Consider the following 72,089-nt stretch of genomic DNA (forward strand, 5'->3'; position numbering starts at 1 on the left):
CACACCTCCAGCTTCTCTTGGCTGGGATCTCTTTGTCCCTCCAGGCTACTCTCTCGAGTAGAGTTCCCTGACCACACCAGGGCAGTCCCCTCTCTCGGTCATGGCTCACACCTTTGCCCCAACTACGCTGTGAGTACGGTCACTTCCCATGTGTAACCCTCATGTGTACCACCTGTGTGTACTCTGCTGTACCTCTTGCCATTTTGGTTTCTCAGGCTTGATACCTATGATTGAGATAGGGATGGGGTAGGACTCGCAGCACAGCTCTCTCCAAAGAAATTCTCTTCTAAATCTTCCCCTCAAATCTTTTGTACATACATATTCTTGGCCACTTACTTTGTAAATCCTGGTCTAGCACTTCACTGTGGAATTTGGTATCTATTTGTGATTCAGCTGAAATTCCTATTTTAACATCTGATTACATTTGATTTATGACACATTTTGAACTCAAATGCTTCTATTTTCTGAATGCTGAGCATTAACATGACATTTACTTCTTTTTTTTCAAGCATAAGATACTGTCTACCATTTGGATGTATTTCCTAGGCTAGGGCTCCATGTACCCAAGTCTGGGTTTTAGCGAGAGAGAGGGAACTCTAATTAAAAAGAGAGAGCACCACTGTTTCGGCCAAACTCTGTAAGGCCTTGGGGCATCCCTGTATGATATTCTGACCCTGGAGGGGAGAGAGCTGTTTCTTCCTGTTTTATAGCATCTCCAGGAGTGTGAGTGTGCAAGGACAGACTTCTTCAAGAGCGGATTGAGACACTGCTGGGAAGAGGCAAGAGTCAAAATAATTCAAAATTTGGGCTGTATAGGACCTCGAGCAAGTCACTTAATCCCTGTGAGCCTCAGTTTCCACATCTGTAGAATGTGAATAATAATCCCTATGTTCCTCACAGATGAGACCCTGTGAGGTCCTGTGAAGTGCTTCCGAAATTGAGAAAGGGGTCACAAGTGTCAGCAATAGGTACTAACAGTTAAATTTGATTTCATCTCCCATCTTGGACTGTGAGGACCTTGAAGTCAGGGACCATGATTTGTTTTCCTTCCATCCCAATGTGAGCACAACTTTTTTTTTTTTCTTTAGACAGAGTCCTGCTCTGTTGCCCAGGCTGGAGTGCAACGGTGCAATCTCGGCTCACTGCAACCTCTGCCTCCCAGGTTCAAGTGATTCTTCTGCCTCAGCCTCCTGAGTAGGTGGGACTACAGGTGCCCACCACCATGCCCGGCTAATTTTGGTATTTTTAGTAGAGATGGGGTTTCTCCATGTTGGTCAGGCTGGTCTCAAACTCCTGGCCTCAAGTGGTCTGCCCGCCTTGGCCTCCCAAAATGCTGGGATTACAAGAGTGAGCCACCACGCCCGGCTGAGCACAATTTTTTGAACGGGCTTGTGATGCTGTTGCCATGTGTCTGGAATGTTTTGGGGTGTGGATTTGCTATGCGGAGCTACATATTTATCTCACACATACCTCCATCAGGTCAAATCTGAAAAAAGTAAGTTAAGGACCAGCCTCATTGCATCCTGGAAAACCCAAGCAAAAGCTCCTTTAATAATTTATGGGATTACTTAGTTTCATTTTCCAAGATATTTTTGAAACATTGAACCCAGTACACTTCGCTTCTACTTTTGTCGTGATTCAAATTCTTACTCCTGAAAGGACTTTCTTGCTTTCTGTCTTATTATTTCAATCATGTCATTTGCATCTTCACTTGCCTCTGGGTTTTCAGTCTGCCCTGTGAACTGCATTCCTTTGCTCAGACAGGAGTGTGGAAGAAGTGTGGGCCAGGAAACCCCAGCAACCCCCGGCTAATGCACAGGAGCCTTAAGCTTGGTGATTACTACAATTGTTGCCTAATGGAACAGTGAGCCATTAGCTGGGTTCTCACCCCTCTATTAGTATTACCCTATAATTTAATCACAATTAGTCTCCTAGGAACATAGACATAGGAAACAGGTGGGCAAAGGAGGCAGATGGCAGAAAGCAAGAGCAGTTGGGGAATTCTCATTCAAGGTACTGTCTTCAGAAAGTGCAGGGCCAAGGAAGAGTGGAGTTGGAGCTTGGAACAAGGCAAATGGGTAAATGATTAATGAGACTTTGAGTTTTATTTTCTGGCATTGAGGCTGGGGACTGGCAAATGCTGATCTCATGTGCGGGGCTGGGCTTGTTTGATATCAATAGGGATTGAAAGAGGTCTCAGAAGGTGATTCCATTTCTCCTTCGCTTCCTCTCCTTGGAAACTGTGGGGAAGAAGTTCTCAGAGAGGGTTCTTAGAGGAGGTTCTCCATTGTCTCATCTGGCTTTGCACCCTGGGGTCCAAATCAGGCTCTTGAGTGTATGTTGCGATCAACAGCCCTTCTGTGGCCCTGCTCTGACCATTCTGAGGGGCTCACAGAAGACTCAGGCCTGGAGATGACCATTCTCCGTGGCTATGTATATTACTGGGAGGTATAGATGAGGGTGGTATATGTAGAAGTAGAAGAAATTGTGAGGTAGGGAAGATTGGATGAGGGTGTCCTTAGACCCTCCCACAGGTCTGTTTTCTCACTCAAACTTCAAAACCTGGGTCCTGGAGTAGAAGGGAGGAACCCAAGCATTCAAGCCTCTCCTATTACATCACTCTCCTACTGTGGAACTGATCCATGAAGAAAACAGTCAATTGTGAAAGTTCAGCCCAGCCCAGTCCCTCTTTGGCCGTAGTCAAGTTGTTAATGGCAGAGACAGCTGAGGGCACTCTGGGGATGTGGTAGAGAGTTGAGGGGAGGTTGGAGCAGGGCAGGGGGCGGGGAGGCAAGAAGTTGGGAGCCCAAGCAGCTGTAAAGTGAAATTAGGAAAAACTTTGGAGGCCTCCCATTTCCCTTTACTCTCTCTACTTCTCCTCTTACCAGTCAGGATCCAGTCCTCCTATAAATCCACTAAAGTATTTAATAACTGAATATGCTTGATATGGTTTGGCTGTGTCCTCACCCAAATCTCAAACTGTAGCTCCCATAATTCCCATGTGTCGTGGGAGGGACCCAGTGGGAGGTAACTGATTCATGGGGGCAGGTCTTTCCTGTGCTGTTCTTATGATAGTGAATAAGTCTCACAAGATCTGATGGTTTTATAAAGGGGAGTTGCCCTGCACATGCTGTCTCTCTTGCCTGCTGCCATGTAAGACATGACTTTGCTCCTCCTTTGCCTTCCGCCATGATTGTGAAGCCTCCCTAGCCATGTGGAACTATGAGTCCATTAAACCTCTTTTTCTTTATAAATTACCCAGTCTTGGGGATGTCTCTATTAGCAGCATGAGAACAGACTAATACAATGCTCAAGGGTATTAGGAGAGAGTTCTGGTATTTCAGAAGGTTCTGGAAACCCAAGGCTCCTTCCCCCAAACCAGAAGGCAAGACCTGGGTGCATAGGAGAGAGGATTTCTCCCTCCTTCTGACTCTCTTGGCATCAGATCCTCCACTTCTCATGATAACCATGCAGTCCCAAGTTGGAGACTTTCCAGGACAGTTTCGGTTTTAAATATTTTATCCTATTGTCCTCATAGGTACTTGTGAGGCCACATGCCCTGATTTTGTTATGGAGAAAACCCATAAGTACAATCCTAGCTCAGAGTATTTCCTGTTTGGCTGAGTCTACATAAATCTTGCCCTTTCCTGGCACCTAGGCATAGTGGCATTTGGAAGATTTGCTGGAATCCCAGCTAAGGAAAAGTTAGCTTTTCCTTAGTATAGGAGCAAAGGATGGGTGACCTCCAGGTTTCTTGAGAAATAGCTTAATTCTGAAGCCCCCCTAAAAAGAACTTACGCAAAAACCCATTCTCATTATGCTCTGTGGCTTTAGAGAAAAGCTTCCAGCTTTTCAGAATTCTCTCTCAATAGCTCTCTGACGAAAAAAAATCCCTTTAACAGGAACAGAGGCCTGGCACAGTGGCTCATGCCTGTAATCCCAGCATTTTGGGAGGCCAAGGCAGGCGGATCACCTGAGCTGAGGAGTTCAAGGCCAGCCTGGGCAATATGGTGAAACCCCATCTCTACCAAAAATACAAAAGATTAGCTGAGTGTTGTGGTGTGTGCCTGTGGTCCCAACAGCTTCGGAGGCTGAGGTGGGAGGATCACCTGAGTCTGGGAGGGGGAGGTTGCAGTGAGCCAAGATTGCGCCACTGTACTCCAACCTGGGTGACAGAATGAGACTCCACCTCAAAAAAAAAAGAATGGAGAACAGAGGCTTTTAATCCATAGTAAGAGATGAAAGCTAATTCACCTCTTCCTCCTGGGGCATTGTTTTTCACACGGAAGGTTTCTGGATCCTGACCTTTGGCATAACTTTAAAACTGTTATATATATTATATGCTATAATATATATATTATATGCTATAATATATATATTATATGCTATAATACATATATATGCTTGAAGAATGTATAAAATATATAATATAAACATATATTTATATGTTATATACATGTAAACAAATATATAATATAAACATATGTTTATATTATAAACATAAATATATAAATATATAAATATAATATAAATATATATACACATATTATATATATAAACACTAAAATATATAATATAAACATATGTAATATAAATTAAAATATATAGTATAAGTTGGAGACTGTATAAATAGAATGTGATAGGAGAAGGGAAGAGAACAACATATCAGAATGCATTGCACTTGGTTTGCGTAAGTGTGGTTTCATGAAACTTATGTTTCCGTTTTATTTACTGATAGGTATGTGTGCCTTTGGTCACTATGTAAAATGTATTTTGTCCTGTCGATCACAGTTTAAAAAATTTGAGGCCAGTCTCCTAGGAAAGGTCATGCAGTTCCCTTTGTTCACACTGAACTGACACTGCTAAGGCACACCATCCCCTGAGAGTTGGTTCCATAGGGGTGGAGAAAGGAGTTGCAGGCTGCTGAGCACCTGTGCAGGGGTGAGACAAACATTGCAGAGAGGGGAGAGGAAAGGGCCAGAGTAGAAGCCACTTCTGTCCCTTTTGCAATAGCAGCTGCAAGGCACTGAGTGCCAACAGCACACAAGGTTGTCTGCCAAGTGCCTTAGATGAGTTGTCCGTTTCAAGTCTCAGCACACACCATAAGGAGGAGTACTACTATTACTGTCCCATTTTATAGATGGGGAAACTGAGGCTTACTTGCCTGTGGTCACATTGCTTGTACATTGCAAACGAAACTTTGTCTTAAACCCAGGTGAGCCCAATTTTTCAGCCCATGCTCTCATGCAATCACAGTAAACAGTTCCTCTTCGGGGTCTGGTGTTGGCCCAGCATCATCGATCAAGGTCTGCCAGCCCATGCCCAGACTGGATCCAGGGCTGGCAGGGCCAGGAAGTGAAGGAGCCCAAGTTCTGCAGCCCAGGGCTCCCGGACTGATGGCTGCGAGGGTGGCAGCCTGTTCCCAGCCCTGCTCCTGCTTGCTGCCTGCTTTGCCGTTGCAGAATATGCTGCTAATTATAACCAAACACAATGAGCAATCGCAGCCTGCTGGCGGTGGAGCACTCGTTAGAGGTCTGGCAAGATTTTCATTCGACTTTCCCCACAGCCTGAAGGCGGTGGCGGCAGGAGCCCTTGGCTCCAGCTCCCCCCTCCCCTTCCCGCTCCCTCTGCTCTGGGCCGGGTCCACCTAATTCCATCAGTGTTTACTTAGCTCCTACTGTGTACAGGCTCTGGGTTCAGTGCTTGAGGGTGGTGAGGAGCGAGTGGAATTAGAGCCAGGCCTCTGTTCTTGCCTTCAGTGAGTTCACCATCTTCGTTTTCTCTTAATTAGAATTTTAAAAGCCAGGCGCAATGGATTGTGGCGGTGAGAAGAGAGGTTTTGCTCAGCTTTGTGTACCTGACCGTTTCTTTGAGGCCCTTTCTTGGGCTTTGTGAAATTTATTTTCTGTCATCTGATAATGTGAGGGCACAAAGGTGCTTGCTCTGCATACATGACCTCTGGTGGTGCTCATTTGTCCCAGGGAGAGAAACTCTTTCCAAAATCTTGGAGAATGTACACCTGGGCCAATATAAGAGATGCATAAGACATTACAGGCCTTGGAACCCAGAGAAGGAGATTCTGAAATGCTTATGCTGAGGGCTCAGGAATCTGGGAAGGGTGTGAGGGGAAAGAGCCTCAGATGGTGGGACATCTGCCTCCGGTTCTGGGGAAATACACACAGCTATTTCTGGGTTGATCTTCAGCCAAACTTCAAAGTAAGTCAGATTTATCTTTTGGTCCCTTCATCTCTCTCTCACGCTTCCTGGCATCTAAATTCCTTCCGGTGTACCCAAGGGATATTCTTCTGCCCCCTATTAGGGCTTCCTTATCTGCCATCAGCCAATCACATTAAGGTTTTTTTGTTGCAAATTCATCAATATATTATTCCTCCAGGGAGCCATCATGGATGGTAGGGATAGTTGGGTCCTGTTTACTGAGGAGTCCTTGATGCCTCCCTAGCAGAATGACTGCCCAGAGCAGTAGAGCCTGATAGCATGGTGCATATTTGTGGAGCGAATGAATGAAGAGCTGGGAGCAACACCAGAGAACATCTGGTCCTCATTTTGCTGCGGGGGAAAAACAATCTAAGGCCGAGAAGCAGGGTGAGCAACTGTTCCAGTGTGCCAGGGACTGACAGCATTTCCAGCACGTGGGAATTTCAGTTTTAAGATCAAGCAAATTGGTCACTTTATGATGGGTTGTGATGAATTAACCAGTATGAGCTGTATGAGAAGGCAGGGAAGAGGTGGGATTTTTGTGCACAAGAAAGATGGGAAGCACCAGACAGAGGAGAGAGCAAAGGCCTGGAGAAGGCAATTTTTAAAAGAAGAAAAATAGATACAGCCGATACATATATGAAAAAAAAAGTTCAGACTCACCGATAATAACAAAATACAAACTAAAGCAATTTTCACCTATTTCTCAAGGATTTAACACCATAGGAACACCCTGAGAAACCAAGCACTTTCATTCACTGCTGACAGAAATCTAAACTGTTTCAGTCTTTGTGGTGGGGAAGTTTGGTTCCAGGTTTTAAATTGTTTGGTCACAGGGCATATATATCTTATGCCCTGTTTTCTTGGAATTTGGCCTTAGGGAAATAATTGTAGATAAGATCAAAGTTTTGGCAATTAGGGAGGCTGAGGCAGGAGGATTGCTTGAGCCCAGGAATTCGAGACTAGCCTGGGCAACATAGTGAGACCCCCCTTTCTTTTTTCTTTTTCTTTTTCTTTTTTTTTTTTTTTTTTTTGAGACCAAGTCTTGCTTTGTCACCCAGGCTGGAGTGCAGTGGCACAATCTCAGCTCACTGCAACCTCTGCCTCCCAGGTTCAAGTGATTCTCCTGTCTCAGCCCCACAGCAGCCGGTATTACAGGTGCATGCCACCACATCCCACTGATTTTTGTATTTTTAGTAGAGATTGGTTTCACCATCTTGGCCGGGCTGATCTTGAACTCCTGACCTCAGGTCATCTGCCCACCTTGGCCTCCCAAAGTGCTGGGATTATAGGCAGGAGCCACTGTGCCTGGCGAGACCCCCTTTCTACAAAAATAAAAAAATTAGCTGGGCATGGTAGTGTGCTCCTGTAGTCTCAGCTACTTGGAAGGCTGAGGTGGGAGGATTACTTGAGCCCAGGAGATTGAGGCTGCAGTGAGACATGATCAAGCCACCGCATCCTGGGTGAAGACAGAGTGAGACCCTGTCTCAAAAAAAAAAAAAAAATGTTTGGGGTACAAGGATGCTTATTTGCTTATTACAGCTTCATAATAAAGTCAGATTGGAGGACGAACGCAGCAGCTCATGCTTGTCATTTCAGCACATTGAGAGGCCAGGTAGGAGGATCGTTGAGCCCAGGAATTCGAGACCAGCCTGGGCGATATACTGAGACCTCATCTCTACAAAAAATTTAAAAATTAGCTGAGCATAGTGGTACATGCCTGTAGTCCCAGCTACTCAGGAGGCTGAGGTGAGAGGAGGCCTCGAGCACAGAAGGTCGAGTTTGCGGTGAGCCGAGATTGCATCATCATACTCCAGCCTGGGCAACAGAAAGAGACCCTGTCTCAAAATAAAACAAATAAAGTCAAATTGGTGTCAACTCAAAATTTCCTCTTAGCAGGCTGAATGAACAAAACAAATTTCTTGCTGGTCTTTCTGGTGGTCAGCCCCCATCCAGTTTTTTTTTTTTTTTTTGAGACGGAGTCTTGCTCTGTCACCCAGGCTGGAGTGCAGTGGCGAAGTCTTGGCTCACTGCAAGCTCTGCCTCCCATCCAGTTTTTAAGCCAAGCAATTCAACTCTCCTTTTGTCCCCACCTTCCACTTCAGGTTTATTCCCTAAGCCTATATTTTAGATGCCAACAATTCTCTCCCACAGAGGAATTTTGCCCTTGGCTCTTAAACTATTTTTTCTAGTCATTCTCAGCTTGCATCACTCACACGGCGCATAGGCTGTTCTGCCCCTTGGTGCGGTTACTCTGGTCAGAGCATTTTTGGTTGTAAATAACAAAACCAACTCAGGCTATCTCAAAAAGAATAATTTTTTTTAAATGGTAGCAGATATTGTTGGATGTGGGGAAGCAAGCCTCAAAGGAGGCCCACCTCAAATACCTCTGGACTGGCTGCTCCTCAATAGACTGGCTTCTTTCTCATGTGACCCAATACTGAGTTTTAGTCTCTAACTCTGGCCCGTAGTGTGTGCCCATAGGCAAGTGACATAAGTGTGGCTTCATCTGTAACAAGGGGATATTACTAGCTTTTATCACACAGAACTTACTAGGTGGCAGGCAGTATAATAAAAAATATAACTGACCGGATTCGGTGGCTGACACCTGTAATCCTAGCACTTTGGGAGGCCGAGGCGGGTGGATCACCTGAGGTCAAGAGTTCAAGACCAGCCTGGCCAATGTGACAAAACCCCATCTCTACTAAAAATACAAAAATTAGCCAGGCGTGGTGGTGCATACCTGTAGTCTTAGCTACTTGGTAGGCTGAGGCAGGAGAATCACTTGAACCCTGGAGGTGGAGGTTGCAGTGAGCTGAGATCACACCACCACACTCCAGCCTGGGCGACCGGGTGAGACTCAGTCTCAAAAAAACAAAAAAACAAAATTTGGTTTTCATGCCCAGTTCCTAATACAGAACTCCTAGAACCCTTGGAATTTCCAGAGTGATTTTTTGTTATTGATAAGGAGCCTCTTTTAACCACACCTGAGCTTACGCTGATGAGCTGGCCCAGGATGGGGTCCCTAGAGAGCTTCAAGATGGGAGCTGACCACCAGAAAGACCACGATTAGAGGGAAGAGGGTAGGAACTTTCAGCCTCACTCTCCCCACCACCCCCAATTCCTGGAGGAGGAGGAGGGCTGGAGATTGGTTCAGAAAATCTTTTGAACAAAGAAATTCAAAGAGTTCCAAGGTTGGTGAATGCAGAAGACAGAGGCTTCTATGCTTGGCACCCATTCAGATCTTGCCCTGTGTAGCTCTTTATCTGGCTGTTTATTTGTATCCTTTATAATAAACCAATAAATGTAAGTTGTCCTAACAAATTACTGAACCTCTTCGGAGGTGGTGTGGGGATGCCTAAATTTGTAGTCTTCTGGGCAGAAGTGTGGGTAGCTTGTTATTTGCAGCTGGCACTGGAAGTTGGGGGAGGCAGTCTTGTGGGATTGATCCCTTTAACTTGTGGGAACTGATGCTAACTCCCAGTAGTGTCAGAACTGAATTGAATTGAATTGCTGGACACCCAGTTGATGTTGGAGAGTTGGTTGGTGTCAGAAAACACCCCACACAGGCACTGTCTCAGCACTATTAGCTCAGTTGGTCCTTTTAACAGCCCTGTGAGATACACGCTATTACCATCTGCCATGCATGTGCATTTGTGTGTGTGTGTGTGCACACACATGTGCACTCAGATCCTCTGCTTCTCCTCCTAACTTGGTTGTGCATATGGCTCCTTAATAGCCAACCCAGTAGTAACTCCCATCCCCCAGATTAAAACCTGGACTGTTCCTTTGTGTCTCACTGGCTGTCAGGCTCTGTCCTGCTACTGCTCCCTGTGGCAATCATCTACTCTCTGCCCATCACTCCCCGATTCGTGAAAGACATGAGCACCTGGCTCACTATCGCTCTGTTCATCACTATACTCAGCATCATTCCTGGTCCGTGTCTATTAGATGACCCCTCCAACATTCTGCCTCCAGTTAATTAACCTTCTCATCACCAGTGACCTGTCCCTCCCTGCCTGCCTCAGCTGCCCACTCCCATCATCTAATGCTAGATCTTATCACCAGCAGTAACTGTGCTGTGTCCAAAATCTCCATTTCAAGCAGCTTTCTCTGACCACTACCTCATATCTGTTCAACTTGCTTCCCTTGTACACCCACTCCTACACTCTTCCCCCCAGAAACCTTCCTTCCACACACTGGTCCCCCAGTCCTTTCACTCCATGCTATCACCTCCCTCATTTCTCAGCTTATAATCCATGGTCCAGCATGATAAATATACTTACATAAACCCTGGGGCCTTGTAGTGACATTAAAATATGTCTGCAAGTTCTTTGATGCGTGTACTCATCAGCTTGGCTGCCATAATGAAATGCTATAGAGTGGGTGGCTTGAGCATGGATTTTTTTTTTTCTCACAACTCTGGAGGCTAGTAGTCTAAGACCAAGATTCTGTCCAATTTGGTTTCTGGCGAGGATTCTCCCTGAATTGTAGATGGCTACTTTCTTGCTGTGTCCTCACGTGGCTGTTCCTTGGTGTGTGAGCACAGACAGAGAGACAGCAAGCTATTTGGTGTCTCTTCTTAAAAGGAAATAAATTCTATTGGATCAGAGACCCAGCTTTATGATGTTATTTGACATTAATTTGTTTCTTAGAGGCCCCATCTCCAAACACAGCCATACTATGAGTTAGGGCTCCAACATAGGAATTTGTGGCGGGGGTAGACATAAACATTCAGTCCATAACAACACTACTCCCTCCAAAAGGTGGAGTCTAATTCCCCTCCCCTTGAATGTGGACTGGACTTAGTGACTTGCTTTTAACAAATATAATGCAGCAAAAGTAACGCAATGTCACTTCTGAGCATAGGTCAAAGAAGGATAGCTTCTGTTTAGGTCTCCCTCTTGGACTGGTAGCTCTGGGAGAAGCTGGTTGTCATGCTGTAAGTACACTCTGACAGCCTGTAGAGGAACTGAGTTGTCCACCAACCGCCACTACTGACTTGCCAGCCATGTGAGTGCGCCACCCTGGAAGCAGATCCTCCAGCCCTATACAAGCTTTTAGATGACTGTAACCTGAGGTAACATCTTGACTGCAGCCTCGTGAAAGACCCCAAGCCAGAACTGCCCAGCCTGAGCTGCTTCCAAATTCCAAATTGTGACCCACAGAAACTATGAGGTAATAAATGTTTGTTGTTTGGGGGTAATTGTGTTAGAGTCATGTGTTTCACAGCAATAGATAACAGTTACAACTATTCTGACCTTCTCTCTCCCAACCTATAGGCCTAGCAAAATCAACACTTGTCAAATCTGACTTTTAGCTATTTAACGCCTGCACTCCAGGTGTTAAAGGTGGCTGGAGAAAAACACAGAGCTATACTGAAAGGTTTCCCTTTAAATTCATCACCACTGACCTCGGAGGACCACATTGCTGCCATATTGCTGCCCAGCAATCCTACACTGTTTTCCCCAGGCAAGTCGCTTCTCCTACTCCCTCTGGCAGATGACTGCATCACGCCTCCTTTCTTTTCAGGCCTGCACGCAGCTCTCCTTGCTTCTCACTTTCAGCTGATGACATCATTTTTCCCCCACTGAGAAAAAAAAAAATCAGAAAAGAAAAAAATCACATCCTCCCACAACCAAAAATACCAGCCTCCAGAAGTTGTGCCCACGTGCCCCACCTTTCCTCCTCTCATGATGAATGAATCGTCCATGTGTCTGTCTGAGGCCAGCCCGTCCTCTTGCACACTGGATCCCTTCTTCTCTTGCTTATTAAAAAGCATCACTCCAGCAATTATCCACTCTCTCATCTGCAGCATCAAATTTTCCATCTCAACTGGATCATTCCCATCAGCATACTGATGGGATATAATAACTCTCAGCTTTAAAAAATATCCTTGACCCCACATTCCCTCCAGTTACTTCACCATTTGCTAACCATTCAGCGAAAAACTACTGTTTCTATTTCCTCACCTCCCAGTCTCCATCACAGGCTCCAATCAGCCTTTTGTCCTTACCATGGCAGTGAAACTACATTTATCAAGGCCACTGATGACTTCTGTGTTGACAGATTCCATGGTCAATTCTCTGACCGATCGGTGGCATTTTAAGTCATGTGATCTCTCCTTTCTTCTTGAAACACTTCCTTCAGTTGCTTCCAGGACACCAGGGTCTTCCAGTCTTCCTCTGACTTCACTAGCTGTTCCTTCTCCGTTTGTCTTTTTTAGATTTTCTTTTTCACTTTTCACAACCTGTAAAATTGGAATGGCCTAGACCTTAGCTCTTGAATAGCCTCTGTTCTCTTCTCTTTCCTTTCCTTATGCTCCCTTTTCTGGATGGCCTTATGTGGTCCCAAGGCTTTAAACACCATCCACTTGCTATAGACCTCCTATTTATGTCCCTAATCTAGAGCGTCTCCCTTGAGCCCAGGATGAATAAAGGCAAAGTTTGTGTTCATTTTCCTCCCTTTTTGGCACATCTGTCCTCACCTCTCAGTGGTTTTCCCTTCTTCTGATATCCAGTTTATTCATACTCAAGGGTAATAGATAGGATTAAAACATTACCTACTGCTTAGCATACTGCCTTGCACATAATGGAAATATTAATCAAATATAACTAAATTACTCCTTTCAGGGAACAATATTTATATTTGGCCTAAAGGCAAAGTTATGCCTCTCTACTTGTGAAATTTCAGATATGGGCATAGACGGTTTAATCCTACTCAGGCCTGGGAAGGAAATGGGGAGATGGGGCGTGGGTTTTTGAGGGTGATAGGCTTTTCTAGAATTGCTTAAATCAAGCTGATCACAGACTCAGCCTTTCTGTAGGGTGTGCTTAGTGTTTTCTCTATCTTTTTTGGTGTTGTTATGGCCAAGATGAAATAGAATGCCTGGTTCGCTCGGCAAAGCCCCACCCTGAGTTTTAGTGGTGGCTGCCTGGTGGTGTTAGTCCAGTGGTTAGACCACGGTAGTGACAGGCTGCGGATTCATTTTCCACTTAGCTTTTCACAGAGAGACCCTGTTCTTCAGCCACTGATTGATCCCTTAACTTGGTCAAATATTGGTGCATAGTCCAGCCTAAAGATTCAAAGTTAGACCTTGACATTTGACTGAATCATTTAAAAAAGTTTCAAAGGTCAGAACGTCCATAAATAAGAGTACAGTCCTTCCCCCATGCCCTCTCAAGTTTACCATGATAAAGTGAGAGTCAATGAGGTGACAAAGCTGTGGAAGTCCTGGGGCACTGGATCAGTCAAGGTCCTGTCACTCAAGGAAGTGAGGCGAGTTGGACAAAGGGGCAATTTATAGGGCTGAGGGAAGCAACATTGGGCAGGGAAGCACCCAGGGCCAGCAACAACAGGGAGTCACTACTGCCTCTAGGCTGAAGGTGTAGGTGGGGAGCACTGATCAGATTCCAGGGACAGCCACAGCTGTTGGAGAGCTGCCTGTGACCGGAGCCTTGGCCACCCATCAGCCCAGCAGGGTGGGAGATGAGAGAATGAACATCTTGACCTTCTCTTCGTCCTTTCCATCTCTTATAAATGCTTCCCATTGGCCAAACCCAACCAGGAACCAGATGGCAAGGAAGCCTATTGGTATAGACCACATAAGGCAACCTCTTGGATCTCAGAGCAGAGTGGAGAAATCTGGAGAGTGCAGCTGAAGGAGCTAACAGAGAATATTCCACAGACTTGTTCAGAATTACAACTCCAGGGTCCAAAGCTATTAGAAGGCAATGTTCTCAAGATAGATGGTTCATGGACCCCTGTCTCCACCAGCAAAAACAACTAAAGCTGATGTTCTATGCTTCGAGATGGGGTACTAGAATAACCTTCATGTATATGAGACTGGAAGTCTGTTCCCTAATGATGCTGATGTGACAAGGACAAGATTTATTGAAGTGTGAGTATTCTAAGGAACATCTTAGCTTGATAATCTAATATCTGGATCTTCTGGGTACAGTTTTTTTTTTTTTTTTTTTTGAGATGGAGTCTTGTTCCATCTCCAGGCTGAATCTCGGCTCATTGCCACCCCCGACTCCCGGGTTCAAGCGATTATCCTGCCTCAGCCTCCTGAGCAGCTGGGATTACAGGCACATACCACCATACCCAGTTAATTTTCGTATTTTTAGTAGAGATGGGGTTTCACCATGTTGGCCAGGACGGTCTTGATCTCCTGGCCTTGTGATCCACCCACCTCGGCCTCCCAAAGTGCTGGAATTACCCGCGTGAACCACCACGCCCAGCCTAATTTTGGTATTTTTAGTAGAGATGGGGTTTCACCATGTTGCACAGGCTGGTCTCGAACTCGTGACCTCAAGCGATCCTCCTGCCTTGCGTCCTCCCAAAGTGCTGGGATTACAGGCGTGAGCCACTGCACCTGGCCTAGGGTACAGAATTGGGAGAATGATGGGAAGAGAGACTGGGAGAAGAGGGAAGGACCTGACACAAGAGGTAAAATCAGCCTACATAATAAAGAGCTCAGAAGGAGGGGGATATTTGGGTGCTGGACAGAGTACAGGAGCTTCGGGCATGTCAAAAGCCCTTAAGCAGCTGGCTGTGAGAGAATTAAGGAAAAAGTGGCTTTAGAAAAACATTGCCAAGTGTTTCTATCTCTTCAAAAGATATAACAAATACTTGGAATTTCTTTTAAAATTTCTTTCAGTTGCTGAACTATGTTCCTTTCTATGAGCCTCCAAGCAGAGTCTGGGCCGTATGGGGCCTCAACTGTTATTGGAGTCACAATAAAAGACCTTCTGGATGGTTCTGGCAACCAAGGACTGGCCAGAAAGCACTCCACACACCTCATCCTCTGTCCTCTGCATGACAGCACACAAGCCTGGAAGCTTCTGAGGACTTAGCTTCCTTCCAAGGGTTTGTAACCTTACCCAATGATTGCTGCAAAATGGAAGGGATGATTATTTTACCTTTGGCACAGAAGCCAGAGCAGGTAAACAAGTTGTTAGTCACTCAATAAGTCATCTACAGAAGCAAGGAGACACAACCCAGGTCTCTGGACTCCGTGTGGCCTGCATTCTGCTCAGCTGGCTGGCTGCAAATTCTGTTTCCTTCCCTTTCTAGGAAATGAAAATTCTCCCCTCTCCCTCCTGAGAAGGCTCAGGCCTGTTTGGTTTAGGTTTTCACCAAGGGACTGTGGGACAAGACCAGATTCTGAGCCTTTACAAAATCATTCCTTTAGTTCTTAATTCCTTTCTTGAAGGCAGTTTAAAGTATGCAGGGGCAGGAGACTATGCCCTAGGACTAGGACTTGGGGGTTCTGAGCATGGGTGCATGACTGTACCATGATCTGAATTTCCCAGCTATGCAGTATATGTGTCAGATGTGGGTTCTGATCCGGATGAGATATTGCTCAATCTGGGCTAATAAGATGTGGGGAGACATTGACTGAGGGGTTCTGGAAAGAAGTTTCTACTTTCTTCCATGATGACTATTTAAAAAGCAGCTTGCTCTCTCTCCTGAGAGTGAACAAAGGTGCAGACAGCTTTGGTTGCTGCTGGCAACCACGTTGCAACCTAGAGGATTGAGAGTTTTAGGATGAAGTTGACATCACAGAAGACAGAGTGGAAAGACAAAAAGAAACAGCATAGAGCAGATGGATCAGATCTTGCATAAAACCCACCCCACCTCAAACTTCTTTTTAATTGTAAAGGACCAATAGGTTGATTGTTTAAGCCAGTTTGAGTTGTGCTTTCTGCTACTGCAGTAAAAACCATCCATTATCCTGACACCTTATGGCAGCTCAGATTCTCCATGCTGTAGGCTCAGGAACAGGAAGGCACAGTCTGGTCTGAGAAGATTCTGTCCTGATGCAGGTAATGTGTTGCTTTTTCTTTGGTGGGTGGCAGGAAGGTCAGACAAGTTCATCTTGCAGCTTGGGGAGAAGGAGTGATGAGTTAGGTCATCTGGCAAAGGCATGGCTGAAAGCATGCCTCACGTACTTGAACATGATGCTCTGGGGGCTTAGAGGGCTTGGGCTGCCAGATCCATGTGGGCAGGTGTTCTTTGCCTGAGGTTCTTGAACTCCTAGGGGTTCCATGGAAGAGTGTCAGGAAGTCCATGAAACCCTGAAACTGTATGAAGAATTTTGTACGTGTGCATTTTCATCAGGTTTTCAAAATGAAAGAATTACTGCCCTATGTTTAAATGGTATATGGCCCTCTAAACCCATCTGCCTCCGTTTCTCCTTGTCATCAGACAGGATGACTAGTCCTTTTTCTACTTACTCTCCAGAAGGGATAAACATATGAAAGATCATAGAGGGTGGATAAACCTATTAGATGGAAAACATCCTTTTTAAATTATCAGACAGTGCCAAGCTATGGGGAGCGGACTTCAGGGGTGTCCTGAAGTGACAGAGTCCATCTGAAACTGAAGATAGCCAGAAGTATAGATGAAGAAGAATGACAAAAGTCAGACGTGTCCTTTCTGTAGGAAATCCAGGTACATGGATACACATGAACATGTATGCTGCATGTCATGTATGTATATGGAATAACAATTAACATTTGCATTGTCTGATGGTTTCCAACAACATTTTCGTAACATTGCCTCATTTGGTCTTCATACAGGCCACGGGAGCTGGGTCTCACACTTTTCCCCAAGGTTCAGGAAGTGAAGTGCCCAGGGTCCCTCCATGATTATACAGTGACGCTGTAAATGAAATTCACGTATTCTGTTTCCTCACCTGGTGCACTAAGCCCTATATTAGTCTAAACCTGGTTGACCATCAGTATCACCTGGCTGCTTCTTTAAAATGCTTGGGCTCCACACCAGCTCTAGAAATTCTGATTTAGGATGTCTAGGACAGGGCCTGGGTATTTGCATTTCTGGAAGCACCCCAAGTGAACCTGAAGACTATTTAGGTTTTTAGAGTTTGGCCCTTGCAGGGGATGGTGCATTGATACAGTGGACTCTTAAAAGATGGGCAACCGGGTGTGGTGGCTCACACCTGTAATTTCAGCATTTTGGGAGGCCAAGGTGGGAGGATAGCTTGAGCCCAGGACTTCAAGACCAGCCAGGGCAACATTAACGAGACCTCGTCTGTACAGAAAGTTAAAAAAAAAAAAATTAGCCAGGGTGGCACACACCTGTGGCCCAGCTACCCGGGAGGCTGGGGTGGGAGGATCACTTGAGCCTGGGAGATTGAGGTTGCAGTAAGCAGAGACTGTGCCACTGCACTCCAGCCTGGGTGACAGAGCAAGACCCTGTCTATAAAAAAAAGGGGGGGCAATAATTCAAGTTCAAAAGTAGCAAATCTCTAGCGGTGGAATTTCAGGCTTTGAGGCAGACAAATGGATGCGGGATATATTTTGGGGAAGGGAGACATCTTGTTACGATGTGTGGTAGCTGTGTGTTTGCCACGATGGCTCTCCACCACAGAACTTCCCACATGTATATTACCTGCTTGATGTATACTACACATATATAATGTCAACAAAACTCTCAGAATGAAGAGCAAACACATCTAATAAACATGTGGATTTTTAGAGCATGCAAGCTTTTTTAGGGAAAAAAATATGGAAGCATTTTCAGTGTCAAGTCTCACCACGAGGCAGGCTCTTCAAGCTGGAAGAAAGGCATCCGGAAATACGAGTTTGTCATGGAAACGCTGACGGGGCTTCAGCTGAGTGATGCTCACAGGTGCAACCCAGAATGGCACAGCCTCTTGTGGCTTATTTACATCCCAGCCTGCTGAATGAGCTCGCTTTTCTTGTTGCCTGGCCCCTGGGGGCTTCTTACCAGGAAGAAGTGTGGCTGTGGCTGTGTTTCTTGGTGGGGGTTTTCAGCAGGAAATTACAGAGGGTCTTAGGATCAGTTTCACGTCTGGGAGAAAGGCTCCTGGAGAGAGTGGAGAGATCAATGAAGTAAAGAAGGAAGAAAAGGAGGGAAGGAAGGAAAACATACTGATTTTAAGTGCCAGGACCGACCCAAGGAGCGCACAGTCATCATCTTCATGTCTTCATCACCATAGGCTGTAACCCAGTGAGGTACCTAAGGTTATCCCTGTGTTACAGAGAAGGAAACAGCCTGGCGGGACCCAGAAGGGAGCTGACAACCACATCCTTGGGTAGACTAGATGGCCAGCAGTGCAAGGATTGGGAAGCTTCCCCTGAAACCACCACTTTGGCTGACACCAAAAACCCTAGAGCAGGGAACAAAGGCCTTCTCTTGACAAGCAGGGAGAAACCTAGAGAGTCCATTCCCCCTGGGAGAGGCTGCATGCTGACTCACCTGGGTCCTGTCAGGGTGGATGATTGACCACGACCCTGTGCTGCGGGCAGGCTATGGTCCAGGAGGGACACTGGGTCCTTGAAGATACAGGTTCTCTGTTCTTCATAGCAGGAGCCAGAGAAGGGCATCAGTTGCTTTATGGAGCCAATAGGTGGGGCCTAAGAGGCTGAGGGAGGGAGTTGAGAATAGGAAAAGGTTGTCTGTCTGTGGGACGTTTCCATTTGGCGGAGAAAGTGTGGTCCCTTAGGGGCTCTCAATCTAATCCGATAGGAGAGACAAGAGCTCTGCACACATGGAGTCCAAGAAAGATGGAGGAAAGAAGGCACAGGCCAGAGATTCTAGGAGCTCACAGACTGGACAGGGAAAGACCTGTTTTTCCCAATCCTGGCCACAGACCCAGAGGTCCCAACCATCTTGGGAACTGCCCTGGACTGTGGCAAGAGTTAGGGTGAGACCCAGACCCCCCAAGTTCTCTCCTGCACATCTACAAGGCCCCCAAAGTGATCTTCTACAGTGCTTTCTATCAGAGCCACCTGCTCCTGGGGGCTTGCAGCTTTGGCCAGGACCAGTGAGTGGCTCTGCTGGGAGGCTGCTCTAATTAGGCCCAGGGCCACTCCCCAGCCCCATCTGTCCTCAGCAACATGAGTCCCACCTTTTCCTCCTCACCAGGAGCCTTGGGAGCTTGGGAGACATTCCAAGGCTGGCTCTGACATGAATTTGCTGCTCAGTGCGCCAGGCGATCAGAGCTGACTCCTCTCCCTTTTCCCTTGGAGGTGTTGATAGTAACAGCAGCGATGAGCTGCCAAGTTGGCAGGAGAACAGAGCGACTGTGCACTGCGGATGGAGGGGGGTGGGAAGCAGCAAGCCGGCAGAGGGCCGGGCCAGAACGACAGTTTGTTTATCCTGAAATTGAAAGGGTCCCTCCAGTCTCAGCCACCAGCATCTTGCAGGAGGGAGGGTGACTTCCTAGAAGGTGGAGGCTCTGGGGGGAGGCCCAGGGTTGGTGATGTGGGTGTTGCTAGAGTCGGGTGGGTGGAAGGGATCTTTTGGTTGGGCCTGAAGCCATCAGCCAGCCTGGCCCCAGAGGCAGGACAGAGACCCACCTCTGTTCCTGCTGTTGAGGTGGCTGTGTAGTTTCTAAACTGGAATGGACCTGGGGTGGGGAGCTGGAGTTCTGAAGCTGCTTCCTCCTAAATATAGAGACCTCAAGAGGCATTTAGGAGGGTACTCAGGCTCTGTCAATCAAACGAACCTAGGACCTTGGGCAAGTATTTGAATCCTTTGAGCCTCAGAGATTAAGAACATTTACTTTAAAGCTTTGTGTGGGGATTCAATAAAGTAGCGATGGCAAAAATTTGTTTCCTGTTTACTCCAGGGCAGACATTGTGCTAAAAGCTTTCTGTATGTGAAGCATTTAATCCTCAAACTTTATCAGATGGGTACTATTTGTATTCCTATTTTATGAATGAAGTAACTGAGGCACAGAGGGGGTAAGTAGCTTACTCAGTGTCACAGAGCTAATGAGTAGCCACAGTGGGGATTTGAACCTAGTAGTGTGTCGCTTAGGCCTATGTTCTCAGCCCCTGTGGAAACTGTCTTCACAGTGCGACTGAGTTCTGAGCAGGGTGCCTGGCACACAGCAAACATTTAATGAATGTTAGCTACCATCATGACTCCCCTAGAGCAGTTCCAGACAGGGGACCTAGGCTCCTGATATCTATACCAGGGACTCCCTGGGGTCCTAGGTTGTCCTCTTTCCATCTTTTGTCTATGCTATCTTGCTCATCCTAGGAGCTGGAGGAACTTCTCTTTTGGAGAGATTGCTGCTGGCCTTCCCTGCTTCTCTCATCCCCTCCTCCCGAAGGCAGAGCAGAGGAATTCTCGGCTTCTTCCAGTTACCCTCAGCCTGCAAAGAAAACATAGTCTGCTGTGTCTGCTGCCAGTTCCTCTCTGGTGACAGCCACAACCCATTTGCTCAGCACCAGCCCCAGCCTGTGCTGTGGGTAGAGCCCGGAGCCTGGGGCAGGACCCCAGTGCCCTATGTGAGAGCCTGGGTCAGTTACTATAAGGCTGGGCCTTGGGGGCCACTCAAAGGGAGAGGCATGGCCCACATAATTTCTTGAAGACTCTGGCTGTAACAGTGATGACTGAAGGTTGGTGTGCTGTATGCATAGACTCTTTTTTTTTTTTTTTTTTTTTTTTTTAGGCGGAGTCCCTCTCTCTGTCACCAGGCTGGAGTGCAGTGGTACCATCTTGACTGACTGCAAACTTCACCTCCCAGGTTCACACCATTCTCCTGCCTCAGCCTCCCAAGTAGCTGGGACTACAGGTGCCCGCCACCACGCCCAGTTAATTTTTGTATTTTTAGTAGAAACGGGGTTTTACCACATTGGCCAGGATGGTCTTGATCTCCTGATCTCGTGATCCGCCCATCTTGGCCTCCCAAAGTGCTGGGATTACAGGCGTGAGCCACCAAGCCCGGCCACATAGACTCTTTTTAGGGTAGGAAATCCATTGTATAAACATGTTCTCAATTTTGGAGGGTTCATTAATACAGCCATGCAAATTGGTAACCAGCTTTACAAGCTCACTAAACTGTGCTACTGGCCACCCTTACCTCTTGTAAGGTGCCAGACAAAGAATCCTGTGCCACTTTCTGGGTGGCCAGAGCTACCTCCTGTCAGGAGATAGCCAAACCACAGCCAGGAGCCTGGATTACTGACTGCTCCCTAGGCCCAAATTCTTCCCTGGGACAATGAGACATCAGGCATTTGTGTGGGGGAAAGAAACTGCAGTGTGGACACCTCAGAACAACCCTGTTTTGTTTATGTAAGCTGTGAAGCATTGTGGGTATGCTGGCTACAGAGTCACCCCCCTGTTTCCATCACATAAAAGAACTGATGACAGGAGATCAGGTAGGGTTGGGAAGCTGGGGCTAAAACTCTGCTATGAACTCAGAAGGAAATGGAATATTCTAAATATTATAGAATAGACACAGCAAGGATACAGTATTTTCTAGTTAGAAACTTTTAATTAAAAGAATGTTCACTCCATAGGGATCAGCTAGAACATGATGGTCAATAATTATAAACAGCTGAGCATGGTGGTGTGCACCTGTAATCTCAACTACTAGGGAGGCTGAGGCAGGAGGATCACATGAGGCCAGGAGTTCGAAGATGCAGTATGCCACGATTGTGCCTGTGAATAGCCACTGCATGCCACCCTGGGCAACATAACAAGACCCCATCTCTAAATTCATTTTTAAATTATGAACAAAAATGACAGTCACAACCCAACAATTCCTTTACCATGCTCGCTACACAAGCAGCACTTAAGACTCCTTAGGCATGGGAGTACTCTCTGCCTGGGCCAGGGAGGTGGAAAGGAAACTGAGGCACCAAAGTAGAAGAGAGGTCCTGAGATGTTTCAAGGCACATATAGAAGGCAGTTGCCCATCACCACACAGGGCTGATCACCATCTTGGTCTCTGGGATCTAAAATATTCAACCTGGGTAGCAGTTCATGCCTGTAAACCCAGCACACTGGGAGGCCAAAGTGGGAGAATTGCTTGAGCCCGGGAGTTCAAAACTGGCCTGGGCAACATAGCAAGACCTCATCTCTACTAAAAATAAAAAATAAATAAAGTTAGCCTGGCATGGCAGCACATACCTGTAATCCCAGCCACTCAGGAAGCTGAAGCAGGAAGATCCCTTGAGCCCAGGAGTTTGAGGCTACAGTGAGCTGTGATCGTGCTATGGACCCCAATTTGGGCAAGAGTGAGACCCTGTCTCAAAAAAAAAAAAAAATTCAACTTGGTTTGTTGGAGATTTGCTTTTTCCAGTGTTGTAACAGAAGTCAGAAAGAGGAAAGAATGCCTTACAGTCAACTCGCTGGCACACGCTTGTTCTGTAAAGTAAATTACAAGGGTCTTAGTTTACTGTGCCCAGAAATGAATTTACTCTATTGGACCTTGAGGGGCTCATTCACAATACATGACAAATCGTCTGAGGGGTGGGTGTAGCAGGAGACTCTCTCGAGTAGTGGAGAACAACTGTCTGCTTCCCGCTGCTGGTTCAATTTGGTGCCAAGCAGCAGTCAGAAGAAAGGCATGAAACCAGGCAAGGTGAGGAGCAACGAGCAGGAGCTGAAAACAGAGGGCAGAGTTGACCATGAATGAGAAAATTAAGGTCAAGGCAAGAGCTGCAGGGTGTGGACACCTGCCTGCCTGCCTGTGAGAGAACCCCACGGGACTGGGTGTCAGGAAGAGGGCATGCTCCCCAGCGCTTGACCTCCTGGGATGGGGCACATGGCAGGCCAGCACAGAGGCAGGGGGATGCCCGGATGACCTGTGAGAGAGTTCTTTCCCTCTGGAGGCCTTGGGAGGAAGCCAGAATGGGCATGCAGAAGTGGGTCAAGGTTCAATTTTCCTGAAGAAGCCCTGAGCTGGAGACAGGCTGCATTGACTATTTATTTATTTATGAGGCTATCGATTATAATGCAGCTTTTCCACAGGATCTTGAGGCAGCTCGAGTTGGGAGAAGAAACCTCCTACCAGTTCACTTTCTCTGTCCTGGAGATGTCAGGTGTTCAGATAGGCTGCCTCCCTCCCTCCCTGGTGGTTCTCTCTCCTCTCCCCACCCCTCTGCAGCCCTCACCTCTGCACACCCTGAAGGATGGCGGCTCCAGAGGGTTCCCCTAGTCTCTCAGGTCTGGCTGTTCTGGGTTCTTTCCAATATTTAGGGCATATTCCAATACCCCAAATCCTGAGAGCACAGGCTGTGTGCTCCAAATGAGTAGATGAAAGATTTCTCAGTTATAAAAGGCCTCTGAGATCTTCCTAGCAAAACACCTTTTTACTGAGGAGGAACAGAGGCCAAGGAGAATTGATTTCTTCCAAGTCACACAAGGTGAGAGGCACAACCTGGACAAGAATGAGGCCTCTCGATTCCCCCAGGTGACGATCCTTTCCACTCTACCACGCTGCCTCCCAATAGGATCCCTTTTACTTGAAGTGAACCCCCAGACAGATCCTTAATGCCCACTCTTCCCCCTCAGTCCAGGGTTGGGGTGCCCCTGAGCTGGGAATCACTCTCGGGGGCCCTTGCTCTCTTTGGCATTCCCCCAGCAGGCCTCTCCTTGCTTTGTTTTGCACTTGATGACATCTTTGCTCTCAGTCTTCCCCACTCCCAAAAAGGATCGAGGAGGTTCTGCTACCTGCAGAGCAAAACAGGAGGTGGTGATAATGACCACAGGCCTGATCAGCCTCTCCTGGCCTCTCCCTCTGGCCTCCCCATGGGCCACCTTTCCTTAGGCCTCCTCCAGCCTTTGTGCCCCAACACTAGCCTTCTGGTGGGCAGAGATGCCATGTCCACTAGTTCCTGTGAACAGAAATGGCTCTTCTCTCTTGGCCCTGATTGCAGAGCTCAGTCTCCTGGCAGAGGCAGGAAGAGGCCTGCCCAGATGGACAGAATCTAGGATACTGGCCAACACTGCACCATTCCCCAAAGGGGGCCTCCCCAACTTTGGAGACCCTGAATCTTGGACTAATTGGATATGGCTCTAAAGATGAGGGTCATTGCTTAGGGCTGGGCTGGCTCTTGGCCCTATCAAGATGGTCTCTGTCAGATGCAGGGGCATGCACCTGTAGTCCCAGCTACTCACGAGGCTGAGGTGGAAAGATCACTTGAGCCTAGGAGTTCAAGGCCAGCCCAGGCAATATAGCAAGACCATATCTCTTTTTAAAAAAAAGACTAACACAAAAACAAAAGATTGCCTATGTTCCTCTACCTCTCCTTAAGTTCATTTTGCCATTCATTGTTCCAGGGTTTAACCCCAGCCCAACTTACTGTCTTTATTTGATATTTCTTCCCTTCCCACAGGCTATGCTATAGCCGAAAGGAATTTCATACAAGCACTGCATTTTCTTCCTTTATCCCTATTGTTCTATAATGTCCTACCTTCTTGCTCCACACAAGTTGAAAACTCATGTTATAAGCTATCTTCCCTGAGTATAGCAGCTGATGTTTGTTGAGCATCTACTATATGCCAGGCACTGCACCTTTTCCTCACAGTGACCTCAAAATTCTCCCAATGAATCCTAGGGTTATACAGTGAGTAGCAAAGTCAAGATTTGAACCCTGGCCTGTGTTCTTCAGAGTCCATACTCACAGCCGCTACACCATATCGCCTCTCAGGAAGCAGGTGTCCTTCACAACATTACCTTTCTCTGACTTAGGATTTGATTGGCATGTCCCTTACCACACATCACTTTTTGATTTTTACTGTAACTACTTAAATCATATCCCTTAGTTTCCTTATTAGACCATGAGCTCTTCAAAAGTAAGGGCTGGGTGACATTTGGTGTCCCTACCACCTGGCCCGGCGCTAGCACAGACAGGTTTAATTAACTGCATTTCAAATGAAGGAATGAACACATGACTGAGTGAATCTGAATTGTAGTGAGGGTTAAAGTCTGTCCACGGTGGAATAGGGAGTTGGAACTTGCTTTTCTGAAGGCCTCAGCCTCACATTGCCTTTTAAAAGGCACCATGGGAAAGGAGGAGAATGGAAGAGTTTCATAGATGAGTGAGAGCAGGAGCACAAACTGCTGCATGTCTGTAATTACAGAGCCTCTTGATGCTGGCTGCTGTTGGCAGCATGCTGGGGAACGTGTTTTCAATCCTCCAGGTTGGGAACTACTGGTACTACTGATTGCTTTGTGTGATCTGACGTGGCTGTGAAAGGAAAAGAGAGAAGGGGATAATAAAAGCTCTGAGCAGTGGCCTTGCCAGCTGTAGGGCCTGCTCCAGGAGCAAGGGCCTCCAGTGTGCACCCCACCACCGCTTTTGGTAGGGCAGAGGGGAATCTAGCCACCTTGTCTGTGCTGGACCCTTTTGGGAGCAGGATCTCCACATGGACCAGCCCGGGGCAGGGTGGTCTCTGGCTGGGCTAAGGGCAGTTTCAATTCACTGGGAAACCTTCCAAGTTGGGAAGAGGTTGCAGGAGGTGGTAAGGTATAAAGTTCTGGGGAGAGGATCTGAAGTGTGGGCCTCATCTGCAAAGGAGGTGTGTGTGTGTGTCTGTGTTCACGCTTGCTTGAGTTAAGGGAGGGTGCCCAAAATGGGACTGTGCTCCGTCCTTACAGGGCCCTAAGGTTCCCTGGTGGGTCTATTTTCTCCAAGGTTCTGTTCAAGATTTAGCTTTTCTGGTGCAGGTTTAGAACAGGCAGATCTGGCTCCTGAGCCATGGCTAGGAGGATGGGGCTCTGCCTTGATATGAATCCACCTTTGTTGAGAGAAGGTGCACTCTCACCCACCATTCCCAGCCTCCTTTCCACAACTGCCTGCTCACCTCCTGCCCAAACCAAACAACAGCCTCAAAACACTTGCCTTCACATGACTTCACTTGACTTTTACTCTGATACTTGTATTTTCAGAGCCCATTTACACCCATTTGCCTGCTTCCATTCTTATAACAGCCCCTCCAGGGGTACAGAAAGCAAAGATTCTTTTTATTATAGGTGAGGAACTGAAGCTCAGAGAGGCTGTGTGACTTGTTTCAGGTCACACAGCAAATTAGCAATGGAGCCCCAGGGTTCCCTGCTCTGGCTTCATGACTCCAAGTTCTTTTCCTTCTTCAGTTCTAGGTCCCTACACACCTGTCTCCTGAAAGGAAATCTTCACAGAGAAGCTCACGCTTCGTTAGTAATATGCACATCAGTTCTCCTGGTGCTGGGTCAAAAGCAACTCAAAACTGGCACCCTCCTTACTCCCTCCTCCTTATCTCCTTCCTCCATTTCTACCCACCCCCACCCCACTCTTAAGATGCTCATCTCCAGCAAGAATCCTCAATATGGCTCTTGCTGAAAATGTGGGGTAAATGCCAGGGTGCTTTCCTGGGAGGAGAACCAGTGCTGTTCGTCCTTCCTAGGAAGGAGGAAAAGACAGTGGTGGCCTGGGTCCCAATAAATGGCCTGTCCAGGCCTGGAGAGGGGCTGAAGACAGGGTGATGTGTAAGGAAATTCAAGGATATGATTTAAGTAGTTACAGGGTGCTGTCTTATGAGTTTCCCTTTGCCTCACCTCCCAGACTGGTAACCTAATGGTCACTGGATGGCCACGTCTTTAAGACTAAGAAGTCATCTAGCCTGGCTGTACCCTCCATCTGAAACTTTGTCTACATGACTTTGGGATGTTATGCATTGATTCATTCATTTATTCAGCAAATACTTGTTAATGGCTGACTATGCACCAACGTTTGCTGTAGGTGCTGGCGACACCACAGTGAACATGACAGGCAAGATTCCAAACAGTCTGAGAAAAGAACATAGTTCTTTGGCACACTGTTTTTGGCGGTGAGGTGGGGTGGGCAGGATAGAGAAGTAATGGGAGCTCAGAGAAGCAGGATAGCTGAGAAGGCCTCTCAGGGAAGACATGTGTCTATGCTGCGGCTAGAAAGATGAGCAGACCATTAAGCAGGTGAAGAGGGGCAAGAGTGTTCCAGGCACAGTGAACAGCATGTGTGCAGGCCCAGAGGCTACAGACCCATAGTACACTGAAGGAACTGAAAGAAGCACACAGGACCTGAGTGTAGCATGCAAGGGGCAGATGGGGGGAAGAGGGGGTAAGACATGAGGCTGGAGGGTAGGGCAGGGACTGGGTCAAGGAGGGCTTGAAAACCATGTTGAGTAGAATGAACTTTATCCTACAGACAATAAGCCACTGAAAGCTTTTAAGATGTGTGACATGTTCAGATGCATGTTTTAGAAAGAGATTTTTTTGCTTTTGTGTGGATTGACACTTTTCAATAGAAATATAATGAGAGCCACAAATGGGAGCCGCATATGTAATTAAAATGTTTCTAGTAGCCACATAAACAATGTAAAAAGAAACAAGTGAAATTAATTTTAAATAAATTAATCCAACATATAAATATATTATGATTTTAACATATAATCAACATAGAAATACTAACATATTTTACTTTCTTCATATTAAGTCTATGAAATCTGGTGTGTATTTTACACTTATAGCACTTTTTTTTTTTTCTGAGATGGAGTCTCGCTCTGTCGCCCAGGCTGGGGTGCAGTGGCGCGATCTTGGCTCACTGCAAGCTCCGCCTCCTGGGTTCACGCCATTCTCCTACCTCAGCCTCCCGAGTAGCTGGGACTTCAGGCGCCCACCACCACGCCTAGCTAAATTTTTTGTATTTTTAGTAGAGACGGGGTTTCACCATGTTAGCCAGGATGGTCTCGATCTCCTGACCTCATGATCCGCCCGTCTCGGCCTCCCAAAGTGCTGGGATTACAGGCGTGAGCCACCGTGCCTGGCCACTTATAGCACATTTTGAATTGGCCTAGTTACCTTTTGAGTGCTCCAGGCCACATACAGTTAGAGACCATCATATTGGACAATGCAGATGTAGAGAATGCATTTGATGAAGGAAGAATGGGTGTTATGAGACGAGGGGTGAAACTGTTGCAGTTGACCTGGAAGATCATGATGACTAGAGAATAGAGACAGGTTTCAGAGATATGACTCCCAGGTTTCTGTCTTGGGCAGCTAGCTGGATACTAGGGTCAGATGAGATGGAGAAGCCAGGAAGAGGTTTGGGGGTGAGTGGATGTGGACGGGTTGAAAGTGGTTGAAAGCGAGGAGTTCCGTTTTGGGCATATTGCATTTGAGGTATTTGTGGGGCATCTGCAGAACTTGTTTGATAGTTTTTCTTCACTCCAATTTTTCTGACTGGGCACATGGTCACTCAGAATAAAAACCATGTGTGGACCTCTAAGTTCTGGCCAGAAGGATATAGGCACATGTATTGTGAATTCTGGGAAGTGTCTTGGAAGAGAAACAGTATGCTCTGTCACTGGTTTCTCCTTCCTGCTAGAGCCTGAGTGGCCATCCTGGATCAGCTGAGGGTTGAGGGTGGCAGAATTATAGGTAGAAGAATCCTGAGACCCTGACACTGTGGATCCGTCACACCAGGCCTGGACTTAATACCTCTGCACTTCTATCTTGTTTGAACCATTTTATTTGGGATTTCCTTTTATTCACAGGAAAGGGATTCTAATGAATATAGCACCTAAATGGAGACGTTCACGGGGCAGTTAGATCTTATGGGTCTAAAGCTAAGGAGAGGGGTCTGGACAGGCTATATACAGATGTGAGAATTACCAGTCTATAGTTGGTCATTGAAGCCATAGCAACATATAAGATCTCCAAGGAAGAATGTTCTAGTGAGAAGAGAAAAGGATCTAGAACAAAACTCTGAGGAACACCAACATTTAAAGAATGAGCAGAAGAAGAGGAGCCTGCTAAGGAGACAAAAGGCATAGCCAGAGCGGTAGGAAGAAAACTAGGGAAGTGCTACCCTATGGAAGGCTAGGGAGGAGAGAGTCCCAGGGAGGGACTGGTCAACAGAAAGCAGCCATCTCTGCTTGCTTCTATGAGTGTGACAGGGTCTGAAAAAAACAACTTAGGGTTCTGTTGCTGTCCCAAATCCCAACAGAATAGTCATGTCATCCTTCTGCTCATAGCCCTTCAGTGGATTCTTAGTTTCTTCAGGATGAAGTTCTAGCTCCTTCGCAGACCCTTTGGGTCCCTCCGAAGTCTAGCCCTAACTCTTCTGTCCAGCCTGTTCCTTTCCCCAGTACACTGCATCCCTGCCAGACTTGGCTTCCCACCATTCCCTGCCTTGGCTCATGATTTTTTCCAAAATTCTACCCACTCTTCAAGACTTACCTCAAATGCTAACCCCTCTGTTCCCTGATTCTTCCATACAGATTAATTACCCCTAACCCATGTTCCCACAGCATTTTGCTCACTCTTGGTCACAACCACCACTGTACTCTGACCTGTGCTAATAAAATTGGTTGTACATATGTGTGTCTCCCCAGTGACACTGTGGGTCTGAGCAGTCATAGCTGGTTCTAGCTATTCATCTCCATCTCCCTCAGTGCCTCCTGCAGAGCTTGTTAGAGATGTTTCAGAAATGTCTATGGATTTAATGGAACTGTTGTCCTCCCACAGACCCCAAGTAATAGTGTGATCTCTGTTTTCTTTGTCGTAGTATTCCAGGGTAGAGGTGATAGGGGAGACACTAATATAGAGAACCCTGGTATGGAGGAAAATAGACATGTTGAGTTTCAATCCTGCTGCTCAAAGAAATTGTCCTAGTCTGTGTTTCCCTGACTCAAGTAGCTTGTATCAAGAACCACCTTAATAATAGAAAAGCAATAGAAAAAAAATGAAACGAAAAATTGGTTCTTTGAAGAGATGAACAAAATTGACAAATCTTTAGCTAGACTGACCAAAGTGAGAAAAAGAGAGACAGAAAGAGAGAGAGAGACAGAGAGAAAGAGAAGGTGAGAGAGAGAGAGAGAGAGATACAGAGAGAGAGAGACTCAAGTTACTAAAACACTAAAATTAGGAATGAAAGAGGGAACATTATTACCAACCTTAAAGAAATAAAAAGGTGCAGCCATAAAAAGAACAAGATCATGTCTTTTGCAGGAACATGGATGGAGGCTATCATCCTTAGCAAACTAATGCAGGAACAGAAAACCAAATACTGTGTGTTCTCACTTGTAAGTGGGAGCTAAATGATGAGAACTTATAAACACAAAAAAGGAAATGACAAACACTGGGGTCTGCTTGATGGAGGAGGGTGCGAGGACAGAGAGGAGCAGAAAAGAGAACTATTGATCACTGAGCTTAATACCTGGGTGATGTAATAATATGTACAACAAACTCCTGTGACACGTGTTTCTCTGTGTAACAAACCTTCACATGTATTCCCGAACCTAAAATAAAATTTTAAAAAAAGAAGTAAAAAAGATTTTAAGGAGATACTATGAACAAAGTGGATAGCCTAGATAAAACACACACATTTTTAGAAAGACACAGACTACTAAAACTATCTCAAGAAACAGGTAATCCGAATAGGACAAGAAAAGAAATTGCATTATACTATCTCAAAAACTTCCCACACAGAAAATTCCAGGCCCTCATGGCTTCACTGGTGAATTCCACTAAATGTTTAAAGAATTAAAATAAGTCCTTTATACTCTTTCAAAAATGGAATAGTAACACTTTCCAACTTATTTCATGAGTTCAGTATTACCCAGATACCAAAACCAGAAGACATCGTAAGAAAACTATCAGCTGGGCACAGTGGCTCATGCCTATAATCCCAGCACTTTGGGAGGCCAAGGTGGGTGGTCAGGAGTTCGAGACCAGCCTGGCCAACATGGTGAAACCCTATCTCTACTAAAAATACAGAAATTAGCTGGGCCTTGTGGCAGGCACCTGTAATCCCACCTACTCTGAGGCTGAGGCAGGAGAGTTGCTTGAACTTGGGAGGCGGACATTGCAGTGAGCCGAGATTGTGCTATTGCACTCCAGCCTGGGCGACAAGAGTGAAATTCCATCTCAAAAAAAAAAAAAAAAAAAGAAAAAGAAAACTATCAATATCACTTATAAATATAGATGCAAAAATCTTCAACAAAATACTAACAAAATGAACATGGCAACATATAAAAAGGATTATACATCATGACCAAGTGGGATTTATCCCAGGAATGCAAGATTGGCTTAACATTTGAAAATCACTCAGTAGGCCAGGCGCAGTGGCTCACACCTGTAATCCCAGCACTTTGGGAGGCCAAGGTGGGAGAATAGCTTCAGTCCAGGAGTTCAAGACCAGCCTAAGCAACATAGTGAGACGCTGTCTTTACAAAAAAAAAAAAATTTTTAAATTAGCTAGGTGTCATTGCATGTGCCTATGGTCTCAGGTGCTTGGGAAGCTGGGGTGAGAGGATCACTTAATCTTGGGAGGTCAAGTCTGCAGTGAGCCATGATCACACCACTGGGTGACATAGTAAGACCCTTTCAAAAAAAAGTAAAAAATAAGTAGAAAGAAAAAAGAAAATCTATCAATGTAATACACCATACTAAAAATAAAGGACAAAAGCCACATGATCACGTCAATAGATGCAGAACAAGCATTTGACAATTTGATAAAATTTCATGATAAAAACACTCAACAAACTAGGGATGGGAGTGAACTTCCTTAACTTGATAAAAGCACCTACAAACCTCCCACATCTAACATTAATGGTGAAAGACTGAAAGCTTTTCCCCTAAGATTGGGAAGAAGACAAGGATGACTGCTCTCACTAACCCTACTGAATAATATACTGAAGGTTCTATCTAGGACAATTAGGCAAGAAAAATGAATAAAAGGCACCCAGATTTTAAAGGAAGAAGTAAAACTATCGTAGATGACGTGATTTTGCATATAGAAAATGCTGAGAAACACACACATACACATTGTTATGAATTAATGAATGAGCTCAGAAAGGTTGTAGGTTACAAATTATAATGCATATACAAAAATCCATTGTATTTTGTATACTAGCAACGATTACAATCTGAACATGAAATTATGAAAACAATTCAATTAAAAATGGCATCAAAAATGATTACTCGGGGAATATATGTAGTGAAAGATGTGCAAGACATGTACACTGAAAATTAGAACACATTATTAAAAGAAATTAAAGAAGACTTAACTAAATGGAAAGACATCCATGTTCACAGACTGGAAAACTTCATATTGTTAAGATGGCAATACTCCCCAAATTGATCTACAGTTCAACACAATCCCTATCAAAAATCCCAGCTGGATTTTTAACAGAAATTGATAAGCTGGTCCTACCAGTCATACGGAAATGCAAGGGACTCAGAATAGACAACAAATCTTAAAAATTAGAGCAAAGATGGAGGATTCACACTTCCAGATTTCACAATTTGCTACTTAGCTACAGTCATGAGGACAGTGTGGTACTGGCATAAAGATAAATATGTAGATCATTGAAATAGAATTGGCAGTTCAGAAATTCTTACATTTATAGGCAACTGATTTTTTATAATGGTGTCAAGACAATTTAGTGGTCAAAGGGGAGCCTTTTCAACCAGTGATGTGGGACAACTGGGTATCCACATGTAAAACAAATGATATTGGACTCTACCTCACACCATACACAAAAGTTAACTCAAAATAGATCACTGACCTAAATGCAAGAGCTAAAATTCTTAGAAGAAAATGTAGGAGTAAATCTTTGTGATCTTGGGTTAGGCAATAGTTTCTTGGACATGACATCAAAAGCACAAGTGACAAGAGAAAAAAACAGACAAATTGTACTTCACCCAAAGTAAAACTTTAGTATTTCCAAGGATACTAGCAAGAAAGTGAAAATACAGGCCCATGGAATGGGAGAAAACATTTGCAAAATTAAATCTTTGATGAAAGTCTAGTATCCACAATACATAAAGAACACCATCAACTCAATAATAATAACAATAAATCCAATGAAAAATGGGCAAAGAATCTGAATAGACATCTCTCCCCAAAAGATATACAAATGGTCCATAAGCATATAAGAAAAGATGGCCAACATCATTAGCTATTAAGGAAATGCAAATAAAAACCACAATGAGACACCGCTTCACAGTCCCTAGGATGGCTACAATAAAAAAGGCAAATAATAATGTGTTGGTGAGGATGAGGAGACATTGAAACCCTCCAACACTGCTTGTAGGAATATAAAATGCAGGCACTTTTGAAAACAGTCTGGCCATTCCTCAAAAGCATAGCATCGAGTTAACATAAAACCCAGAAATTCCACACCTAGGTATATTCCCACCCCACCCCCCGGCAAAATGAAAGAATATATTCACACACAAAATCTTGCACATGAATGTTCCTACCAATATTATGCATAATAGCTAAAAAGTGGAAAGAACCCAAATGTCCATCAACTGGTGGATAAGCAAAATGTGATATACCTATATGGTGGAATATTACTTGGCCATAAAAAGAATAAAGTACTGATTCATATTATAGCATGGATGAACCTTGAAAATATACTAAGGTAAAATGAGTCAGTCACAATCACAAAAGACCATATATTGTATGATTCCATTTACATGAAATGTCCGGAATAGGCAAATCCACGGAGACAGAAAGTAGACTAGCGGGAATTGGAGGAAATAGGGGAGAGACTGCCAAGGATTTGGGGTTTCTTTTGGGGGTGATGAAGTGTTCTAAAATTAGATAATGAGTGATGGTTGCACAGCTCTGTAAATATACTGAAAACCACTGAATTGCGCATATTAGAAAGATGAATTTTATGATATGTGAATTATATCTCAAGCTGAGGGGTGTGTGCGTGTGTGTGTGTGTGTGTGTGTGTGTGTGTGTGTGTAATATTAAGTTGAAATGTAAGGGGGGGCCCTCCATTTTCCTAGTGAGAAGATCCCAAAAAAATTTTTGTTTTTGTTTTTGTTTTAGAAAGAGTCTTGCTCTGTCACCCAGGCTAGAATGCAGTGACAAAGTCTGTGCTCACTGCAACCTCTGCCTCCTGGGTTCAAGTGATTCTCATGCCTCAGCCTCCAGAGTAGCTGGCATTGCAGGCATGTGCCATCATACCTGGCTAATTTTTGTATTTTTAGTAGAGACGAGGTTTTGCCATGTTGTCCAGGCTGGTCTCAAACTTCTGGCCTCAAGTGATCTGCCCACTTCTGTCTTCCCAATGAATTTTTTTTGTCACCTTGAATAAACTACAACATGCCTGACAAGGCAAAGTTTTTCTTCAAAATTATCCTCAAAAAAGGAAGGCAAAATCGCACCAGTCTCATTTGGTAGGGCTCCCCAACCCCATTCCCCACCTCACTGTCAGTGACCAATGGTGAAAGACCATAGTGTACATTTTTATGGCAGTGGGGACAAGGATTTCCCTCATATGTGACTCTGCCTCCCTCTCTTGAGGCTCTCAAGAGAGTGGACATCGGCGGCTTCTTACTTCTTATAACCACTGGTGGACTTTCCCTCTGTCAGCTCTTCCTTCCTTGACCTCAGCAGGTCTGTCAATCAGGCTTTCTGCCCTCTTTTGTGACCAAAAGGTGGACATGTGACTTCACTGGGAATTTGAGTGGAGAGTGGGGAGACTCCAGGAGAACAGTGGATTTGCCTTACTGGGATGGTCTGAGGCAACTGTTCCCTGGCTGCTGCTCCCTGGAGTCAGGGTGGCTATTCCAGACCTGTTTGTTTTCCTTCAGGTATTTCTTGCACCTAAGAACACTAACTTGGTCTTTTCAGATATTCAAGGCTAGTCATTTCCATATCATTGTCTTGATTCTCTCTTGATGGCAAAGACAGGGTTTCTCAGGGTTGTCCAGACAATGAAGGAGGAAAACTTTTAAATTATGAGAAGTCATGACCTGAACACCACGACTTCCACTGGGCATCTTCTCTGTAGTTTCTACTTGGTGATCATTTGCTTTAATATTTTAATTGAAGCTCTAAACAATTCATTGAATTTAAACTAGATCAAGTCATGTTGTTTCTTAGGGGAATGCAAAGATGAGCAAAATGATATCCCAACTCTCAAGGAACTCATTTGGTGTGAATTCTGACTGAGTGGATCAGAGAAGGTATCCTTTGTGATGGGGTTATTGAAATAGAGAATAATGGACTTTGGGGCTGCTGGGGACCTTACAGATCAGCCAGTCCTACATCTTTCAGATGAAGAAATCCAGAGTCTGAGAGGTGAAATGACTTGACTAGCAGCTGAATATGGCTTGAGACTTCCTCCTTGACTCATAGTCCAGAGCTTATCTCACTAGTTCAAGTGGCTGAACTTGGCTGGTTCCTCAGGGAGTTTGGAGACAGGAGGGACAAATTTTTTTTTTCTTTTTGAGACGGAGTCTCACTCCATCGCCCAGGCTGGAGTGCAGTGGTGCAATCTTGGCTCACTGCAACCTCTGCCTCCTGGGTTCAAGTGATTCTCCTGCCTTAGGCTCCTGAGTAGCTGGCATTACAGGTGCCCATCACCATGCCCAGCTAATTTTTGTATTTTTAGTAGAGACAGGGTTTCACTATGTTGACCAGACTGATCTCGATCTCTTGACCTGTGATCCGCCTGCCTCAGCCTCCCAAAGTGCTGAGATTATAGGAGTGAACCACCACTCCCAGCCAAGGAGGGACAATATTTAGGGCTTGGTAAATAGTTGCCCAGGGAAATATGTCTTGCAAGGTCACCCAAGAAATCAGCAAAGAATTGAGGTGGATTTCAGCAGTTCTAGTCACATGGGACTTGACAGGGGAGACTGGCACCAGGGTCTGCATTGCAATGGGAGTGTCAATGTGTGTCTTTCCCAACCTTCTACAATTTCCTGGAGATCTTGAAGCAGGTCAATGCTAAAGGGCTAGGCAAAACAACTTCTGTCACCTCCACGGTCTCTTTCCTCTAGATGATCCAGTCAGCTGGAGTTGGATTGTCTTTACCTGTAAGGACATTAGTCAAATACCCAGCAGACAGTGTGAGGAGGAAATCAATTGAGAAACCAGGGTTGGATTTTCCCTAGGGCTAACAATGAATTATTTTAGTTGGCAACTTGTTTAGGGCAGGAAGGGCCCAGTGTAAATAGTATACATTGCTGGTTCTTGACGGAGAGAGCCTGGACACTGTTCTTTGGGGTGGAGAAACAGTGTCCTTCTAAGCTGCACTTTTCAGTCATTAATGGGCACAATCAGTTTATAGAATGCTTACAGAGAACTTCTCGTGTTTCAGGAACTATGCTAGGTCCTGCAGCCACACATAAGTTAAGACGTGATTCTCACCTGAAAGGAACTACAGACAAACATAAGACTGACATATTTAATGGTAAGTGGTCAGTGAAAACTCCTGGATGTTACAGAGCACAGAAGAGGAGTATGCATTCCCTCTGGGGTTTAGGGGATTGGTAGATGACACCAAAGGAGTTAGCCAGGAAAAAGGCTCCAAGCCTCACAGGCAAGAGAGCCACATGAGCTCAGGTGCGGAATCTGCGTGTAGGGAAACCACAGGCAGTGGATGGTGTTACTAGAGCAGGAAGAACGAGATGGAAAGTGTGGGGACATAAGGCAGAGAAGCAGGTGTGCACGTGTGGAGGTAAGTTACGGGAAAGGAGTTAGTCTTTATTCTGAGCAGGAAAGAGGGGCGTGCCTGAGGAGATCTGCATTTTAGACAGATCACAGCAGTGTAGATCTAAGGTAGAGGAGCCAAAAATGGAGACAGAGAACCAACTGGAAGAGATGATGAGTGTCTGACGCAGGGGATTCATAATGAGAAGGAAGGTATGCATTGGAAAAATATCCAAGAGATGAGCAGTGATGGAGACATGGTGGGTGAGGGACAGACACAAATCTAGGGTTTCTGGCTTGTGCCTGGGTGGATAATGGGGCCATAAACTGAGATAGGAAATACAGGGAAGGGGAACAAGCCTGGGACAGAGATGTTGGCGATGGCTAACATTTATTAATCACGTATATGAACCAGACACTGTGCCAGGACTTCTTCAGGCATTTTCTCTTAACTCCATGAAGTGGATATGATTCTCAATTTATAGATGAGGAAAATGAAATTTGGAAATGTTGAATAGCTTAGCCAAATCTGCACAGCTGGTAGAGTGGTGGAAAAAGGTCAGAATCCATGCATTCTGGCCCACTGCTTCATATGTGTGTATGCGAAGAGTCTGAAGAGCCTGTGGGGCATCCACAGTGGAGACGTCCAGGCATTAGGGGGTCATCGGGGCCCAGATCATGGTAAAAACCATGAATGTGGGTGAAATTTCTAAGTTGAGCAGTGAGGGAAGCAAAGTGCCCTGGGGAACCCCGAAGTTAAAGAAGTAGCCAGATGGAAAGGGGTCCACCAAAGAGCCAAAAACAACAGTCTGATTTTGATTTTTAAATCAGAAGACATGACCGTGTTATCTGGGCAACAGGAAACTGGGCAATCACAAACAGCGTAGCTGTATCAAATAAAAACATTCACCAAGTTAAGCTGACATATTAATTATAACAGTGACTATGTTGCATAGTAATTATCCTGAACAGTAAGCATTTTACATAAATAGCAGTAATTAGTATATCACAAGTTTCCCAAACTGTGTCCTGTGGAATAGTAGTTCCTGGAGATGTTAATAAATGTTTGGATAAAAAAAGGGCTTTGGAGTCAGAAAAGTTTAGGAAATACTGGTATAATTTAGAGGGCCAAACTCTGTTTTACACTTTCTCTCCTCTTTTCTCTGTTAGGATGCAGTATAGTATAATGGCTAACATTGTAGGCAGTGGAAACAATCTGGAGTTGAATCCTGCTACTGACAAACTGGATAATCTTGGGTAACTTACTGAACTTCTCTAAACTGTAGTTTGCTCATATGTACAGGGTGATAGTAATATATGCACTTGAAAAGGCAGCTCCTGGGATTAATTGGAACGCATTGCATTTAAAACGCTTAGAATAGAGCCTGACATAGAGCAAGGGATTCATGAGGATTAGTTATTATTATCTATAAACCATACTATTAACACATCTCCCTGTTATTCTACAGTTTAGTCCTTGACACACACACACACACACACACACACGCAAGAGCACTGATACTCACATTTCCGAAAAGTGAAAACCCTTGGCTCTGACTTCTGTTAGTTGAAGTTCTTTGTGCCCTTGTGTCCACCACACCACAGCCTGGAAATAAGCAAGCTCTTATTCCTACTGTACTTCAGGGAAGGGGAGCAGGGAGAGGGAGGATTTATGCCCTGGCAGCATGGCCTTTGAAGGGCCACGCTAGCTCGTAGTAACCCTTGGGAACACTTGAAAGAAGTCATCTTCTGGTTGGACACTGGCTTGTACCGTGACACACAGGTTAGCAAGCAGTGTGCCGGCTGTATTTTAGCACCCACTTGCTCCCTTGGTTGGATACTCTTGCGCAGTGAATGACCTGTGCAACCATACATGGCAGATCTGACCTTCAGGCCCTGGAAGGGCCTGGAAACTAATGACTGTTGGAGAAAGGGGGTACTAGCTTCTCTTTCTCCAAGCAGTGCAGGCGATTAGCCCCGCACCAAGCCCTAAGTGTATAAATCATCCTTCCTCATCTCCCTCCCTTCCTCCCATAGAGGCCACGCCTCCCATTCATGAACACAAAGACTGACATCAGAAGACCCTTAGTGTGAGGGGATACCCCAGGCCTTAACTGCTCTCTGAAATCCCCCAACTGAGGTTGTTAGAGGACAGAACTGTAGAAAGCAGAAACCAGAGGGAATGATTTTTCCAGGTTTCCCCTGACACATAACGAACACTAACTTTTGATGCTTCAAACTAGAGCAGGCCAGGGCCAGGGCAAGTCTGACTTCCTGACCATGGTTTGGAGAGGCGAAGGGAAAAAGATGGGAGTGAGAACTATCTCTGGCAGCTTCTTAATCCCTACTGTATGGCCAAAATGCTTCGTTCCCAATAAAGGCTCGTCAGCCCTTGGGGTAGACACTTCCGTATAAAACAGACCAGAAAGGAAACCGCAGGCCTGAGGATCTTTCCTGGGAGTGGGGTGGAGAGAGGGCAGGGAGGCTCCCAACGCGCACGTTTACACCCACCCTCCCAGAAGTTCCTGGAGCCTCCAGAGGGGCTGCTGCCTGGGTGCGCCGCTTTTCAGCTCGAAGCGAGTCAAGCCTGACCTGCGGGATCTGGCAGGGCTCTCCCCTCTCTGTACTTGGATTCTCTCCTTTATAAAGTGAGGGGTGTGGATGGGTGGTTTTTGAAGGCTCCTCACAGCTCTGACAGGCACCACCTCTAGGGGCTTCTATTCACTCTCCTCCAATCTTGTCTACCTGGACAGCCAGGGACAGACGACAAGAAATCGCTCACTCTCACCCCCATCCCAGGACCCCAAGGCCATAAATGTGCAAGGACAGCAGAGGCCTGCGTACCAAAGACACCCGCCCATCAATTTTGCTTCGGCTCTGTCTCCATTGCTCTTGTAGACAAATACCGGCTGGGGGCCCAGCTGGGAGTTTAGGTCCTTCAGCCTCAAAGAACAAAGGAGGAATAAGGGACCCTCCCGGAAGGTGAGGGGAGGGAGTCCTGGGGCTCCTATGCCTCTCCCTCTCCATAGGGCTGGCTGTCCCTCTCTTTCCCACAGATACGGGAGGACGGAGTATCCTGTCTTTTCCTCTGAGGCTGGTGACTTCCATCTCCTCCCCTCTCTAAGGTTGGGGTCTCTACCTCAGCCCCATCTGTTCCCTGGGTCTGAAATCTCCATCCCCCTCTCCCTTTTTTCTCCTTGGCACTGGGGGTCTCCACACCCCTCCCTCTCCTCCTCTCTCAGGACCATATCTCTTTATTCCTTTTCAGGCCTGTCTTCTCCAGCCCTGGGCGGAGGGGTCCGCATTCCTCTCCTTTCTTAAGGCCACGGCTCCCTCCCCCACCCGCTCCAGCTCCTCCTCCCCACCCCCTCCCTCCGCCCCGAGGCATTGTGGGAGGAAACAAGATGTGGGGCGAGAGCGGCGCGGGGAGAAGCCCGCAGTGCGGGGCCGGGCGGGCGCAGCCAATGGGGAGCGCGGACGGCGGCGCGCGCGGCGGGGGGGCGGGGGCGGGGCGCTATTTCAGCGGGGGCCGCGCGTCGGCCGCGCTCAGCGGCAGAGCGGAGCGGAGCTGTGAGGCGCCAGCGCGGAGCCGGCGGGCGGCGCGAGGCGGAGCACGGGCGGCCGGCGAAACTCCAAGGGCGGACCGCGGAAGGGAGCGATCGTCCCCGGGCTGCAGGAGCCGGAGACCGCGGCGGCGGCGGCGGCGCTGCTGCAGCTGCAGGAGGAGCCCAGGGGACACCGCCCCTGCCTGTGCTCTGCCTCGGGCCATCGCTGCTCCCCAGGGCCCAGTGCGGACTCGCCTCCTGAAGGTGAGCGGTGGGTGGGGGCGTCCCCCGGGTGGCGGGCCTGTGCCTGTCGCGTGCGACTCCACACGACCCGGCCCTCGCCGCGGTGGCCCTGCGGCCTCCTTGGCCTGGAACAGGGCTGGCCCCGCAGCCCTTGGCGTTGACGGTCCGGACAGCGCAACGCTCCCCTGCCGCCCCTCCCTCTCGGCGCAGCCCCGTCTGCGCCACCCTTTGCCCCGGCCACCCTCGTGGCGCTGCTGGAGGCTCGGGCTGCAGAGCTGCCGCTGCCCCCGCCCCCCGGGAGTCTCCCTGCGCTGCGTGGAGGCCCCCGATGTCAGGGGCCGGGGAAGAGGGGGTGGAGAGGGCTCGGGCGTGACGCGGCTCCTCCTGCCGCCACCGCCACCCTCTGGGGCGTCCTTCCTGCAGCGAGGACGCCCAGTCACTCCGGCGCTGTTCCAGGCCGGGTGGGGGAGGGCGGCTGACCGGCCGGAGCCTGCGGACCTGAGCCGGCGGCGCGGGCGGGAGGTGGGAGGGAAGGAGGATGCTTTCTCGTTCCCCAGGTGCTGCCTTTGGGGACCGCAGCGCTCTGGAGGATGGGATAGTGGAGGGATACGGCCCCCTTGGAGAACCCGAAGAGGGAAGTAGAAGTGTGTGTGTATTGGCGGGTGGGGATGGTGGTCTTTGTCATTCGGAGATTTAGCCTTTTTTTTGGTTGCAAAACCAGGAATAGAGAATGGGAGCTGCCCTGGGGTGCCCTTTGCGCTTTTCACAGGAGCCCTGGCTCGTGACTGAGGCGGCTGGCCTGGGGCCCTCTGGCCATCTTCCTCCTATCTGGAGGCCCAGGTTCCTTGCTTTTTCCTAGGGAGGGAGGGGCTAGGCTGGACACCTTCTTGTGCTTTGCTCACCGGCACCTTGGACAGGGGTGGTAGGAGTTGGGCTTCACCTCTCTCAGATGCCTGGGGGGCCAGGGGTGAAGAATCATGCCATTGTAGTCATAAGACCAGTATTATGTAACCGCCGGCTCTTTCCTGGAGAGTAAGGTGGCTTTTAATTATTGTAACAAAGTTGCTCCTTTGGACTTTGGGAATGAGGCAGTGGAGCAGGTGAGCTTGCAGGCAAAATGGTGCCAATTTCATACTTTCACTTTGCTGTCTAACCAGGCCCCACCCCCACCCCTGGGTTTGTAAACAGTGCCCTCTTCTGAGTGGTAACCTGCAATAGGCCACCAGGTGACACTAGTTTTTCTTCACTTATACAGAGCCTTATAATATAAGAACCTTTCTCCCTGTGCTGCTGTTGTACCTTTGCTCAGACCCATTGAGTTTGCCCCATTTATCTCATTTCAGCCATTAGTATTTAAAATGAATTTGTTGATTTGCCCAAGGTCACGTAACTAGTCATTCCTTGAACAGGTTTCTCCGAATCTTTCCTCAGCACCACATGGTGCTCACAGACTCCAGTTGAGTCTCTTGACTTTTCCTCTCGAGAATGTGGGGGCAGAGGGTGCTGGTCTACTACCTCTTTGCTCTGCCAGTTTCTGCCGAAGTGGAACCGGCCCTGCTTAGTTTGACAGTGCTATCTAGATGAAGGGGCCTCGGATGCGGTCACAGGCTGCCTGGCTGGCAGCTGGCATGTGTGCATTCTCTGCATGTGGTGCAGGCTGAAATGGTGGTGGTGAGTTCTGTTTTCCCTTTCAGCCATCTAGCCCACAGGCTAATGTGATCTCAGAGATCAAGGTGGCCTGGAATGATACCAAGGATCTGTCCTTGAGCAGGCAGCCTCCTGTGTAGCCTTGTATCAGATAGAGCTGGAATGACAGCATCTTCTGTCCATTGGGCTGGGCCACAGAGGGGTGCTTTTAGGGGTGGGATGATGGGGGAGATTGTTACTGCTCCATGTGTTGGGACTGTGGTCAAGGACAAAGGGCTCATCCCCTCTGTTCCTGCATAGTACCTCACATGTTGCCACCTGTCAAGCAGGTCCTGAGATTCTGCTCGTCCCAAGAAGAGTCCATGCAGGGTCTGCCTGGAAACTCTGGTTGCTATGGGATCAATGGCATGGCCCTGATAGCAAGGATATGAAACAAGGCTATTAAAATAGTAATTCTTTACCTTTCTTAGGCACCTTTTTAAAATGCTTTATCTCCAGGTTTTTCCCAAGCCTCTGTTTTTTTAGGGGAAGGAAGGCTTCAGCATTCCTTTGAGGAAAATAAGATATTGTCCCCTAATATAATACCTTTCACATCACCTAATAGGTCAGTACTTTTTGAATGAATAAGTTTGACATGAGGAAGCAATGCACCAAAGAGATGACAAATCAGTGTCGAAGCTGGGTCCAAAATCTAGGGCTTTCAAAAATTATATTGAGCTTTAAAGAATGAACATTGTACTGAGGAGAGTGGGGAAGCAGAGGGGAGGATGGGACAGAGAGAGACATGTCCTGTGTGACCGACTGGCCAAGTCTGAGGTTGCCTTCCCACCCTCTCTACCTCTTAGGGGCATCTCAGCCTGGAGTACTTGAGAGAAGCCATAATTATCATTATCTCTTCCCCACTGGGCATTGGTGGCCTGGAATATACCCTACCCCTTTTTGTATAGGGCAGGGGTTGGCAGCATTTTTCTGTGAAGGGCCAGATAGGAAATATTTTTGGCTTTGCAGGCCAAATAGTCTCTTGGAACTACTCAACTCTGCCATCGTAGCATGTTCCTGCAACACTTTATTTTACAAAAACAGGTGGTAGGCTGGATCTGGCTGATGGACAGTCCCTGGTAGACTGTCCTTGTCTGCAGATGCTCTCTTATAACTTTAGTTAATCCTTACAACAACTTGCGATAGAGAGCTATCCTCATCTGCTAAAATGAAAATAATCAAATGTAGGAAGGCCAAGTGACTTGTTTAAGACCACAAGAGATAAACTCAGGACCAGGAGTCAGGCCTGCTGAGTCCTAGTCCAGCTTCTTTCTGCTATGATGCCAATGATGTAATGAATGGTCATTAAATCAGGGACTTAATTCGGTTCAAATGTTAGGACACCTGGTTTATTCTCAGGACAACCCTTAGTCCCCATTTTACAGATAATGACATAAAAACACAAAGATTAAGTAACTTGCCCAACAACACAGCTAGTAGATGATACACTGTAATATAATCTTGACTACTGGTGCTGTTCAGAATATCGGAAGTAAATTTTAGAGTTGGAAAACCTCATTTTACCTATGATAAAAACTGATGATTTATTATGTCCTATTGGCCCTATATTTCCCAGGGTGGGAACCGTGTCTCTGCTAAAGCTTAGGGGCTCCCTCTCCTGATGCTTCACATCTGTGTTTTTTGTTGCCCTCACCTGCTATACTCCCCTCTTGCACTGAGACCCCACACCCAGCAGCTAATGTTCACTGCCCAGAGCATGGAGTTGTCAGCCTTACCTCTCTGCTCCTTCTGTAGTGTCACCATGTCTGACCGGAAGGCAGTGATCAAGAACGCAGACATGTCTGAGGACATGCAACAGGATGCCGTTGACTGCGCCACGCAGGCCATGGAGAAGTACAATATAGAGAAGGACATTGCTGCCTATATCAAGAAGGTGTGCTGGGAGAGCTGGGACTGATGGCCAGGGGTGGGGATTGACAGCTGAGCTAACCTCCAGGGACATCTGGAGCTGGGGACATAAGAAAGCCCATATATCCTGTGCAAACAAAACCCTAGGAACTTGCAAAGCAGACAAATTAGCGAGTGATTCCGAATTGCCCAAGCATTCACCTTAGGAGTTGTTAATAGCTCTGCCAGGTGTGTGTGTGTGTGTGTGTGTGTTTACTTTTACAGATAATTAAGCTACTGCAAGGCATTGGGGAAGGATAAGATTATGCAGAGAAACTTCAGAATTAAATATTTCTGGCCCATTTCAGAACTATTCAAAATTAAAATCCAGGATATTTGAAAGAATAAGATGTACGAATTTTCAGGGAACTACATCATTTAAAGTGGATATGCCTGTAATAATCCTCATCATGCAGGAGGTTTCCTTTTCTTTTCATTAAAAAGGACTCAGGTACTACATCACTCCTTTCTCTCTACATTCTTAAGAAAAGGCTCAAATATATATTTTTTAAGAAATGGATGAGCAATAATGGGGCCATAGGTTTGGTCCCTGAAAAATTCCTGAGTGAATTCGTCACTGGATATGGTTAACATGGTGAGGAAGCAGCTGTGCCAAAAGTAAGAAAAGGGGTACTGGGGCCCCCTGATTCCCAATCAGGACCCATATCCATTGGAGGCATAGTCCCAGTAGTTGATATTCTCAGCTCTGGCATCCCAAGAACATGTGTAAGAATGGTAGCAGTCTGGTCCATTGAAGTGGTAGGGTTTCTTTTGAGTTTTACAGAACTGTGTTTTCCTACCCAAATGGGTAGAATGAAAAGAAGAGCTCCTAGAGTCCTGAGAGACTTTTTTGGGTGCGGAGCCAAGGGTTGCAGAGCTATTTGGGAGCCCACCTTCTCGCTGTCCTGTACTCTGAGAGCCAGAAGAATCCCCAGATTTTCTGGTCCAGCGCTCTTTTTTTGCTGATGGAGAAATGAGAACTAGGGAAGTGACTGGCTCTCCTGTATTACACAGTCTTGAGCCAAGATTGAAGCTGGGTTTAGTTTTTACTCTCCTAGTACTTGGAGAGTTGTGTGGTATCGGGGCTGTGAGGAGGCCAGACAAGTTGTATGTTGAGCATATTGAGGGATAGAACCCCAGAGTTGGCAGCATTGGTGGGCCCATGGTGGAGGGCTGCTGCCCTTTCATGGCCATGGCAGGATGCTTCTAGAACTGAGTCTGCAGGCTGAGCCACAAGGTAGTAGGGAGCTGATTAGCTCTAAAGATTTCCTGTGGTTTTGATGCTAAACTTGTGCCCCTGAGGGAATTGCCTTGATCTCATGGTGGAGGTCCTTGTTCTGGTACATACAGCCCACACAGTGCATGGCACACGGGAAAGCCTTTAATGTTGTCTTATATAGTACTGCCTCCTGGTACTCTCGATGTTTGGTTTTGTTTTGCTCTAATGCCTTGGTGTTTAGCATTTGGAAATGCGGGTTTAGTAATGTGTGAGGCAGCGGGTGGTGGCTCCCCATTTGTGTCATGCTGTTTGACAAATGGTCCTTTATTCCACTGGCCTCTTGATTCCCTTGCTGAAGAATCCCAGGGTGGGCTAGGGGTGGCGTGAGGGGGTGGGGTAGCTAGAGGGAGGAGAGATGATCAGGGTGTAGAGTGCAGGGGAGACAAATAATAGAGCCTTTGTGGTGTTCATTATTAATGAGGGGAAGAGTGTCCTGGCCAGCTTTAAAACCTGAGCTTTTGAGGTTCGGGGAGCTGAGGCTGAGGGATGGGGTGGGGGTGATAACAACCAAACATGTGTCGGTGCTGGAGTTGCAGGGAGAGACTCCCATTCTGATTTCTCCTTCTCCAGCTACCCTAATTACCTTTCTTCTCTACCTTTCTTCTTTTTTAGGAATTTGACAAGAAATATAACCCTACCTGGCATTGTATCGTGGGCCGAAATTTTGGCAGCTACGTCACACACGAGACAAAGCACTTCATCTATTTTTACTTGGGTCAAGTTGCAATCCTCCTCTTCAAGTCAGGCTAGGTGGCCGTGGTGAAGGTGTCAGTGGCGGCGGCAGCGATGGCAAGCAGGCGGCGTTGCTGGGACTGTTTTGCACTGGGGCCAGCATCAGGATGTCCTCTCCAATGGCTGTGCTACTGCATGGACTGTATACTCGATTTCATGTGTATGTCGCAGTAAACAAAACCAAACCTCTTTCTGTTTAGTTGCCTGGGGGAAGAAGGCTGCTTTATGTTTATTTTTCAAGACTTTAAAAATATTTTTTGGTTGTATTGCACTAGGAAATCTCTCCCACCTCTCCCTTTTCTCTTTCTTTCCCTATACAAAATAAAAGGCCCTCCACAAAGACTAGGCGGCCGAAAGACTGGGAGGACTGAGGAAAAGAAATAGGTCTCTGGAGGTGGAACTAAAACTGTGCAGCTGCCTCTTCCTGGCGGTGGATGCTGCTTTGGGAGGGCCAGGGAGGCTGCAGGGGGACAGTGTTGGGATTGTCAAGGAAAAAGGGATAGGAAGGAAGGTGGAGGGATTGATCTAGTACCAGGGAGAATATTCCACTGAACTGTGATTCTATGGCTTGGGGCGGAGGGTGGGGTGGGGATGCCTTCTTTAGGGGCCCTGAGATGTGTTTGTCTGTGGTGTGTGGGAGTGGGGAGCAGATTTGTCTTGCTGTCTTTGTCAGAATTTCTAAGTAAGGGCTGTGTCTTTGTGGATTACCTTCTTTTGTTCTTCCTGCCAGAGATCATGACAGGAGGATTCTGGGGTAGGATTAGCTTGAATCTTTTTTTTTTCTTTACATTCTTCTCCTGTCTGCTCCCTGCTTAGCCCTCAGTTTTCTCATTCCTCTGGAGTTCTCTTAGAGCAGCCCCTGTTGTTAGTTGGCTGGCAAGGGAATTTCTGGTGACTGTAGTTCCTTAGTTAGGTCTTAGCAATCAAACCAAATTGATGTCTCCCTTGATTCTTCTGTGTATATGTGTGTGTATGTGTGTGTGTGTGTGTGTGTGTGTGTGTGTGTGTGTGGTTTGGGGTAGAGGGGAGGGAGGGGGCGCCTCTGGGGATATCTGTTTTGGAAATAAAGATAGGTGTCCCCTCCTTGCTGTCATCTAGCCCAGACACTCCGCTTGCTCTCTGGCTGTCTGCTCCCTGGAAAGGCTTTAGGAGGACCACCCAGGACAGGATGACCATGCTGCCATCTGCTCTGGAGCTGGGTCTCAGTGCAGAGGGACAGTGACTGTGGATGGTTGCAGTCTCTGGTGGGAGGTGAGGATAGAAGTGATAAAGAGCTAAGAGGAGCTTCTGGGAGCCTTGGAGGAGGTCAGTCTTGCAGTGATGAAGCCAGGACATAGCAGGAGATGGAGCAGGGCTGTGAGAGGAGGAGATTCTGAGGAGGATGCAGGGGAAATCTTGTCTGTTAATGAAATAGGAGTGGGGTGGGGTTTGGGGTGGGGTAGTCATTGCCGTTTGAGCTGCTGATTTTCATGAGTCGCCTTCAAAACTCTCGTGTAGGGTTGACAACGTGGGGGGTGGGGGATCCAGCTTATTCTTTTATTTTCAAGTCCATTCTTGGGGCTGGTGAGAAGGCAGGAGAATACCCCTCCCTAAGCCCTTAGTGTGTGCCGAGCTTGCTTTGTGATGTTGGCAGGGGAGGGGGGCCTGGGTGGTGACTGAATTCCCTTTATCAAACCCTTCAATGGGCACAAAATTGAGTGCTTGATTTTAGGTTTTATTTTTTTATGAATGTCCAAATATGTGTTTCCCCCTGCCCTCCCAGACTGTGTGGCCAGTTGAAAGTGTCTGGTTTGTGTTCATCTCTCCCTCATTTCTGGAGCAGGGCCTGAGACCCTGCCACATCTCCTATGCTCTGCATCCACGCCTCTTTTGGACATTAAAGGTTGATTGATGCACCTCTGCGCTGTTTGGGTCTCTTTGAGGGTGAGGGGTTGGCCTGGTGGCAGTGGTGCCACACAGTGGGTGAGGGTGGAGAGTCTCCAGGGTGGAGTAGAATGGGGACTGAAGAGAAGACCAGGCACTAGATACTGATTGGCCTGTAGCAGCACTTATTTGTGCCTAGCCTTATGCCCCTTAAGTAGAGGAAAACTAACCAGCAGGACTCACCCTTAAGGGCTCCTGGGTTCTGCCTTCCTTGGGGTGGTGATGGCCAGGTGAGTCATATTTTGTGTCTTTGGGATAGTAGCTGCTACCTTCCCAGCTGCCGTCATGGACCTGCCTGAGCTTTGCTGCTTCAACTTTTGCCCAAAGCTCTTATCTTTCATACTCCTCCCTTCTCGGCTTCCCTGAACCTAGAGACTATTTAGCAAAGGGTCTGGCCACTCAGAAATGGAAAGCTGGGGATATTTAGAAAGATGGAGCCTCTTTTGGTGGAACCTAAGTGATTCTCTGAATCCTCTGTTGCCCAGACACACAACTCAAGAAATCAGCAGTGCCAAGACTTCTGAGTGTCTGCCCACCCCTGACTCTACACCATTGTGTGACTGCAATTCTTATGGAGGTGTTAGGGAGCCAGAGGTGCTTTGCCCTTTTTGTGTTACTATTGATTTACTCAAAAATATTTAAGAGTTCTTGTATGCTTGGGCCTAGGATGCTGTTCACACAGGAGAATGAGACAGGCAAGTTCTTCTAGGCTTCTATGACATACACATTCTTATGTGTAGAGCAGACATACACTGATCAACTTTTTCCAATAGTGATAAATGTGTTATCAAGGAAATGAACTGGGCAATGAGCTATTGAGTGTTGGAGGTAGGTAGATAGGGTTCCTCCAGTTAGGAAGGTGGTTGGCTGATCTTGGGGAGAAGTTCTACCTCTGGGGCAGTGAGGTCCTAAGGGATTAAGATGAGAGACTAGAGCCCCAACTTCTGTTACTGCTTTAGCTGTCATGAGTAATTTGACAGAGCTGGAGCTTTGGGAGGGAGAGTGAGGCCACAGTTCACATTTCATCAGGGATGAGTGTCTCCAGAGTCAAAGCTCATCTACTTTCTTCCGTGGTGAAAGAGGCAGTCCAGGTGGCATCTGTGAACAACACATTCCTGCACAGGTAGGTGCACAGTGCTCATCTGGAAGGCTAATCCTGCAGGGCTTCCTGGAGGAGATGAGCCTCCACTCTTTGAGGCCCAGGATAGGAAAGTATGTGAGCATGTGTCACTGAAGGGACTGTGGAAAGCAGATGAAATTGTGGAATTCTCTCAGAAGAATGCAGCCATTATTAGAACTGTGCCCACGGGAGCATCAATATCCCTGTTCCTTGTATCCTGTTCTCCAGTCTTCTGGGGACCCCCTTTGACTGAACCCAACCAAATGGCAGATGACAAGGCCGACCCAGGAAGCAGTCTGTAGGGTTCAGTCCCCCTCCCCACAGGGAACAGCAGGAAAGGGCAAGGTGGTGACAATCTAAGGGAGGCAAATGGATAATAACCAGCATGGTAGGGAATCTTCTTTGTTGCTGTGGCACTGTCGATCTCTGTTCCCTGAACTCTAGTGTCCTCCAGACTAGATTTAAGGTGTGGCTCCCCCTAAATTATTCTCTCACCTCCTTTCAGTCTTCGCTCAAACATCCTCATCAGAGAGGCTTTCTGACATCCTGTGCAAGATAGCACCTCTCCCCCATCGCTATTAACCTTACCCAGTTTAATTCCACATAGCATCTGCCCACGCTTGACATATTTGTTTTTTGTTTACTTTCTGGCCTCTGACAACTAGAATATAAGCTCTGCGAGAGCATTTTTCTCTTAACTGCTTATCTTCCAGCACACAGAACAGTGCCTGTCCTGTAGGAAGTGCTTGATACATACAGATTGCTCAAATGAAAAAAGGAGGGTGCGAGCAGGCCTGGGCAGGCCTGGTGCCCCAGGGCAGCCTTGCCTTTTCTGAAGAGATTGGCTGCCTTAGGCATGGCTCTCCTTGCCGCCCAAGCCTTGCCACCTTGAAAGGCGTGAGAGGGTTACTCCCGAGTGTATTCAAGCCTCAGCCGCTCTTGCTTGCCAGTATGGGAGGATGAAATAGTGTGTTCATAAAATGCGTTTTATTTTTAAAGCATTTCAGTTTATGTTGCTGAAACCTGAGAGCGCCCCCCTGAGCTAGACTCAGTAATCATTAGACACATTTTTGGATAAGCAAACTGAATCAGAGAAGGTGAGTGGCAAAGCCCATGTAGCTGGTGGCATTACTAGAGCTTAGCACTGTGATGCACAAAGGCTTAACTGGGTTTGGCAGCAGGGGTCTCATGGATACTCTTTAAGATGTAGGCCCAGCTCTCTTAGTAGTGAATCCCTGATGTTCCCTCTCTTGGGGCTCTGGTTTAGCAAGGACAGCAAGGATACTTTCCTCCCTCCTCCTTACTCCCCTCTACTAAGGATTAAGGAGCCACTTCTTCCTCCTTAAGGCCTTTGGGAGGATGGGTCTTCTGGTATTAGAAGGGAGAGCAGATGCCTAGAGTTCTGACCTCTTAGGCCTCCCCTGAACAAAAAGCGTAGCCCCTTCACTACCCTAGTAACCGGTATGACCTGTTGCCTGTTGGGGTCAGGTGTACCTGTGTGTCTATCTTTGTGATGTATGTGGGCTTGGTGTCCACATCAATGTACATGAGTACTCCTACCCACAGACGGCTACTGTGCCAATATAGAGGTTCATAAGAAAGATAAAAGAGAACCAGCAGAGCCCCAGGTTCTGCCTCTCCTAACTCCCTTTGCCCAGATAAAGGTGTACAGTGTTTGTGGTGAGGCTGCTGGACACTGCTGTTTTGGGCTTTCTAGAGAGAATGCAAACATGCAAAAACAGTGTGGTAGTGTAGGCAGAACAAGATCTAGAATCAGAAGACCTAGAGTCGAATCCCAGCTCCAACACCCACTGAATGAACGTGGACAAGCTGCTTGATTTCTCGGATCCTCGATTTCTTCATCTAAGATGGAAACAATATGTGTCTTTTCTAAAGGGAAAGATCAAATGACATCATGTATGTGAAAATGCTTAGAAATGGGTGATGATGATGATGATGATGATGACACTGATTATTAGGGTATCTAATAAAGTTGGGGAAAGAACAAAATCCCCCCCTCACACCCTATTGCACCATCAGCCTTCTCCCTCCCTGCTCAATTATACCCATGTTATAGGGAAGGAAACAGGGAAGAAACTTGTCTAAGGTCACATGGATGTTCACAACAATTGGGGTGCAGAACTTGATCTGACTCCCAGGCCAGGTTTGATTTTGATTTGCAGTGGCAGAGAGGACTAATTTTTCACTAGGTTCTGAGTCCCGTACTGAACTCTGGATTGCCCTGTACTTGATGATGTACAGTTCAGCAGTTTTTAGCATATACACAAATTTGTGCAGCCATCACCACTATCTAATTCCAGAACATTTTTATCACCCCCAAAAGAAATCGTGTACCTGTTGGCAGTCACTTGCCATTCCCTCTTCTCCCCAGCCCTGGGAAACCACTGACCTACCTTGTATCTCTGAATTTGCCTAATCTGGACATTTCATATAAATGGAATTGTACATGTGGCCTTTTGTTTCTGGCTTCTTTCACTTAGCATGATGTTTTCAAGGTTCATTTGTGCTGTAGCATTTATCAGTACTTCATTCTTTTTTCTAGCTGAGTAACGTATGGGTGTATCACATTTTGTTTATTCATCTGTTGAGGGACATTTGGGTTTTTTCTACTTTTTGACTATTGTGATTAGTGCTGCTATGAACATTGATGCATAAATTTTTGTGTAGATACATGTTTTCAATTATCTTGGGACATCTTTTATTTTTAATGTCAGTTTTCTATTTTTAAAAAATCTAGACAGGTTGGCAAATTTTTTCTGTAAAGAGTCAGATAGTAAATATTTTAGCCTTTGTGGTTTATATGACATTAGGTATACAGATTACAATTTCTGAACTCTGCCATTCCAGCGTGAGAGCAGCCATAGATAATATGTAAACAAATGAGCATGGCAGTGTTCCAGTAAAACTTAAAAAGCAGGAGAGCAGGGGACAGATTGGGCCTGTGGACCATAGTATACCAACCCTTAATCTAAATAACACATTCACATGATACATTATCCTAAAGGCACAAAAAGCAAAAATTCTCCCTCCCACCTCTGTCTTCCAGCTACAGGGTTACCTTCCTTGAAGCAATTAATGTTAAGAGATTTTGTGTCTCCTTTTAGACACAGTTAATAATGAGCATTAAAGTGGCTATATACTATTCCAATGTGTTGCAGATAGTTTAATCAACACAAAAGAACTGACATATCTGAGGGTACACCCTAAAAGACAGAACACTATTTGAGGGGTGTTGCACTCACCTGCCTAACTTGACTCATCAGAATAATCTTTTGAACTCCTGAGATTTGCCCAGTCATTTTGGGGCCATGTCTGATGAAAGCTTGGTGATCCCTTTTGGGTCAAAAACAAGCTCTGCCTCTGAAGAGATGCAAGATTTTCTCAGGTGATTTGTGTGTCAGTCAGAGTTCCACCAGAGAAACACAACCAGTAGGATATATTCTATCTTGTCTGTCTTCATATCCATGTATCTGTCATCTATCCAGATTTAATGCAAGGAATTGGTTTATGCAGTTGTGGGGGCTGGCTAGGCAAGTCCAAAATCCACAGGGCAGGCTGTGTGGAAGGGAGGTCTGGAAACTCTCAGACAAGAGCTGACATTGCAGTCCACAGGTGGAATTTCTCCTTCTTCAGGGAAACCTCAAGCTTTCAACTGAGTGGATCAGACCCAACCATATTATCCAGGATAATCTCCTTTACATAAAGTTAACTGTAGATGTAAATTACATTTACAAGATACCTTCACAGCAACACCTAGGTCAGTTTTTGAATAACTGGGTATTATAGCGTAGCCAGGTCAACACGTAAAATTGATCACCACAGTCCATGTCTTGTTAACTTGGCACCTGTACACATTTCCTTAAACCATTTAATCTCCCAGTAAAGACAATAACAAAGTGAAACTTCTGCCTATCATGACACAGCTAATCTGTGTACAACTGAAAATATGCTCTTTTCCTGGGAGAGAATTCACAGTCCTTGACTGGTGTTCACTTTTATCCTCGATAACCCAGTAACTTTAATAATAATATGTAAATGTAGCTATTTTAATAAATTTTATGTTGGATGACAAGGGGATAAGAGAGGGAAGAAAAAATATGTATACATAAACACACGCAAACATTCATAACAAAATAATGAATACTCATAATATAGTACTAACTTCTGCAACTGTTCACATGATGTGTTTTATAACTACTGGTGTTATAAAATTACTGGTTATAGCTGGTATGTATAACTACTTTCCTTCACGACTTATTCCATATTTTCTTTGCCTTCCTCCTAGCTCCATGGATAACATAGGGATGGTAATACTGAGATGTTTAAGGGATCTCGCTGACAGACCATAATTTTTTTTTCTTTTTTTTTCGCTCTGTCGCCCAGGCTGGAGTGCATTGGCGCAATCTCGGCTCACTGCAAGCTCCGTCTCCCAGGTTCATGCCATTCTCCTGCCTCAGCCTCCTGAGTAGCTGGGACTACAGGCGCCCGCCACCACGCCCAGCTAATTTTTTTGTATTTGTAGTAGAGACGGGGTTTCACCGTGGTCTCGATCTCCTGACCTCGTGATCCACCCGCCTCGGCCTCCCAAAGTGCTGGGATTACAAGCGTGAGCCACCGCGCCCGGCCCAGACTTTTCTTCCCTTCATTATTTAGTAGCAGCCTAATTTCCCTTTGGTAGTCAGGAGGAATCACCCCAGCCAGTGGAGTAACTCTTCATTGCAAAATGACCCATGGTAGTCTTAACTTCCAGTTCACGGAAATAATTGTGACTCCTGGTGAAAGCATTCCTCCCTTTGGAATGAAGACCTCCAGATCAGCAAAGCATGAAGCCACAGGGATGGGAAGCAAAGATTTACCAGTGGACCACTAGGGGTAATAGTGAGTCGTGGGTGCCATTTCATTTCTACTACCGATCCCTGGAACCATGAATCCTAGCTATGCGACAAATAGTACCATATGTGGGATGCTGAGTTGGAGTATATATGGTCTCCTGAAGGACATTGCCTCAACCCTGCAAGGTGTTGCGGCCAAGCTGGCAGTGTAACTAGATCTTCAAAAGGCCATTCCGCCTTTCTATCAAGCCAGCTGCTTCAGTATGATGGAGAACATGGTAAGCCATGAGCATGGGCCCATTGCTGTACTTCACTTGCTGTGAAATGAGTTTATTCATCAGAAGCACTGCTGTGTGGAAAAAATGGTGGTGGATAAGGCATTCTGGAAGTCCATGGATGATAGTTTTGGCAGAGCATTAAACGCAGGGAAGGTAAATCCAAATCTAGACTGTCTGTTCCAGTAAGAACAAAGTGTTGCCCTTTCCTGATGGAAGGAGTCCAATCAACCTGCCACAAGGTGGCTGGCTGATCACCCCAGGGAATGTTGCTGCAGCTCAGTGTTGGTCTCTGCTGCTGGCAGATTGGCAGATTGGGCACTCAGCAGTGGCTGTACTCAGGCTGGCCTTAGTGAGTGGAAGTCCATGTTGCTGAGCACCTGAATACCTTCCATCCCTGCCACTATGTCCACTTTTCCAGATTCCTGTAGAAATGAAATTGTACAGTAGGTACTTCTTTGGGGCTTTGGGTTTTTTTCACTCAGCATAATTATTTTGAGATTCATCCATGTTGTTTTTCTGTATATCATAGTTTGTTCCTTTTTAAAATTGCTGAGTAGTATTCAATTGTATGGATATACTAAAGTATATTTGTTCCTCAATTAAAGGACATTTGGGTTTCCATTTTGGCAATTATGAATAAAGCTGCTATAAACATTTACATACAGATTTTTGTAGGTTTTTATTTCACTTGGATAAATAACTAGGAGTGGGATTGCTGGATCTTATGGTAAGCATATGTTTAACTTTATAAGAAACTGCCAAACTATTTTCTAGAATAGCCACACCATTTTGCATTTCCACCAGCAATGTATGGGACTCTCAGTTACTCCTCATTCTCATCAACACTTGCCATTGTCGGTTTCTTTTTTTAAAATTTTAGCTATTTGAATAGTATGTGGTGGTATCTAATTGTGGGCTTTTTAAATACCACATTTTTTAATTAAAAAAATTTAAATTGGCTGGATGCAATGGCTCACATCTGTAATCCCAGCACTTTAGAAGTCCGAGGCAGGTGGATAAATTGCACTCAGGAAATTTGAGACCACCCTGGGCAACAGGGCGAAACCCTGTCTCTCCAAAATTAAAAAAACTAGCTGGATGTGGTGGTGTGTGTCTGTGTTTCCAGCTACGCAGAAGGCTGACACGGGAGGGTTGTTTGAGCCTGGGAGGTTGAGGCTGCAGTGTGCTGTGATGGTGCTAGTACACTCCAGCCTGGGTGAAAGAGCAAGACCCTGCCTCAACAAACTAAATTAAAATTTTATTTTTTAATTGACAAATAATAATTATACATTTTCATGGGGTACATAGTGATGCTTTGATATGTGTAATGTGTAGTGATCAGATCAGGGTAATTAGCATATCATCATCTCAAACATTTATCATTTCTTTGTATTGGGAATGTACAATATTCTCCTTCTAGCTATTTGAAACTATATATTCTTGTTAACTGTAGTCATCCTACAGTGGTATTGAACACTAGAACTTATTCCTCTTATCTAGTTGTAATTTTGTATCCTGTAACAAATCTCTCCCTCTCCTTCCCTTCCCCCACTCGTTGTGATTTTAATTTAAATTTCCCAAGTGACTAATGATGTTGAGCGTCTTTTCAAGTGATTATTTGCCATGTGTATATCTTTGATTAAGATCTTTTGCTCATCTTTTTACTGGGTTGTTTGTTTTCTCAATGTTGAGTTTTAAGAATTCTCCATATTTTCTGGATACATGTCCATTATCAAATATATGATTTGCAAATATTTTCTCTCAATTGGTGGCCTGTCTTTTCATTCATTTAACTATCTTTTGTATAGCAAAAATGTATTAAATTTTTATGAAGTCCAATTTATTCTTAATTTTCTTTTGGTGTTATATTTAAGAACATTTTGCATAAACCAAGCTAGCAGGGATTTTCTCCCATGTTTTTTCTAGGAGTTTTAAAGTTTTACATTTTACATTTAGATCTGTGATCCATCTGGAGTTAATTTTTGTATATGATGTGAGGTATGGATCAAGGTTTCTTTCTTGTTTTTGTTTTGTTTTGTTTTAAGGATATTTCTTTCTTTTTTAATTTTCAGAGACAAGGACTCAAGGTCTCAGTCTGTTGCTCAGTCTGGAGTGTAGTGGCACCATCATAGCTCACTGCAGCCTTCTAACTCCTGGCTCAAGCAATTCTCCTGCCTCAGTCTCCCAAGTAGTGGAGACAACAGGCGCTTCCCACTGTGCCTGGCTCATCTTTAAATTTTTTGTAGAGATGGGAATCTTGCTTTGTTGCCCAGGCTGGTTTTGAACTACTGGCCTCAAGCGATCCTCCTGCCTCACGAGGGATTACAGGCATGAGGCAGCATGCCTATTTCAAGGATGTAAAATATCCTTGGCATGAGAAATGCTCATGACATAGGTTAATTAGGAAAATGGAACAAAATACGAGAATACACATGTACACACCTTTCAATTTTAACTTTGAAAATAATAATGTATAGGCAAATACTTATTCATGATCGTTCACTTATCTATCTCGTAAACAAATTATACATATATTCTGCTTTTTAAAAATCCAATCTGTACTTTTCAGCTGCTGATTTGGGGATAATTTGTTATGTAGCAATATGTGATCAATTACATTTTCTGTTTGTCTTACCTACTTTTCTCCTTTTCTTTGTGGTTTTCTTTTGTGTTGTTTTTGGTTTTGGTTTGGAGTATTTTTTTTTTTTTCTTTTTGAGACAAGGTGTCACTCCTTCACCCAGGCTGAAGTGCGCTGGCATGATCACAGCACACCGTAGCCTCAACCTCCTGGGTTCAAGCCATCTTCCCACCTCAGCCTCCCAAGTAGCTAGGACTACAGGGATGTGCCAAAATGCCTGGCTAATTTTTTTACTTTTTGTAGACATGTGGTTTGAGACCCAGACTGGTCTCAAACTCCTGGGCTCAAGCAATCTGCCCATCTCGGCTTTCCAGTGTGCTGGGATTACAGGCGTGAGCCACTGCGACTAGATTTTCTTTTGAATAGATCAATTTTTTAATCATTCTGTTGTTTTCCTCTGTCATTTTGGAAACCATAAATTATTTTCTTATGTTTTTAGCAGTTACTCAAAGACAACATATGCATTAATATATCGATGTCTATAATTAATACCTATATGGACCTTAAAAATACTTTTAAACTGCACTTATCCCCTTCCAACTTGTACATTTTATGGGATTGTATTATAATTCATATTATTATTGCATTCCACAATTATTTTAGCTCACTTTTTAATTCTTCATTCATTATTGCATCTCAAAAGTATATAATTACTTTCATTATTTTTCTTTTGTGAGGTTTATTTCTTTTTTCTTCTCTTTTCCCTTTCACTTTCTCTCCCCTTCTTCCTTCCTTTTGTCTTCATTCCTTTCTTCCTCTCTGCATATTGTCATCCCATCCAATTGTTTTAATATCATTTCTCAAAAGACTCTTTTTTCTCCATTAAATTATCTTTGCATCTTTGTAAAAAAATCAGTTGGCCATATTTGTGGATTCCTAGATTTCTATTCTGTTCCATTTATCTATGTGTCTATCCTTTTGCCAATACAATACTGTAGCTTTATAGTAAGTCTTGAATTTGAGTAATGTGAATCTTCTAACTTTATTATTATTTTTCAAAATTATTTTAACTATTCTGGTTTCTTTGGCTTTGCATATAACTTTAAAAATCAGCTTATTCATATTTTAAAAATATCTTGCTAGGATCTTGATTTGAATTGCATTTAGTCTATATATCAATTTGGTGGCAATTGATAGCTTCTACAATATTGTGTTTTCTGATCCATGAACATGGTATATCTCTCTATTTATTTGTCTTCTTTGATTTTTTTCCGTGACTGTTATAAACTTTTCAGCATACAGGTTCTGCACACATTTTGTTAGATTTATTTCTGAGTATTTCTAAGTTTTATTTCTAAGCATTGCTCTAATAACAAATGCTATTGTTAATAGTAATTTTTTTAATTACTGATTTCCAATTGTTCAATGTTAGTATACAGAAATATGATTGATATTTGTATATTAACTTTATATTCTGTGTGTGACTGTGCTAATTCATTTTTTAATTTCTAGGAGCTTATTTGTACATTCTGTGGAATTTTGTACATATGAAATCATAAATGGAAACAGTTCTATTTATTTCCTTTCTGTGTGCTCTTTTTTTCTTTTCTGCACTTGATAGAACTTTCAATATATATTGAATAGGAATGGTGGGCATGAACATGCTGCTTCTGGATCTTACAGGATGCCTTAATTCAGGCTTCTATAACAAAAATGCCATTGACCAGGTGGCTTAAACCACAACATTTATTTATCAAAGTTCTGGAGGCTGGGAATTCCAAAATCAAGACATTGGCAAATTTGGTGGCTGGTGGGGACTTGCTTCTTGGTTCGTGGATGGTTGTCTTCTCCTTTTTTTTTTTTTTTTTTGGAGATGGAGTCTCACTCTGTTGCCCAGGCTGGAGTGCAGTGGCACCATCTCGGCTCACTGCAAGCTCTGCCTCCCAGGTTCCCACCATTATCCTGCCTCAGCCTCCCAGGTAGCTGGGACTACAGGTGCCCGCCGCTAACTTTTTGTATTTTTAGTAGAGACGGGGTTTCACCATGTTAGCCAGGATGGTCTCGATCTCCTGACCTTGTGATCTGCCCGCCTTGGCCTCCCAAAGTGCTGGGATTACAGGCGTGACCCACCGCGCCCGGCCAGTTGTCTTCTCCTTGTGTCCTCACATGGTAAGAGTAACAGAGCTCTCTGGAGTCTCTTTTATAAAAGTACTAATCCCATTCATGAGGGCTCTGCTAGAGGTCCCACCTTCCAAAGTAGAGCCTTTGCCAGAGCCCTCATGAATCAGGCATTAGGAGGTGGGGCCTCCTCCCAAAAGTCCCACCTCCTAATTTTATCACATTGAGGGTTAGGATTTCAACATATGAATTTTGAGGGGTGGACACAGTGGGCACAAAACCTTTTTCTATAGCAAAAAGGAAGCATTCAGTTTTTCAACATTAAGTATGATGTTTAGAGACAGGGTCTTGCTGTGTTGCCCAGGCTGGTTTTGAATTCCTGGCCTCAAGTGATCCTCCCACCTTGGTCTCCCAAAGTGTTGAGATTACAGGCATGAGCCACGGTGCCCAGCTGTGTTTTTTTTTTTTTTTTTTTTTTTGGAGACAGAGTCCCGCTCTGTTGCCCAGGCTGGAGTGCAGTGGCGTGATCTCAGCTCACTGCAAGCAGCTGTATTTTTTAAAATATATAGGTGCCCTTTATCAGATGTCTTTTACACCTAGTTTCTGAGAGTCTTTATCTTGAATAGATGTTTAAATATGTCAAATGCTTTTCCCATATCTACTGAGATAATCATGTGGTTTTTCTTTTTACTCTATTCATATGGGAAATTACACTGATTGACTTTTGAAAGTTAAATCCAACCTATATTACTGGAATAAACTCCACTTGGTCATGATAATTATCCTTTTTTATATTGTTGAATTCTATCTGCTAAAATTTTGTTTAGAAGTTTTGCACACATTTGTAGATGGATATTTGTATGTAGTTTTATTTCCTTGTAATGTCTTTGTTTGATTTTATTATTATAATGCTAGTGTTAGGAATTAGTCCCCCGTTTTAAATTTTCTGCAAGGGTTTCTGCAGAATGAGTATTATTTGTTTCTTAAATTCTTGATAGAATTCACTGGTGAATCCATCTGTGTCTCAAAATTTCTTGTGCAAAGGTTTTTAACTGGAAATTCAAGATGTAGGGCTATTCAGGTTATCTAGTTCTTCTTGAGTAAAGTTTGGTATTCTGTCAACTTAGATAAAGTTATTTCTCTATTTCATCTAACTTGTAGAATTTATTGGCATAAAGCTGTTCATAACATTTTCTTATTATATGTGGAATCTACAGTGATGTTATCTCTTAGCCCTAAAGCTGGTAATTTGCATCTTCCCTCTTTTTTTCCTGATTAGTTCTGCTAGAAGTTATTAATAATTAACATTGCTAATCTTTTCAAGAAACCAACATTAGTTTCATTCATTTTCTCAATTTTTCTATTTTCTATTTTATTTCTACTCCAATCTCTCTTATTTCCTTTTTTCTACTTACTTTCAGTTTAATTGCCCTTCTTACTCTGGTGGAAACTGAGGTTATTGATTTGAGATGTTTCTCCTTTTCAAATATAGGAATTTAGTGATAAAAATTTTACTCTAAGATTTAGCTGCATCCTATAAATTTTGATATGTTGTTTTTTTCATTTTTCTTCAGTCCAAATTACTTCCTAATTTCTTCTTCTTCTTTTTTTTTTTGAGATGGAGTCTCTCACTATGTAGCCCAGGCCGGCTGGGGAGTACAGTAGCACAAACTCAGCTCACTGCAATCTCCACCTCCCGGGTCCGGTTCAAGCAATTATCCTGCCTCAGCCTCTGGAGTAGCTGGGATTACAGGAATGCACCACCATGCCCAGCTAAGTTTTGTATTTTTAGTAGAGACAGGGTTTCACCATGTTGGCCAGGCTGGTCTTGAACTCCTGACCTGGTGATCCACCCGCCTCAGCCTCCCAAAGTGTTGGGATTACAGGTGTGAGCCGCTGTGTCTGGCCCAACTTTCTAATTTCTTTTTGATTTTTCCTTGGCCCATGAATTATTTAAAAGTAAATTATTTTCCAATATTGGGGGATTTCTAGTTATTTTTCTGTTATTGATTTATTATTAATTCCATTGTGGTTAGAGAACATACTTTATATGATTTGAATCCTTTTAAATGTATTTAGACTTGTTTTATGGACCAAAATTTGGTCTGTCATGGTAAATTTTCAATGCACAGTTTAAAATAATGCATATACTACTACTATTGGTGGCATGTTCTATAAAAGTCAATTGGGTCAGTTTGGTTGATAGTCTTCTATATCCTTATGATCTTCCATCTACTTGTTCTCTGAATAATTGAAATTCAGAAATGTGTTGAAATTTCCAACCATAAATTATGTATTTGTCATTTTTTGCTTAAATTTCTTCTTCTTTTTTTTTTTTTTTTTTTTTTTTTGAGACAGATTCTCACCCTGTTGCCCAGGCTGGAGTGCAGTGGTGCAATCTCGGCTCACTGCAACCTCCACCTCCTGAGTTCAAGCAGTTCTTCTGCCTCAGCCTCCTGAGTAGCTGGGATTACAGGCATGCGTCACCACGCCCTGCTAATTTTTGTATTTTTAGTAGAGATGGGGTTTCACCATGTTGGCCAGGCTGGTCTCAAACTCCTGACCTCGTGATCTGCTCGCCTTGGCCCCTCAAAGTGCTGGGATTACAGGCATGAGCCACCGTAGCTGGCCTTTTTTCTTAAATTTCTATCATTTATTTTGCTTTATGTATTTTGAAACTCCACATATTTAGGATTATTATATCCTCTATATGAATTTATTATTTATCATTATGAAATGACCCTTTTCATTCATGGTAATATTCTTTACTCTGAAGTCTATTGGGTCTTCAGAGCTTTCTTTTGATTACTATTAGCATGGTATATCTTTTCCTACCTTTTTACCTTTAACCTATTTGTGTTTTTACATTCAAGTGGTTTTTTTGTTTAAGCATCATATAATTGGATCTTGCTTTTCTTAATCTAATCTGACACTATCTTTCTTTAAATTGTGCTAAGAACATTTACGTTTAATGTGATCATTGAGATGATCACAATTAAATCTTGCTTTTTTTTATATTTGTCTCATTTCTTTGTTCCCTCGTTCCACCTTTTCTGCCTTCTTGTGGATTAATAAATTTTTAAATTATTCCATTTTAAATACAGATACTTCCTCACTTATGATGGAGTTATGTTTCAATAACACCATCATAAGTTAAAAATATTGTAAGTTGAAAGTGCACTTTCAACTTAGATATCTTCAACTTATGGTGAGTTTATCTAGACATGGCCCCTTTGCAATTTGAGGAGCATACTGAATACTTGTCACTTTCACACCATCCTGAAGTCAAAAAAATCATAAATTGAATCATCCTAAATTGGGGACTGTCTGTAGTTTATTGGCTTATCATCTACAATTCTTTCTTTTGTTATTTTAGTGATTTAGAGTTTATAGGATACAACTCTAACTTATCACAGTCCAACTTCAAGTGATAACATCATACATATGATGAATCGTATATACAATGGTGGTCAGCTACATTATAATTTTATGGGACCACCACTGTATATACGATTCATCACTGACTGAAACAATGTTATGTGATGCGTGACTATATATGTGAAGTGGTATGTTGTTTTACAGTTAACTTTTGGTATAATTAGTGACATCATAGCCATTCTAACCTCATAGCACAATCATCACTCACATATTTGTGATGGTGGTGGTGGAAACAAACCTACTGCACTGCTAGTTATAAAAAGTATAGCAAATACAATTACGTACAGTATACAGTACTTGATAATAAATGACTGTGTTACTGATTTATGTGTTTACTATGTTATACTTTTGACTGTTATTTTAGAGTACACTTTTTCTAATTATATCAAAAGTTAACTGTAAAACAACCTCAGGCAGATCCTTCAGGAGGTATATTCCAGAAGAAGGCATTGTTACCACAGGAGATGACCATGTGTGTTATTGCCCCTGAAAACCTTCTAGTAAGACAAGATATAGAAGTGGAAGATAGTCATATTGATGATCCTGACCCTATGTAGGCCTAGGCTAATGTGTGTGTTTGTGTCTTAGTTTTAAACCAAAAAGCTTAAAAAGTAAAAAAAAGAAAAAAATTAAATAGAAAAACACTTATAGAATAAGGATGTAAAGAAAATATTTTTTGTATAGCTGTACAAAGTGTTTTTGTTTTGAGTTATGTTATCATAAGAGTCAAAAAGTTAAAAAAATGAAGTGTATAAAGTAAACTTACAGGAAGCTAAGGTTAATTTATATTGAAGAAAGAAAAACATGGCTGGGCATGGTGGTTCATGCCTGTTAACACTAGCACTTTGGGAGGCCAAGATGAAAGGATCTCTTGAGCCCAAGAGTTTGAGACAAGCCTGGGCAATATGGTGAAATCCCATCTCTACAAAAAATACAAAAAACTAGCTGGGCATGGTGGCATGTGCTTGTAGTCCCAGCTACTCAGGAGGCTGAAGTGGGAGGATCACCTGAGCCCAGAAAATCGAGGCTGCAGTGAGCCGTAACTGCACCCTTGCATTCCAGCCTGCGTGACAGAGTGAGACCCTGTCTCAAAAAAAAAAAAAAGAGAAAAACATACATTAAAAATAAATTTAGTGTAGCCTAAGCATACAGTAATTATAAAGTCTACACCAGTGTACAGTAATGTCCTAGGGCTTCACATTCACTCACCACTAACTTCACTGTGTCATCCAGAAAAACTTCCAGTCCTGAAACCTCCATTTATGGTAAGTGCCCTATATAGGTGTACTTCTTAAAACCTTTTATATCGTATTTTTATTGTGTCCTTTCTATGTTTAGATATGTTTAAATACACAAATACCCACCATTGAGTTACAATGGCCTATAGTATTTGGTACCATAACATGGTGTACAGGTTTGTAGCATAGGAGCAATAGGCTAAACATATAGCCTAGGTGTGTAGTAGGCTACGCCATCTAGATTTGAGTAAGTACATTATGAGGTTTACACAATGACAAAGTTGCCTAATGATGCATTTCTCTGTATGTCTCCTGAAAGCTAAGTGACCCATAACTGTAGTGGAAAAACCATCCCAGTGTTTATGCTATTGATGTCATATATTTTACTTCTGAATATGTTGTAAACTCCACAATATATTTGTATTTTTTTGTTTTAAATAGCCAATTATCTTTTAAAGAATTTTTTTTTTTTTTTTGAGACAGTCTTGCTCTGTCGCCCAGGCTAGAGTGCAGTGGCGCCATCTCGGCTCACGGCAACCTCTGCCTCCTGGGTTCAAGTGATTCTCTTGCCTCAGCGTCCTGAGTAGCTGGGATTACAGGTGCACCACCATGCCCAGCTAATTTTTGTATTTTTAGTAGAGACAGGATTTCACCATGTTGGCCAGGCTGGTTTTGAATTCCCGACCTCATGATCCACCTGCCTCAGCCTCCCAAAGTGCTGGGATTGCAGGTGTGAGCCACCACACCCAGCCAAGAAATTTAAATAAGAAAAAAAATTTTTTTTAATATATCCACATGGTTATGATTTTTGGTGCTCTTTATTCCTTTGCCTGTATCCAGATTTCAGTCTAGTATTATTTCTCCCTTGCTCAAAGGACATAATTTAACATTTTTTTTTTTTTTTAGGGGCCATCAGCTAGTGATGATTTACTTCAGCTTTTGTATCTCCGGAAAAGTGTTTCTTTCATCTTCTACTTCGCAAGATACATTTTCTGGGTGTAGAATCCTAGGTTGATAGTTTTTTTTTTTCTTTTAGTACTTTAAAGATACTGTTCCACTGTCTACATGCTTGCATTTTTCTGTCAAGAAGTCTATTATCAATCTTATCTCTGTATGATACATCAAGATGTAGTTTTCTTCATGTTGCTTGTGTTGAGGTTCCTTGAGCTAAGAAAACTCGTGGTTGCATAGTTTCCATCAACTTTGGAAAATTTCCAGCCATTATTCTTTAAATATATGTTCTCTCTCTCCTTTCCTATCCTTCAGGGACTCCAATTACATGTATTTAGATTGCTGAAAATTGTCCTCCATTTATCTTTACTTACCATCTTTTTCAGTTTTTCCTTTCTCCATATTTTATTTTGGATATTTTCTATTGTCTTCAAGTTCACTAATCTTTTTTTTGGCAATGTCTAGTCTGTTATTGATCACATTAAATGTATTTTTTTATCTTATATATTGTAGTTTTTACCTATAGAAGCTAATATGGCTCTTATTTAAATCTTCCATGTCTCCACCTAATAGTCTCAATATTCCTTCTAACTTTTTGAATGTATGGACATGAATGTAAGGCATGTAGAAGATTGTTATAGCATTGTATATAAAGTAGTAGTAAGCTTTGGAAAACAGCCTAAATGTACAACAACAGAGGAATGGCTAAATATGACAATCTATATTATAAAATAATAGGCAGAAAGCAAAGAGAATCAAGCAATACTACATGTTCTGATATGTAAAGAGCTCCAAAATGTATTGCTGAGTGAAAAAAAGTTGCAGAACAAATAGATACAGAATTACTCTCATGTTAAAAAAATACATAACATACATATACACACACAGAATAATATTATTTTCTATGAAAACAATGGTAGATAGACCCTATGATGACTCCCAGTGATCCTTAATTCCTAGTACTCATCCTTTTATATTGTTCCCACTCATATTGATTAGGACAGACCTGTGTAACCAAAAGAATCGTTGCAGAATTGATGGTGTGTGACTTTCAAGGCTAGGTCACAAAAGATATTTTTGTTTCTGCTATGCTTTCTTGAGCCACTTGTGCTGGTGGAAGCCAGCTACCACATTGTGAGTGTACTCAAGCAGCCCTAATAAGAAGTCATATTTCTTAGTATTTTTAGTATGATTGTGTCTCACACAATATCTGGGATATACTAATACTAAAATGTATTTGTTATTTATCTGAAATGCAAATTTAGCTGCCTATTCCATATTTTTATTTGCTAAATATGGCAACCTTAGAAGGAGAGGAACTGAGGTTTGCCAATGGCCAATGACTGTCTCTTTATGCATGTGAGTGAGACGTTTGGAAAGTCCCATTCAAGCCATCAAATGATTGCAGCCCCTGCATTCTTTTTATTTATTCATTTAGTTAGTTATTTGAGACAGAGTCTTGCTCTGTCATCTAGGCTGGAGTGCAGTGGTGCAATCTCAGCTCACTGCAACCTCTGCCTCTGGGGTTCAAGCAATTCTTCTGCCTCAGCCTCCCGAGTAGCTAGGATTACAGGCGTGCGCCACCACGTCCAGCTAATTTTTGTATTTTTAGTAGAGACGGGGTTTCACCATGTTGGCCAGGCTGGTCTCAAACTCCTGACTTCAGGTGATTCGCCCACCTCAGCTTCCCAAAGTGCTGGGATTACAGGCGTGAGTCACTGTGCCTGGCCTATTATTTATTTTTTTGAGACAGGATCTCACTGTTACCCAGGCTGGAGTGCAGTGGCATGATCATTGTTCACTGCAACCTCAAACTTCTGGGCCCAGGCAATCCTCCTGCCTCAGCCTCCTGAGTAGCTAGGACTACAGCTGTGCACTGACATGCCCAAATAATTTTTAAAAATTTTTTGTAGAGATGGGGTCTCACTATGTTGCCTAGGCTGGTCTCAAACTCCTGACCTCAAGCAATCCTCCTGCCTTGGCCTCTCAAAATGCTGGGATTACAGGCATAAGCCACCATACCTGGCTCCCTGCCAGCATCTTGACTGCAACCTCATAAGTCAGAACCACTCAGCTAAACCACTCTGGAATTCTTGACCCCCCAGATATTGTGTGAAATAGTAAATATTTATCATTGTTTTAAGCCACTAAGTTTTGGAGTAATTTCTTATGCAGCAATAGATAACTAACACAGGCACATACGCATTTAAATACATGCACAAAGAGAGATTTGGATAAACTTTAATCCTCTGGGAAGGGATTGACTTTAGGGGTTGGAGTTTAGGGCAACCTACTCTATCTATCTATCTATCTATCTATCTATCATCTATCTATCTATCTATCTATCTATCTATCTATCTATCTCTCTCTCTCTCTCTATCTATCTATCTGAGGATGTAATTATGAGGAAGGAAAAATACATGCTATCCAAATATTAACAATGTCTATCAACTGATGTATGGATAAACAAATGTGGTATTCCATACAATGGAATATTGTTCAGCCACGAAAATGCTTACAATACAATACAGCATTTCATGCTTATAACTGTTCATGCTTATAACATAGATGATCGTCGAAAACATGGAAAGTGAAAGAGGCCAGAAATAAAACACCACATAAAACCTGTGAGATAATAAATGTTTCTTGCTTTAAGCCACTACATTTTGGGGTAATTCGTTACATAGCGATATGTAACCAATACGGTGGGTTTGTAAATATTGGTGTGAATAAAGGAGTATAGAGAAATGTCTAGCACATAACAGGACACCATAATAAATGTTGGCTGGTATGAGTGGAAAAGATGTGTCCAGTTCCAGAGATTATCCCTTGTGGGAGACCCAGGACAAGGAGAAGAAGCGCACAAGGGCAGGACCTCAGCACTCACCCCAGCTGGACAGAGCCTGCTCAGGTTACCCTCTGCCTGTTCTGGAGGAAGAGGACATGAAACACACACACACTCCCTCACCCCTTCATCTACATCTTCTCTTCTTAGGGTACCATCACCTTGTCCATAGCATAGAGTTAAGTAAATACTAGTTGTACAATATGTAACTAGTATATAACTAGTAACTATTTATGTAGCTGATACATAGTAATTCAGTAGCTGATATTTCCAGTTGCCCATCTTCTGCAGGGAACCCTCTCTTTGCCTCAAAGCAAACAGCCCCCAGCCTGCCTGCAGGGAAGGCCTGGGTACGAGATAAGGGATTACCTTTCTCCTGCTCAGCTTCTGTGCTGGGAGTGAACCCCTTGTTCTCTAGGGAGAGGGCTTCTTCCCATTCAGTGGAAAAAATGTCTGTGACTCCTGTCCCTTCCTCAAGGGAAGGAAATATGACCAGTGTGTCTCCAGTCTGTGTGCACAATCCTTTTAATGGGAAAAAATTCCCAAGGACTCCTGGTGTTGACCAGTCAATTTTGTTATATTACTTAAGTATGTAACCACGTATAACTATATGCATATAACTCTTATGTGACTATAACACTCAAAGCAAATTTACAAACTAAATACAAACAGAATTGCAAAACCTGTAAAATTCAAATGAAAAAACACAAATGTATTTTTTTTCTTTTTGTATCTAAGTCACACCTCCTGCCAGGAATGAGCACCTGTCAGCCGGAGCACAGTTTCTCCCTGGACATGCTGGGCTGGGGCTTGCTAGGTGGGCCACTCACCTCTCCCCACAGTTTTCCTTGATTAGAACCCTTACAAATCTTCCCTTCTAACAACACATCTTGGGGTCATTTGGTTTCCATGTGGTGTGAGCACATCATTTAGTGATCAGGTCTACCTGTGTGTGTGTGTGTGTGTGTGTGTGTGTGTGTGTGTGTGTGTGTGTTGTGTGTGTGTGTGTGTGTGTGTGTGTGTGTGTGTGTGTGTGTGTGTTTTCCCTCCTCATTAGCTCTGAATAATTAAAGTAGCCAAAGCCACAGGTAAACAAATACAAATGGGGCCACTGGAACTGGGAGGCAGGTCTTTGTTTTAAGACGGCCATAGACAGAGTATCATTCTGCCATCCAGACTGGAGTGCAGTGGCGTGATCTTGGCTCACTGCAACCTCCGCCTCCTGGATTCAAGCAAATTCTCCTGCCTCAGCCTCCTGAGTAGCTGAGATTACAGGCACCTGCCACCATGCCCGGCTACTTTTTGTGTTTTTAGTAGAGACGGGGCTTCACCATGTTGGCCGGGCTGGTCTCGAATTCCTGATCTCAGGTGATTCGCCCACCTTGGCCTCCCAAAGTGCTGGGATTACAGGTGTGAGCCACCGTGCCCAGCCCAGAGTTCATTTTTAAAAATACAGCAAATGAAAACACCAAATAATTTATTTTAGTGATTCTTATACCCCCAAGAACACCTGAGTTAAAAATAAACTGGTATAGGAGAAAAGCAATTGTCTCTGACGTGGTGGCCCTCACTTTCTGCTCTGTTCCTTAACAGAGGATTAAAGGAAGTGAAAGTGTGTCTATGAAAGTGCTTGCCAAACTATCAAGCACAATCAAAATGTAAACTCTTATGCTTAGAAGGAAGGATACAAAGTACTTTGAAGTCACATTGTCACTTGGCCAGATCCCTTGTGGCAGCCTCAGTTTTCTTATCTGGAAAGTGGGAATAAAAACTACTACCTCGAGGAGTAAGTGATGACATAGGCAAAAGCACTTTATGAATTTAGCAAATGTTTAGGAAGCACCTCCCTTGGGCCAGGCACATGGCTTTTCTTCCTTTCTCTCTTTGGGCCTCATTTTTCATCTAGGAATTGCAGCATTTGGGCTGAGGGCTCTCTTTGTTCCTGCCACTCTGGCTTAGCCCTTAGGTTTCTGTCTGCAGTTATAATTCAATCAATCAATCAATCAATCAATCAGTGCAAACTTACTGATCATCAGTCAGGTGCCCTGTGCTGTGAGGGCCACAGAGAAGTGGAAATCAAATAAACATTTACCAGTTTGTAGTTTTATCGTCTTGAAAATTAGAGTCCCTGGGGTTTTTGTTGTTGTTTACTTTTATTTTAATTATTTTATTATTTATTTATTTTTGAGATGGAGCTTGCCCCATCACCCAGGCTGGAGTGTAGTGGTGCAATCTTGGCTCACTGCAGCCTCCAACTCCCGGGTTCAAGTGATTCTCCTGCCTCAGGCTCCCATGTAGCTGGGATTACAGGTGCCTGCCACCACACCCAGCTAATTTTTGTATTTTTAGTAGAGACAAGATTTCACCATATTGGCCAGGCTGGTCTCGAACTGCTGACCTTAGGTGATCCGCCTGCCTTGGCCTCCCAAAGTGCTAGGACTACAGGTGTGAGCCACTGCGCCTGGCCTATTTTTATTTTTATTTTGAGACAGAGTCTTGCTCTGTCACCCAGGTGGGAGTGCAGTGGCGTGATCTCAGCTCACTGCAACCTCTGCCACCTGGGTTCAAGCAATTCTCCTGCCTCAGCCTCCTGAGTAGCTGGGATTACAGGCGCATGCCACCACACCTGGCTAATTTTTGTATTTTTAGTAGAGATGGGCGTTTCACCATTTTGGTCAGGCTGGTCTCGAACTCGTGACCTCAGGTGATCCACCTGCCTTGGCCTCCCAAAGTGCTGGGATTGTAGGCGTGAGCCACTGTGCCCGGCCACCTATTTTTATTCTTAAATGTTTATTTTTTTTAATTGACAAGTAAACACTGTATATATTTATGGTGTGCACCATGATGTTCTGACATATGTATACCTTGGGGAAGGAGCCCCAAGTCTAAAAAGAAGTGTTGTAAAGCAGCTCATGCCTGGCACTTTTCAGTAATATTTAGTTTCATCCCAGCAAAGTCCCAATTCATTTCATAGTACCTTTGGTTGTTTGTCACTACAGTGTAAAGTTCTGGAAAGAGCGATCCATATTGTAATCCCCTTTGTGTTCACACTGCCCAGCACAACGTTTTTGGCACAGGTGCTCAACCACTAAGTTTTGAACGAATGTAGTTGAACTCGCATGGAGAAGCAGCACCATCTTCTGGCTGACATGGGTAATGCTGCACAGGGCCAGAGAGCGGTTCAATTAGAGGCTGGCAACTCAGAGGTGTGTATGGGTGCGCGCGTGTGTGCGTGTGAGCGTGCGTACGTGTGTATTCAAGTGGAGATGAATGCACTCTTTCCTCAACTTTGCCATCCTCTACTATCAGAGTTTTAGCCTGAGGATGGTTGAGGCATCCTGGCCTCTAGAGTGAGAAGTTTGCTTTGGGGAAAACCTGATCTGAATTCACCCGTCTGCAATGTGGCGAATCAGGCCCAGAGAAGTTAAGGCTGGCTCAGGGTCACCCTGCAAGGTGGTGGCAGGGCCAGGCTGGAGTCATCACTCCTGACTCTTCATCCAGGACTCAGAATTCCAGGGACCACTTTCCTCCTGAATGCTGAAGTTTTTGCCTTCCTAAAGCCATAATCTTTGCAGTGGATGTAGAACTCGGGAAAAGTCATTTGGTTATTAATGGTTGCAGACAGGGCGCAAGGATGGCAAGTTGAAGGAAACAACATTTATTTATTGAACATGCTGTGTGCCAGGTACTGTGTATGCACAGACTACCATCTGTACAATGGAGGTAATAATAGCAGCTCTTTCAGCGCATTGTTGTAAATAAAATAATATAAATGTAGTAATAGATGTAAAATGCTTACATATACTTAAAGTTGCTGGAATATCATGAGCACTCATATGTTTTAGTTTCTACATCGGTTAGCTTTTCTTGGATGCAATTATTTGGAAACAGTCTGATCCTTTTAGGTCTTGCTTTTATTAGGGAATTCCGGAGGAGCGTTCTGTCTCAGACCAATTATTCCCCACTGTCGAGGCGTGGCCTTCCCGCATATTCTACTCAATTCCAGTCTAGCTGGAGGCAGCGGGCACTGTTTCTGGCTCTGTGTGAGTCCTGGGCACTGTTCTGTCCTCGGGTGGTTTCCTCACACGCACGAGCTGACGAGTACGCTCCTGAATACTTGAGGGGCACCCTCTGCACATCTCTGAGGCTCTCTGTGCAGCTCTCTCCTCCCCAGTACTCTGTCCTAAGAACTCTGACCACCTTGATCTCCTGGGGCTCTGCTGTGTCTCCTCAACTCAGAAGCTCCCTGGCTCCACCTGGGTTCCCCTTGTCTGTACTGTGGCCTGGAAACATTTTTCTAGGCTGTGAGCTGGGGCTGTCATGGAGTTCATGTGGTTTTCCCACCTCTCGCATCACCATCCTTTGTGATCCACCCAATGTCCAGATTCTTGCCTGGTTATTTTGGCTGTTTCAGGCAGGAAGATAAATCTGGTTCGTGTTACTTCATCTCGGGCAAAGCCTAAGCCCATCAATTGATTTTACAGCTTTAAACAGCAGCCATCTATTTACTCATGATTGGCAGGTTGGCGATTTGGGCTGAGCAGTTCTGCTGGCCACGGCTGGGCTCACTCCTGGACCTGCAGTCAGCCTTGTGTCAGTGAGGTGGCTCTGTTTCCTGGGCATTTGCTGGCTGTTGACTGGAGTGAAGAAAGCAACTGGGCCACATGTCTCTCCTCCTCCAGCAGGCTAGCCTGAGCTTGTGGGTTCCTAGAGCACAAGAGAGCAAGCCCCTGTGATGAGCACTTTTCACGTCTATTCTAGAATCACTTTTGCTATTGTCCCTTTGTCCAAAGACAATGATCTACCCAGATCCAAGGGGTTGAGAAATGGACTTCACCTCTTGATGGGAGGAACTAGGAGGTCCCACTGCAGGGGCATAGGTACAGGTAGGCAAGAATGCATAGCCATTTTTGCCATGCCTA

At 44.7% G+C, this 72,089-nt stretch overlaps 1 protein-coding gene and 1 long non-coding RNA gene across 2 annotated transcripts; one reads left to right on the forward strand and one right to left on the reverse strand.

Moving 5' to 3' along the window:
* Positions 1 to 22,398: 22,398 nt before the first annotated feature.
* On the reverse strand, positions 22,399 to 35,212 carry LOC131384355 (uncharacterized). Its single transcript, XR_009215128.1, has 2 exons — positions 34,330 to 35,212; positions 22,399 to 22,609 (listed from the first exon to the last, which is right to left on the reverse strand). It is a non-coding gene; the product is annotated as an uncharacterized LOC131384355 (long non-coding RNA).
* A 4,748-nt stretch (positions 35,213 to 39,960) lies between these two features.
* Positions 39,961 to 46,013, forward strand: DYNLL2 (dynein light chain LC8-type 2). The gene is made up of 3 exons (XM_032162832.2): positions 39,961 to 40,240; positions 43,661 to 43,799; positions 45,705 to 46,013. Exons 2-3 carry the CDS (start codon positions 43,668 to 43,670, stop codon positions 45,840 to 45,842), a joined length of 270 nt encoding a protein of 89 aa, XP_032018723.1. The 5' UTR covers positions 39,961 to 40,240; positions 43,661 to 43,667; the 3' UTR covers positions 45,843 to 46,013.
* The last annotated feature ends 26,076 nt before the right edge of the window (positions 46,014 to 72,089 follow it).

Source organism: Hylobates moloch, unplaced genomic scaffold (genome assembly GCF_009828535.3).
Source record: "Hylobates moloch isolate HMO894 unplaced genomic scaffold, HMol_V3 SCAFFOLD_10, whole genome shotgun sequence".
NCBI lineage: Eukaryota > Metazoa > Chordata > Mammalia > Primates > Hylobatidae > Hylobates > Hylobates moloch.

Excerpts from the sequence above, each read along its gene's own strand:
- DYNLL2 (XM_032162832.2), top strand. The coding sequence starts at position 43,668 with ATGTCTGACCGGAAGGCAGTGATCAAGAACGCAGACATGTCTGAGGAC. Across the intron at positions 43,800-45,704 it reads TTGCTGCCTATATCAAGAAG|GAATTTGACAAGAAATATAA; the intron begins GTGTGCTGGGAG and ends CTTCTTTTTTAG.